This window comes from Cibotium barometz, chromosome 19 (genome assembly GCF_041138505.1).
Source record: "Cibotium barometz isolate CiBa-2024 chromosome 19, ASM4113850v1, whole genome shotgun sequence".
In the NCBI taxonomy this organism is placed as follows: Eukaryota; Viridiplantae; Streptophyta; class Polypodiopsida; order Cyatheales; family Cibotiaceae; genus Cibotium; species Cibotium barometz.
The window spans coordinates 21,194,107-21,266,195 of NC_141064.1; the positions used below are offsets into that span (position 1 = coordinate 21,194,107).

The following is a 72,089-nucleotide window of genomic DNA, read 5'->3' on the forward strand; positions in this document are numbered from 1 at the left end:
GTCTCGTGATGCATAATCTCCTCTGAAAGAAGAGATATCCATCATGATAAGAGTAATCTGAGTGGGGACTCCACCCATTATCTCTCATTTGGGTCCAAGTGTCTGAAAAGTCTGAGTCTTGGTCATAAGAGTCTTTCATAACATCGACGAAAGTCGAGCTATTTATAGCCGTGATGTGATGAACACTAGGCCGTCAACTAAGGGCATCAGCGACTACATTCTCTTTTCCAGGTTGATAGAGAATAGTAGGCTGGAAACTCTGAATAAAAGCAGCCCATTTGATGTGTTTATCAGATATCAAGGGTTGGGTGAGTAGGTGCCTGATACTCTGCTGGTCTATTTTAATGATGAATTCTGATCCCATCAAATAGTGTTTTCAGATCTTTAGGGCATGGACTACAACAGTTAATTCTTTGTCTCATAAGTGTTGTACTTGCACTCGAGGGGTCTAAGTTTCCTACTGTCAAATGCTATGGGGTGACCATCTTGCATTAATACTGCCCCTATGCCTGTACCACTAGGCATCACCCAATCACAGCATACATAGTGTAGACCCGCAAAGCATATGCCAATCACAATTACAATGTAGTATTTAATATGACATCACTCACGATACTAATTGCAAGCATGGCACAATGGTCGGATGGGCGTCCCCAATAGACCATAGGGGGACAATAATGTAACAAATAGTAACATCCTAAGAGAGCTAAGAGCTGAAAGCTGAACCGCTGAATTGTCGCGGTAAACTCCTCTGGTGGGCGGGCAATGATGGCTCAAATTTGCTGATGGTGAGGGAGTCGTGGGCGCAATCCTCGTGGTCGTGGGCGTCTCGCTCTATAGATGGCAATGGCTCTATCCAGGGTGACTCCTCTGGAGGGTGGTCTGCCAGATAGGCCTATAGATGGGGGTGTAGAGGCTCGTGGGGTTACATTGCTGGCTCTAAAAAAATATGTGAGGGTTCTCTATCTAGGCAGCTTTGCTCCCACTGCCCTCGTGTCCCTCAATAGGCTGTCTCTGTGGCGTCTAAGCTCAAGTATGAAGAGCCCTAAGCACCTTTTGTCCTCAAAGTCCATGATCCGACACAAAGGTCCTAAGCCTTCACAGAACAGGCAGTGGTACCTCCCTCGGATCTCATAGTAGACAGTCTAACGACATAAATAGTGTTCCTCCGACTCCACCTCCTGATGGTGGCAAAGCTGACATATGCGGTCCTCTGATATATCCTCATATCGACTTGTCTCTATCCTCATCAGCTGGTGTTGTGAAGAGGTGCGAATCTTTCCAATAGCACTCCAAATACCATGTGAGAGGTGTGTGTCCATGTAAGCATGGCATATAATAAACCCGTCTGAATAGAGGTGTAGAAAATGACTATGGTAGTGTGCCATTTTTGTGCCCAACGGCTGCGAGGGCCTGACCCATGTCCTCTCTGTATCTAGTCTCACAATGTCCATCCTGATCACTCGGTTCAGCTCTGAACAGCTGAGATCTAAGAACGGGCAGTCCAGGCTGTAAGCAAAAGGTGGGAGTGCATCAATACTCATGCCATGCAAGGCCAGCCATGTGCGCATCTGGGCATACCAATACTAGGTGTCTTTCTCATCTGCAAGCTGTTTGGAGGAAGTGAGTGCTAGGCGAGGGTATTTCTGCTGAGGGAGCTCCCATATTCTATTATGGAGAAAAGTAACTGCACAAAACAAAGCCTCAGTAACCACTAGGGCAACCCCCATCTCTGCCCTGATGATCTCATGTGGTACATATAACTTGCTCCGAATCATGCGTGTAATCATTATCACTAAATGGCTCCCTCCTCTTATGGAAAAGACTAGGCCCCCATATCTCCGCTCCATATAAAGAAGTGTTGATGTAACCAGAGTGTCAAATAGCCATAGTTTCGTGCGTGGCTCCTGAAATTGTATGTCTGCACACTGTCTCTCAAGTGCCCCCAAAGCTGCAAATCCTTGTGCTAGTCTAGCCTCTACTGCCTCCCTCATAGAAAATCGCGGCCCTCTGAAGGCCACCCCCAGGTACACATAGGATTTGACATACTCAACTAGCTCTGCTCTAAACGTAAACTGTGTCTATGTTCTAGTCACCCATGCTTGTGTGGTATTAAATGTCATAACCTTGGTTTTACCAAGGTTCACAGTGAGATCTTTGTCCACACAAAAAGACTGCAATGCATCCGTGTCTCTGTAGTCCCTCAGGAGTGTCTGAGATAAGCCACATGTCATCTGCATATAGTAGGATGGGTATTAACACCCCAGCTAGGCTTGCCCTTGGGCCACCCAATCTATCCACATAGTATGAGACCTCATCAATGTATAGCCCAAAAGAGCATGGGTGAAAGCGGGCAGCCTTGCTTCACCCCAATAGTACTATTCACTGTATCCAACAAGCCCCCTGGGGCACGTACTCTACCTATCACTGACTCATACAAAGTGTATACTCCCCAGTGCATCTCCTCAGGGACACCAATATCTAGTAGTCTCCTCATAAGCTTGGCACGTGGTATCGTATCAAATGCTTTGCAAAAGTCCACAAAACAACAATATATCCTCCATCCTCGTGCTCGTCCTTCCTCAATAAGAGCTCTTAGGGTGAGTATATGATCCAGTGTGGTGTATCCCCTCCTAAAACCAACCTGTCCAGTTGCTCTATGTCCCTGCCTCTTTGCCCACCGGCTCATCTCATGCTCCAAGATGGATCTGTATATCTTAGCCAGATAATGGCCAATCATGATCGTACGATAGTTACTGGACATCATGGGATCCCCGCTCTTAAGCAATGGCACAATAGTGTTATCTGTCCAACTAGCTGGGAAACCTTCACACGTAGCTCTATTAAACATGTGTACAAGGATCGGTGCCAGAGTATCTCGTGCATATGAGAAATGTTCAGCTGCTGCTAGAACTTCATGATCTTGTGCCCTCCCTATGTGTAGTCTATCAATCGCATCTAGCACCATCCGCAAAGTGAAGAAAACGCAATGATCCAGTCGAGGTGATGGCGGGCGTGGAATGGGAGCTGTCCAGGTACATCACATAGGGACATCGCATACTTGTGCCAAGTCTTAGGTGCCGTGATTGGGGTAGGTGGCTGCCTCTCCTGGAACATTTTCCAACCCCTCTTACTATCCTGACTCAAGAATAATTGGTACAACTCTGCCTTGAGCTTTGCCAGGTAATCTTGCTTCTTCTTTCGCACAAAGCGTCGGAAGAGCGTCCTGGGTGTACGTGCCCCAAGAGCGACATCTCTCTGTAGTTGAGCTCGGGTCTCTCGGCATTCGTCATCATACCAACTATTCTGCGGAATAGTAATGCTCAAGGGCTTAGAGGCAGCTATAGTACATGGGAAAGAATATGCTGCCAAGGTAGGTAGTACCTCTGTAAAGCCTCTCGTAAGCTCCTCTAAAGGGCTATCTGGGTCAAGAGTGAAAAGGCCATCGTAGACTGCACTAAACTCCAGCAGCCTCTCGTGTAAAATGGTATCTAGGGTGGCGAGAGAGAGGTAATGGCGATAACTGTCTCTGGTTCCTGCATACCACTATGAAGCATAAGTATGCATGATCTGCCGCCATCCCAATCGGCCTGTCACATAAATATAGAAACTTTAGATATCTGGCATCAAAGTAGGGGATCCCATCAAGTAGTCCACTGTATTAGCACCCTTCTTGTTATTCTTCCAGCATGTAAAAGCACCTGAACCGGGCCATCGTGACAAACCATTATAAATAAGCAACCCATGAGCACTCCCCAAAGCCAAGAGGTGTGTCCCATACTCTATGATCTCACATATATCCTTTGATGTCCTTTGTATGCCCACTTCATCCGCTTCAAGCTCTCTGTATAAAGGCTCCTCTGTGTCATAAAGTGTTGATTACTCATTGCCGTACGAGCATTGAAGTCCCCCACCAAAAGAATGTCTCCCAAGTTAGCAAAGCGTATGATGTCTTCACACAATGGCAAATAAGGTGACTCACCGTGCTGTGCATATCTCGAGTAGGCAGGAGGAAAATAGCATACGGCAATGTATATGTCTTGTAGCCTCTCTATGCTGCGAACTCTAATCCACATATATCGTGCATCTGCGTCTCTATATGTACTACATCAACCATATCCCAAAGCTCCTCTCTAAATCACATAGCCACTCCGCTTGATCCTCTAGTACTACCTGGTGTACGTGGGTGGGGGTGATAAACTGACTCCCATGTATATCCGCGCACTGTCGGGAGGTGACTCCTTGCACACTGATGGGTCTCCGTATAGAAGACAATGTCTCTATCTCTGAATGTGTCTTCGAAGTATCCTTGCATCTAGACGTAGAGATCCATTACAATTCCATACTATCATCTTTAGGGTCCCATGGGCCGCGCGCCGTCATGTGGATCGGCGCTCTGTAATAATCACCCTACCGTCCCTGTACACTACCCACTTCCCTTCCTTCCATGCTTCATATACCCGAGGCATATGCTCTTTTCTGTGTGCTACTTGTGTTGGTGTTAGGTCCTCATCTAGATAAATCTTCTCTCCCTTGAGAGCCATCCTTTTTGATAAGAAGGCCCTCTTCGATCCCATGTCTGGGAACTTCAAGATCAATGCCCGTGCCTTTGTAGCATCCTTGCCCACTCTCCAAGCATCCACTATGGGGAGCTTAGATACTCCCATTTTAGTGCCAAGATCTTTTGCATCCTCTTTGGGGGAGCATTTCTCATTCCATCCAGTAACTTGCACATGTAAGGCCCTGGCACGTCTCTTAGCCTCCTCCTCTAGAGTGGCATTCATTACCTTGACTTTATCACCTGATGCACCCTTGTGTTTCTTCACTACATCTATCCATTTGGTATTCTCTTCAACATTTGCTTTTGTTTGCTTTGTCACCTCAGTAAAGGATCTTATCTCTTTCTCAACGTGTGTTTTCAACTCCTTAATTTCATCAGCAAGTTGGGGTGTTACCGACCCCTTTTGCCCTAGACGAGAAGAGGGTTGAGTAGGCGGATATGCGACAAAAAGGGAGGGGGGTTGGCGGACAGTCGAGCAAGGTGGGGAGAGAGAGAGAGAGAGAGGAGTAAGGAAAAAAAAAAGAATAAAAAACCTATGTTTTTTCTAGCGCATGACCAATGAGGCGGCTCGCCCACACCTCCTCTCTCCCCCCACACACACCCCCGCACAACCACACACCAGCCCATGCCCCACGCACTCATGCACACAAAGCCCACCCGCCCACACCCCACGCAATCACACACAACCGCCCACCTGCCCACGCCCCACTCATTGCACACTCCACACATAACTGCTCCCTGCCAAAACAAATGCTATTTTGACTTAAAAAAAAACTTGCATTTTTAACCACGTGACCAATGAGGTGATGCCATGTGGGTGATTGTGTTTGCTGTATTTTAAAAAACATGCTACTAATTGATATAAAAATTAATACCATGAAACTTGCGTTTTTAACCACGTGACCAATGAGGTGATGCCATGTGGGTGAATGTGTTTGCTGTATTTTAAAAAACATGCTACTAATTGATATAAAAATTAATACCATGAAAGACTTAACTGCCTTGCTGTGCTGCCCAAGTGTTACTTGAAGGGTTGAGCTCGCAGATTCTCCAGTTACAGCCATGGTGGATGCAGGCGAGGATCGAGAGGACCCGCCGTCGTTCAAAAGTTTGGGCGTGTGCGAGCAGCTGTGTGAAGCCTGCACAGCCCTCGGATGGAGCCAGCCCACTCCCATCCAAGTCGAAGCTCTCCCTCTAGCCCTCGAAGGTTGGGTCTTTCGTCTTGGCCATCTTTTGCTTTTCTGGATTTTTTTTCTGTTTTTCTGTTTTTTGTTTTTGGCTTCTCCCCACCCCCCCAACCTTCTTTACAGGTCGAGATATGATCGGATTGGCCCAGACTGGGTCTGGAAAAACAGGAGCTTTTGCCCTCCCCATCATCCAGGACTTGCTCGAACACCCTCAATCCCTCTTCGCTTGTGTTCTCTCTCCAACCAGGTTAAACGCACACACAATACACATATATTGTTTCTTTTTTCTTGGGGTTTCCTTTTTCATCACCTACACATTTCCGTTCTTAGAATCTGCATTCTATAAGGAAACAAAAATGGTTTTTTAAACATATCCAGGGAACTGGCAATTCAAATTTCTGAACAATTCGAGGCTCTGGGATCAGGCATAGGCTTGAAATGCACAGTGGTAAGTATGTATGCATAGACACACATCACATGTATGCATAGATAGAACATATGAGTGCAATTTTGTGTCTGTGTATCATGGTTCATATACATCAATGTATATGAGTATGTGCATCAGCTGTAAGTGTTGATCGTGATGCATGTATGTGAGTATGTGCATCAGCTGTAAGTGTTGATCGTGATGCATGTATGTGTGCACATACGACACATGTAAGTTTATATTTCACATATGCTTCCACACACACCTAAAACACACAAGATTATACATACATGATACACACAAATGTGCATACATTTTGTGTATTATACATAAATATACACGTTTGGATTGTTCTTATTCAGGTGGTTGGAGGTATAGACATGATGTCTCAGGCTATCGCCTTAGCCAAAAGACCACATATTGTGGTATGTTACAGCTCTTCTGTCCAAGAGTCAAATATGCTTTAGTTGGAAAAACAGCAGTAAGTTTACGCCTTATGTACAGGTTGGCACCCCTGGAAGGCTGGTTGATCATTTGACGAATACAAAGGGATTTAGTTTACGATTGATAAAATACTTGGTAAGCTCCAAACTTTGTGCATGCGTGGTTGTGTGCAGTAACAATCAAAATGTCAAGTTGGTGGTCAGATATGCATTGTACGCACACGCATACACATTAGACCTTAATTTTATAATGAATTTTAATGTTTATGCTCGAGAATGTAGGCGTAATAAGTGCACACGTGGTGTTGGTAATAAGTGCACATGTGGTGTTGTCAGGTCCTTGATGAGGCCGACAGATTACTAAGCATGGACTTTGAACATGAAATTGATGAAATATTGAAAGTGGTACCAAAGGAGAGGAGGACTTATCTGTTTTCTGCAACAATGACGAACAAGGTATGGTGCAGTTATTGGACATCTGATGTGTGATTAACAAGGTGGAAACAGGAATACACATTAATTGAATATTCATCTTGAAGGGCATAACATGCATTTTAAGCTTTACTAAATGCCATTTTGTGTCACATGCATCCTTCTTGAGACGCACATGTCATGACAATTGAGGACACTTGTACAAGGTATGTGTGCTATTAGGGTTAGCAAATCAAGAAGTAAACCAGAATGATGCAAAATTTGTGGGCTTGGGTAAGTTTTCGATCAGTTTTTGGCAGTCTAAGCATGTGTATATGAAGTTTGCCAAGGGGCCAAGGTTTGGCACCTTTTTAGCTTGATATAAAAACAATTAGTGACATTATTTTCAGGCTTGCAAAAGGCTCTCTGACTGGAGTAGTTGGACAAGGATTTTTCCTATAAATAGGATCCCTAAATCTCAATTCTACATAACCTTCGCAATCTTTGAGAGAAGGTGATAATAAAGTCAAATCAGTAGCAATTGTTTGCAAGTTGTATTCGATTGTTTTGAAAAGCTAGTGTGCTGGCTGGGGCTTTTTTGGGCACACAGAAGTCATTTCTCCGTATGATAATAAAAAATACCTTATTGGGGGAGATCGGCCCATCTTCGACCCGTAGTATGTACGTTGTGATGAATCTTTAGGCTTTTTATAGCTGGCTGACTGGATGCATGAGGGGGTATAAATACCCAATGCTGGAATTCAGTCTAGTATCTCATAATTCACAAGGGGCTGACGCTTCCAAGGGCCAAGACAACCAAGGGGAAGACTTCAACCATGGTGAAAAGTGCAGGTCGACTTTTCTCTTTATTTTCTGATTTACATCATTCTAATAAAGCAAATACACCATTCGTGGTGGGGGCCCTACAGAGGGTATTTGGGAACCAATATTGTGTACTCTTCTCCCTCTCTCTCTTTCTCTATTTTTTTTTCTCCAGGAAAAAGATCCTTCAATTAGTTAAAGAAAAAACAGCCACAAAGGGCTAAGTACAACCACGAAGGGCTAAATACAAACTCGCCTCATATATAAGGGTGGGAAAACAAGTGATCATAAGGGGGAGAGATGCGCCCTCGGTATATACGGGTAGTCATGATACTCGGAACTATAAGGTAAATACCATCATGTCTAGGCCTCAAGCAAGTCAGGGTTCCATACAATTGCGGTACTTCCATTTGAAGACCCAATTACTAATTTATGAATTTTCAGTTTGAATATCAAATTGTATGAATTATATGGGGAAACAACCACACAGGTGGTCTGTAATGCCAAATGGGGTCAGTGCCTCTATCTGTGAGGAAAGGGCCAAGCCTCCACAGTCTCAAGAAGGCTTCGCGCCGCTTCCGCATGCGGTCAGAACCTCCCTGCAGCTTCCCCCACTGATCGCAGAGGGTGTGAATCATGTTGAGCCATATGCTTGTGATGGTCTCGGCCGGCGGAGTGTGGGTACCGTCGATGGTCTCGCTACATCTAGCACACCAGATGTGCCAGGTTGCTATGCTACTACAAATCTCCCATCGTTGGCATAAGCCTGGTCGCCAAACACCTGCAGGTGGGGCTGTGACTGGTACTACTGCAATACGATGGTGGGAGACCTGAAGGGCAAGGCCTCCCCCATCCTCGTCGTAAGTCTTGACCACTAGTCTCGGTGGCCCAAGCAACAGTTCCCTAAGTGATGATCCGGGTCGATGCCTTGTCCATAGCGAAGATACGAAGAATCTGCTGCCAAACCCGCTGAGCCTTCGGGCAGTCCCAAAGGCAATGTCGTTGAGACTCCTGAGGGTGGTCGCACCTCGGGCAAGCTGCTGACTGACCTCTAACTGCAAGCCAAGTACCCACCGCCAGACTCCTGTGTGTCGTCAGCCAAAGGAAGAGGGTGATCTTCCTCGGCCGAAAGCTGTCCCAAAGCCTCTTCCAGAAATTTGAAAGGAAGCGCTATGATAGGCCCTGAGATTGCCAATGTGTTGCTGCTGCGTGTGTGCCATCTATCTCCGGCATCTGGATCCTGCGGCGGCTGAGCCGCATTGTATATGCAAAGAAAGGGGCATCCAGAGTATCCACCCTATCTATGGGATCATGCCAAGTCCACTCTCCAGGGTCCCATTGCAACTGTGTGAGAGGTCAACACTCCCAAATCCACTGCCGCCAAAAACTCTCCGTGGCCACCTTGGCCGGTGTTGGATCCATGTGCCATGCACGTGCTCGAAAACCAATCACCCTCACCCTCTGCAAGGTGCAGCCTCTGAAATCCTCCAAGGGGTGCTCTGATCTCTCTAATCTGCCATGTAATCCAATAGAAAAAGTGAGTAGACCATTGTCCTCATTTGCTCCATGGACCGCCACGAGGATATCGTGTCTGGTGAACATGCCTAGCCACACTGGGGAGTCGAGTCTAGAATAGGAGTCAGCCACTATGGAGGAATATGTTGATGCTGAGCCTATCTCTACCCCGGATCCCTGTCAGGCCTCTCTCTTGCTCCTCCTGAGGTAACTGCCTGTGTGCAACCCAATCTCCAAGAGACTTGGCTGGTTCCATGCTCAAGGCGCCCTAGGATATGTGCGGTCGGGCCCCTAGCATGTGGCCACTAGGTAAACGGATTAGGGGGTTCCAGATCAAAGGTTGCCGAAGCTGCTCCTTTGAGGCCACTGGAACAATCTGTTTGAGGATTGGCCTGAGATGATCCCGAGCACAAAGTAGACTGGCTGCGAATCTGTCCTCAAAGGCAGGACTAAAACCACGGGCTCGCATCTTTGTGAAGATCGATCTAGTACTCTGCGGCCACGGGCCTCCAAGACTCGGGGTGCGGGTTGAAATCAGGGCCAAGAGGAAATTCTTCCAAGGCTAACCACCAAGTAGGAGTCCTTTGATAATCAACTTGCCCAGCAGGGCACGGCTTTGTATAGCTGGGTCAATGAGGCCGAGCTCCCCTCTACTACGTGGTTGAATGATCACTCTCCATGCCACCTTGGCCCTGGCTGGCCTCCCATCACTACTGGCCCACAAGAAGTTCCGGATCAAATGTTGTACTTGGCCAATACAAGCCCGAGAAAAGGCCCAGGATGAGATGATGTACCACATGGTGGCAAGCAGTACCTGGTTCGCCACCACTGCTCTGCTGCTAGGGATAGCCTCGTCGAGCTCCAATATAGAAGCTTCTTGCGAATACTCAGAAGAAGTGGAGCGAGCTGCTGACTGGGAGAGAGATCAATGCCAACTTGGCAATCGAGGTATTGGACTGGAGTGCCCCTTGGGATCCACTGGAAAGCGTCAACTGGTAGTCTCGTTGCCAAGTCAGGGTGGGTGCTGAGCCTACCCAAAAACCACACAACTTGTGCCAGTTGATCTGTGCTCCTGATGCACGGCAGAAAATCTCTATCGCCTCCGCGAATCTCTGGAGATTCCCAACATCTCCAGCAAGGTAGGCTGCTGTGTCGTCTGCAAACTTTGAGTCCAGCAACTCCTCCTGTGTGCGGAGGGGAAGGCGCAATCCTTGAAGCATGGTCTCTTGGGCGGAGAGAAAACTACTCATGGCCTCGGCGACAAATAGAAAGAGGTACTATGCCAGAGGATAGCCCCGTCGAACCGAGCGGGAAAGGGGGAATCTATCGCCTCGGGCTCCCTGAATGAGAACCTGGCTGTGAGATGCTGAATAAAGTCCTGAGACTCCACGAATCCACTCCATGGGGAATCCCATCCGGCTCATAGTGCCCTCCAGAAATCTCCAATCCACCCTGTCATAAGCTTTCTCAAAGTCTAGGAGTAGCACAATGAGGTCCTACTGACGCATCCTGGCCAAAGTTGGCGCCGCCCAAAAGGTAAAGATGTTGTCCAGAATACTCCGATCTTGAACAAAACCAGTCTGAGTATCATGGATCAAGTCTGGGAGGGAAGACTGAAGACGCTTGCTGACGGCCTTGGCCAAAATCTTGTAGGCCGTCCCTAGAAGGGTGATGGGTCTCCACTGCCGGATCTCCAATCTATCGCCACTTTCCTTGGGAATCAAGTGTATCAAGCCCTCTGTGAGCCTCTCTGGCATGGCACTTGTGAGCATAATCTCATTGAAGGCAGCGCGAAGGCCACCTTACATGAGGTCCCAATGGCAAAGAAAGAAAGAAACACGAAGCCCATCCGCCCCCGGGCATTTGCCCTTGGGTAATGCTTCCACTGCCTCCATCAGCTCCTTTGCAGTGAAAGGAGTCAATAAGAAAGACCAAAGAGAGGGGGGAACCACCTCTCTCGTGTGTCTCCAGACTCTCTTGCGCGCATCCATCACTTGGGGGGATAATGGGGCACCAATGAGAAGAGACCTGAAGAAACCCGTGGCGATGGCTCTCACTTGCGGGGGATCAGAAACAATAGCTCCATCTTGGCCACGTAGCCTACGGATACCGTCTATCCTCCTGTGAGGGCCGACTATCTCAAAGAAGTCTCCAGTATCTCTGTTACTGGCTTGAGTCTAGAAAGAAGCCTTGGAATGGTATCTGTACTCCCCTCTCCTCTCGTCAGTGGACCGAATCTCCGTGCGTGTGAGGACGTCCTAGTCTATTAAGACATAATTAAAATTGAATACAAGAACTAAAGATAATTAGAGAGCGGAAAGCTGAGTTGTTTGCATTGAGACACAAGGCCTTGTTAAATAGGGCCCGAAGAGGTACAAATGAAGAGGCACATCCCTGACGAAAGGGTGTGACTCTTGAATGAATAGTTATGCTTTAATCAATAGATGTGTCCCTTTGAAGAGACGTGTCCTTTGATGATAACCCATGTGACAAGGTGTGACCCTTTCACTGGTGTCCTTTCAATGATTAAGAGTAATTAAGGATAATTAAGTCGCAATCGTGACATTCCCTTCCACTTAAAATAAGGTCCATGGTTATATAAGTGACTATTGGCGAAAGAACTCTTGAAGTAATTCTGGGTACTATTGTAGATCTTCATCACTTTGCCAAGTTGAATCTGAATCATCCAAGTCTTTCCATTGTACTAAGAATTTTGTAATAATCTTTTGCCGAGTTTCTTTCTGTTGTACATCAAGAATCTTTTCTGGGATTAAGATCATATGCTCATCTTCAATCTCTGGAACATAATCTGAAATATTTGGAATGGGAGAATCTCCTTGTACAAACTTCTTGATCCCATGATATATGAAAAGTCGGATAAATCTTTCCCCATGAAAGTGGTAACTCCAACTTATAACTCAAAGGAGAATTCTTCTTAATAATCCGAAAAGAACCATAGTAACGTGGTCGCAACTTTGGAAAAACTGATTTCACTATTTTATATCGATGAGGAGCCACGAACAAAAGAACCACGTCACCTTCTTTGAATTCATCATGGCGACGTCGGTTAGCTGCTTGTTGATATTTGTTCTTGAACTCGAATCATCTGATCTCGAACTTGAAGAAGAACATCTTGCATTTCTTGAACTAACTGATCTGCTAATGCCACCTTGTGTTGAAGAACAAAGTTTGATGGCACAACTGGTGTATGACCATAAGCGGCTTGAAAAGGACTCATTCCTATTGCTGTGTGATGAGAATTATTACAAGCGAATTCCATCAATGGTAGATAATCTTCCCAAGATGCTAAGCGAGACTGAATATAATGTCGAAGCATCTCTTCAAGAATTTGATTAACTCTTTCAGTTTGGCCATCTGTCTGCGGATAATAGGCTGAATTGAACAATAAATTTGTGCCAAGTGACTTAAAAAGTGAAGTCCAAAAATGTCCTGTAAACTTAGGATCTCGATCTGAAATAATGAACTTTGGCAATCCATGTATGTTGAAAACGTACTGAAGAAATAATGAAGCAATATCTAGAGCTTGAGCTGTCTTCTTGCATGGTATAAAATGTGCCATCTTAGACAATCTGTCGACCACCACCATTATCTGTGTATTACCTTTCGAAGAATGAGGTAAAGATGTAATAAAATCCATACTGATACTTTCCCAACGTTCATTTGGTACTGGAAGTGGTTGTAGAAGACCAGCTAGAGCTTGTCTACTGGCTTTCATTTGTTGACAAGAAAAACATGCTGTAACAAACTTTATAACATCTTGCTTCATTTGAGGCCAATAATAAGAAGCTGTCAGCAATTGATATGTCTTGTTGATACCAGGATGAGCTGCATAAGGAACCTCATGATGTTCCTTTACCAAGAGTTTACACATACTTGTGTTATGAGGGACACAAATGCGATCTTGATAATATAATAAGCCATGGACAAGAGAATGAGCTGTATAAATCTTCAAATCAGAAGGACTAGAGTGTGGAGTCGTAATCACTCGATCGTCTGCATAATCACTCGATCGTCTGCAATTGATATGTCTTGTTGATACCAGGATGAGCTGCATAAGGAACCTCATGATGTTCCTTTACCAAGAGTTTACGCATACTTGTGTTATGAGGGACACAAATGCGATCCTGATAATATAATAAGCCATGGACAAGAGAATGAGCTGTATAAATCTTCAAATCAGAAGGACTGTGGAGTCGTAATCACTCGATCGTTTGCATAATGATCCACAAAAGCTGTTGGAATGTCGATTTGAACTGTAGAAATCGCGTTTTGGAAAGTGTTGCTTGAGGTAACTCCTTTTATGCAAATCACTGAGGATGAACGAAAGAGGAAGTTTCGCTCCGGATTGCAACTAGGTTATCGTTTGGGCATTGAATTGCACCCGAAACATACTTTGCAACAGCTTATACCCTCTGCTCTTGCTACGGAGCTATATGCCAAGGAGGGAAAATGTTTTTCTTGTGGCAGCAAAGAGCACATGTTTCGACAATGCCTTGACGGCAAACCAAAGCAAGAGGACAAGCAAACTAAGGCTAATGTGCATGCAGTTCCGGATGTGCAGGGAAACACAAAACATGATGCAAAAGAGCGGATGGTATGCAAAGCATGGGGTCAAATCAAGGATCAGCTCGTCTTATTCATGTTTGATGATTGTGCAACCGATAACTTCATCTCTATTCAAACGGCAGTTGCCTTGAGTATTGAGGTTGAGAACATGGGACCTCAGGTTGAAGCAGAAGCTGCCTTTGTTGGTAAAGAGGTGCAGGTTACCCCACTAATAGGGAAGTTGCGCATACATATCCAGGGCTACCTTGATAATGAGCATTTCTTAGTTGCACCACTTAATGGATGTGATGTATTGCTGGGCAAGCCATGGCATCATAGGCTTGAGCCCCGCAAAGAGTACAAGACCAACATGATTTCGTTTATGCATAGAGGCCGCATGCATTTCATTGATGCCGGCAAGGAAGGGGATTCCATCCCACTTGTATCTCACATCGAGATTAATAAAGCAATGAAAAAGAGTCTTTCTGTATACTTGGTTTTTGTTCGTGATAGCATCGTACCAAGTCATCAAAATGTGGATGCTATGACTTACGATAGGCTGAATTTTCTTCATGCATTCAACGATTGTTTTGCTGATGCATTGCGAGGTGAATTACCTCCCCAAAGGCCTGAGGATCATCGCATAGATCTTGTGCCAAGCAGTTCTCCACCTAATAAACCCGCATATCGTGTGAGTGCCGCACAACAAGAAGAGATCATGAAGCAGGTAAATGAGCTTTTAGAGAAAGGTTTGGTTCAGCCTAGTTCCTCACCTTATTGCTCTCCCGTGCTTCTTGTTCAAAAGAAAGACGGGTCATTCTGCATGTGTGTGGACTATAGAGCTTTAAATAAGCTTACCATCAAGAATAGATTCCCAATTCCGCGTATTGATGACATTTTGGATAAGCTTGATGGTTCGGCTTGTTTCAGCCGTCTTGATTTAAAGAGTGGTTATCACCAAATACGAGTGGTGTCACAAGATGTCCATAAAACTGCATTCAGGACAGCTTTTGGATTATATGAATTTTTGGCAAGGTTGATTCCGTACGTACGTACGGATCCGTACAGTACGGTACAGCCGTACGGTATGGTACAATACCGTACTGTACGGATCCGTACGGAAACTTTAAAAAAAAAAATAAATGGCGTGGCGTGGCGAAACGCGTGTGGCGACCATGCGCTTGTGGATAAGCGACCAAATTTTGGGCATTTGTGAATACTTGCACAATCGTGTGTACCTGCAAAACTCTGCAGAGTAACTTCTTCGCTCTTCTTCGCTCTCTCTCACGCCCAAGCTTCATCAGAAGAAGACTCATCATCTTCATCTGATGATGAGATTTGAGACTCTTGCGTCTAGACTCTAGAGTCTAGACAACTGTAGTGTTTCATTGTTTTGCTTTTTGCACTTGTGGACCAGGACATGTGCTGGCAGCTGTAGACATGATATTTGTACTCTCTTTTATCATCTATGACTTTCATGGTTCTTGCTTATATCACTATGACTGTTAACATGAGGTATTGTGTAATGGGCTTGGTAACTGATAATTGATTTAAACTTTAAGTAATGAGGTTCAGTCTCTTTATTTTAAGTATTTTGGTTGCTATGTCTACAAAATATTCAGGTTTCTAGGATTGTTTACAAATGGTACGTACTGTTTACGTACCTTAAAATTTGTTCCGTACAGAAGTACGTTCCGTACGTACTGATAGCGTACCGTACACTACGTACCTTACCACCTTGATTTTTGGTGATGCCTTTTGGTCTCACCAATGCTCTTGCCACGTTTAATCGTATGATGGATAGGATATTCCGACCCCATCGCAAATTCACAGGTGTATTTTTTGATGACGTCTTGGTTTTCTCCAAGAATGAGCAGGAACATAGAACTCATTTGGTCACCGTGTTCGAAGAGTTGCAGAAGCATAAACTTTTCATTAATGCCAAGAAAAGTGAGTTCTTTCTTTCCGAGATACATTATTTGGGTCACATTTATCCAATGATGGAGTAACAATGGATCCTGCAAAGGTAGAAACCATTCGGAAATGGCCAGAATTGCAAAACGTACATCAAGTACGTAGCTTTCTGGGATTATGTTCATATTATAGGCGTTTCATAAGGCATTTTGCTATGATAGCCACCCCTCTACATGATCTCACAAAGACGAAAACCACTTTCACAAATGGACTCCAAAAGAACAGGACGTCTTCTTGTAGCTCAAGCATGCTATCATATATGGACCCGTATTGATTGTTCCTGACTTGCAAAGGTCATTTGTAGTAGAATGTGATGCTTGTGGCGATTGTATAGGGGTTGTCCTAAATCAAGAAGGACATGTAGTTGCATATGAGAGCCGTCGTTTGCATGATGCTGAGCTTCATATGAATATCTATGAGAAAGAGCTCTTGGCTGTAATTCATGCCTTAAAGATATGGAAACATTATCTTCTTGGGACTGAATTTGTAGTCAAGACAGATCATCAAAGCTTGAGATACTTTCTATCTCAAACAAAGCTTTCGGAGAAGCAGATAAGAATGGCAAACTTTCTTTCCATGTTTCATTTTCAGATTGTGCATACTCCGGGAAAGAAAAATGTGGTGGCAGATGCATTATCCAGGAGGCCTTATGTGGCTGCAGTTTTAGTGGCCTCCCATGGGGACTTATCTGCTATGCAAGATTTATATCATTTGGATGCTGATTTTTGCCATATATGGATTGATTTGATGGCTGGTCACTCACATGCCTCTTATGTTATCAACGAGGGTTATCTTATGAAGGATAACTGCCTATGTGTGGTGAAGGATTTGCGTCCAAAGTTATGGAGGAATGTCACGCTCCACCTTATGTTGGTCAGAGGTATCATGCCCACTACACGCATGATTGAGAGATATTTCTTTTGGCCAAGCATGCGTAAAGACATTGAGGCATATGTACGTGCATGTATTACTTGCCAGAAGGTGAAATTTGACAGGCAAAAACCTCCAGGTTTGGTTCAGCCATTGCCTATTCCCTCGCAACCTTGGGAAAGTATTACTATGGATTTTATTATGGACTTGCCTAGATCCCAGCACGGGAATGATGCTATTTGGATCATTGTGGACAGGTTTAGCAAGCAAGCTCATTTCTTGCTCGTCAAGAAAACCATTAAAGTTGATCATATGGTAAAGCTTTTTCTTGCTAATATTTTCAAACATCATGGTATGCGTAAATCCATTGTTGGGGATAGAGATCCCAGGACTACGAGCCTCTTCTGGAGGGCTTTATTTGATAATATGGGTACTAAACTTGAGTTTTCATCAGCTTATCATCCCCAAACGGATGGCCAAAGTGAAGCTGCAAATTCAGTCGTGTTGGATTTGTTGAAGTGTTATGTGGCCGATCAAAAGACTGCATGGGAGAAGTATCTTCCACTTGTTGAATTTGCCTACAACAATACGATTCATACCTCCACGCGAAAGGTCCCGTTTGAGATTATTTATGGCAGAGTGGTACCCATCCTTCATACAAAGGATGAGATTTTTGCAGCTGATGAGTATGTTCGTGACTTGGATGTAGCCTTTGCTTTGGTACGGACAGCCATTGCAAGGTCACAAGATAAGCATAAAATGGCTGCTTACAAGCATAGAAGGGACATGCAAGTCAAAGAAGGTGATTGGGTTTTGCTGAAATTTGAGAAAGCTAGGCTTCGGAAAAGGCCAGGACGAGAAGGATCATATCGTAAGCTTTCTCCTCGCTATTATGGACCCTTCAAGGTGATTCAAAGGATCAATGAAGTGTCATACAGGCTTGCTTTACCTAGTCATTGAAAGATTCACAATGCATTTCATGTGAGTCTTTTCCGAAAATATGTCGGGTCAGATCCTGACGAGCCTGTCACAGAAGATTCGCCAGAGATTGATGAGCTTGAGGAGATCCTCCAAATAGAACAGATTGTCTTTCACAAGGAGCGAAAGCTACCTGCAGAAAAGCTTTCCAGGAGATACCTTGTGAAGTTTAAGAATTATTTGCCCATTGATGCAAAGTGGGTAAATGAGGATTATTTTGTTGACTACCCACAGTTGTTGCAGGCATATCTTGAGGCTTTTCAGTTGAGGACAACGGGGGTGTCACCGATTGGCCGACCATTTGGTCCATCTCCAGATTTGTGTCTCGTTCACTTGAGGCCAGGCCAGTGTCTCATGTGAAGGGGCCAGTATTTTTGCATAACATGGACGGGAGCCAGACTGGTGCTACCCGTGTGTTAGCAGGACGGTGTCGTATGGACGGGAGCCAGACTGGTGCCACCCGTGTATGACCTGGACTGTGTTCTATCCATGGGATTGTCACGCCATGGAAGAGCCAGTATTTGTGCCGTGTCTTGCCTATGGGACTGTCACTCCATAGGGAGGCTTGTGCCTGGATCTGTGTCTTACCTATGGGACTGTCACTCCATAGGAAGACCGGGATTTATGTTTTCTGTCGTGCCATCATTGTGCCCGACAGATGTTTAGTACTTGTTCCATGAACGGGAGATATGTCCGTGATATTGTTTGCACATGCATTCATGTTTTGCATGTTTGGAACTGTTTTCGCATGACTTGTATTTTTGTGTTTGCCTGTTTGACGTGCCACTTACTGAGCGGGGATGCCTGCCAGTGAGTCGTGAAGTTTGCTCTGTCTTCTGACGAGTTTTGTTGCGTGTGAACAGGTGGTAAGTGTATTGCACTTGTTTACTTTATAGCATTCTTTTTAACCTTTGTTTTTTTATAAGGTGGCAAGTTCACATTCATTAAAGAGTGGGCATCCACCAAAATATTTAATGATGTCCTTGGTAGGGTGGGCACTCACGTTTTAATCATGAAGGGTAAAAGGAACCCTTTATGTGTGGGGGTGGGTGCATGGCCACCTACCCACACCCCACCTTGGAACTGGCCGCCTCCATGCAAGCTAGGGGGGCCGACCAGCTGTGGACGTGTGCCTTCTCCAATACCTTCATATTGGCGACCACCTCACCAGCTTGGGTAGACACGGCGGTGCAGGCGATCATATCTCTCCGCTTGCCCTTAGGTTGCTACACGATTGGTGGGCTGCGTTCTCTACATAGGCAGCTATGCCTCTCTACAGGCGGCTGCGTGGGGCTGCTCTCTCCTCTACAGGCGGCTGCGTGGGGCTGCTCTCTCCTATACAGGCGGCTGCGTGGGGCTGTGCTTCCTCTTCAGGCGGCTACGCTCTCTACACAGGCGGCTGCCCTCTCCTCTGCAGGCGGCTGTGCTCTCCACAGCAAGCTGCGCTCCTCCCCTTGCAGGCGGCTGCCCACTTTGCTGGTGATTGCGCTCCTCTCCACAGGCAGCTGCTTCCTCTTTAGGCGGCTACGCTCTCTACACAAGCGGTTGCGCCTCCTCTCTCTGCAGGCAGATGCGCTTTCCTCCTCAGGTGGCTGCGCTCTCCTCTACTGGCGGCTGCACAGGCGGCTGCGTCCCCAGATCTCCACAGGTGGCTGCGCCCAGGCCTCCTCTCCATTCAGCAGGCGGCTGCGCTCAGAACTCCAAGCGGCTGCGTGCTCTTCCATCTTGCCAACCAGTAGGCTGCTGCGCCCTGGTGTCCATCTCTAGTAGCTGCACGTAGACGCCTCGGGTATTTGTCTTCCACTAGCAAGCTACAAGTAAGTGGATTGAGATTTAAGTAAAGGACTTTGATTTAAATCTGATAAGGGATACTCTCTACTGCTAACACTCGTTCGGTGCCGGGTAGTCCAAGCTTCTGGAGAACCACGGTCGGGTGCCGAGATCGGGAGAGCCAGGCGTTAGTACGGGAGCGCTTGTTTGTGCGTGGTCTTGGAACACCAGTGGGGCGCTCTCCGCGGATTCTAGTGAAGGCACAGGACCGTAGAGACTAAACTACTCAAGTGGATTGCTCTCCTTCGAACGTCTACTTCGAGTCTCTTGTTTGGTAACTGTATTCATCTCAGTTGTACATGGACATCATGTGGTTCTTTGAACCCATGGAGCATTGTATCTTTTAAATACTCCCAATAATATATCATATATTGAGGGGGGGTCGGCCCGTTCCGGCCCCAGTGCTGGTGTCCATTGATCAACATTTCATTTCATTTCAGTTTTCAGTTGTTATTAAGTTGTCCATTCAATTTGTGATATTTAAGTTGTGCTATTACGCGTGTGGGTGTCCGACGGAGTCTATTCCCACTTGACGGGATCGGTTTCAGATGATATCCGGACTTGAGATCAATCTTCGAAAATATCTTGGCATGAAGAAACTAATCAAATAATTCATCAATTCGAGGAAGAGGATATTTATTTTTGATGGTTAGTTTGTTAAGGGCACGATAATCAATGCAAAGTCGCATTGACTTATCTTTATTTTTCACGAGCAAAACTGGTGCACCAAAAGGACTCTGACTAGGACGAATATGACCCTTGTCCAAGAGTTTCGTTAACTGGCGTTGAATTTCTTGGGATTCAGCAAAAGAGACCCGATACGGAGCACGAGTTGGTGGCGAATTGCCAGGAAGTAAATCAATCAGATGATCCACAGGACGTCGAGGAGGCAAAACTGGAGGTAGTTCTGCAGGAAACAAATCCAAATGCGGGGCAAAGAAGGGTTGAGCCAAATATGCCACTTTGGAATTCTGGTCAGGCACCGTCTCCGTAGCAGAGAAAACCATTAAGAGTGTTGAAGAGCAATCGGCCTTATGAACCCACCGCTTTGCCTGTAATGCAGACAAGGTTGGTGTGGAGGGTTGATCGCGAACACCTTGGAGATCGATGTCCATACCATCTTTGGCAAACTGTAAAGTGTGGCTGTGGAAACTGATGATAGGATCATACTGATATAGCCATTGTTGACCCAAGATCATATCGTATCGAGACAAAGGCATAACCTCAAAATCCATCTTATCACGGTGTTGGTGAATGCAAAAGGAAAGTCGAGGAGCCATCGTATTGCAGTTGAAGATTGTTGGCGCCATGGTTGGTCAGAAAAGCACCTCTCTCGTTGTCGAGGCTTCTGGAAGGATTGCTGTTGTTGTTGCTGCCCCTGAGAACTGGGGCGAGGTTGAGAACCGCCAAAAGATTTAGAACCAACACGAACAAATTTGTTGCCGTTGCCGAAAGTAGAATAGCCTAGGCGACCTTGTAACGAAGATCCCCGTTGTGTGGCCGGGATGTCGGCTATGCGTTCAGCGTAGTGAATAGCAGCTGCAAGGTCGATTGGGTCATATTTGTGAAGATCGGTGCGCAACGTGGGAGTAAGTCCCTTGACAAAAGCGTGTAGCTTGTCTTCTGGGGACAATGTGGAAATCTCCAGTACCAAGCTGGTAAACTGCGAGATATAAGAGGCCAATGATCCAGTTTGGGTCAAATGGCGTAAGCGAGATCGTGCTTGAAAATCCGCATTGGCAGGTACAAACTGCTTATGGATGACACGCTCGAATTTGTCCCACGTGTTGACGGTCTTCCCATCAGACAGTCGCCGTTGCCACCATAAAAATGCATTGTCTTTTAACAAAGACGCGGCGAAGGTAATCTTTCGTGCATCGGTGAGGTCCATGGAATCGAAGTACAAGCGGAGCTTGTACAACCATTGGTCAAGTGTATGCTTATTGCGTTGACCGGAAAAGGGTTCAGGAGGTTTTATGTCCAGCTTCTTAGTTTTAGATGCTTGTAACAAGCGATAAATTACTTTTAAGTCATCGGCTTCTACCTCTGGGGGTACAATGTCGGTGTTTGGAACTGGGACGTCGATCGAAGCCGTTGAACTCGCAGGTTGAGAGTGTCGGGATTGCATCTGCTGCATTTGCGACGTAAGAGTCTCCAAAGTTTTCTGGAGTTGACTTTGCATAGTTGCCATTTGGTTCTATTGGGTGAGAGCAAGTTCGTCTTTAATGATTGGTTCATCCGCCATGTTAAGGAAGCAACTAGATTACTTTGCTGAAGCTCCTGCTGGCGTTGTTGTGCCTAGTGAGAACCATCGCCAAGAGAGCGAGTGGGTGCCATGGAGGAAGGCTGGGGCGAGGTTGTCAATGGAGGAGCAGGAATAGACCACCTGGTGTAGTGTGGTCGATCAAGAGGAGAGAGTAAGGGGCTAGGATTGGGATTGGCACAGCTGGTGGCGAAGGAGTGGGTGTCTGAGGAGTATATGTGGGTGTGGAACATACCCGAATAGGGGCTACGGTCTCCTCGAACCTGTCTGTCCCTTCCGTCGGAAGACACCGGAAGAAACTATAATCCATAGGCTGCCCCAAGATCTTGGGGGCCCACTTGGAGACTCAGGTGGGAGAGCCCTCACTGGTGAGGTCGCAATGGTCATCTCCACTGGCTCGGAGAAGCGATGAATCAAGCGGCGAACGGTACTTGCCGGTTGTCTCCTCTCCGGATCAGGGGCTGCAGGAGGCCGACGGGAATGCTTGGGAGAGGCAGAGGGGGGGGAGGGAGAGGAAGGGGCGGAGCGACTGCAGCTAGAGTCGGAGGCAATGGGTGGGGGAAGGGGGGGAGGAGGCGAGGGGGAGTGGGAAGGCGGAGAGGCTGGAGAGGGATGTTGCTGAGAGGTATCCATCGGAGAGGAGGGCTGCTGGGGAAGGCTCCACGAAGCAAGGGTGGGGTCAACCTGCGCCACTGGGCGCTGAAGGCCAGAGGAGAAGTCACAAAGAGGAATCGGCCGCCACATCACCGTGGGGCGCCGCGGGGGGGGTGTGCGGGGGGACCTCTCCGTGACTAGAGGGGGCCCGCCGTTTGCGGGCGGGTGCTGTGATAACTGCTCGAAACGGTTCTCTGACAGAACCGAATCCTCCTGCATGCTGCCAGCCTGTAACATGCGGAAGCTTTGGGGGAGATCGGTAACTTCAATGCTCAGAAAAATAGCACACTTGTCGCGACGAAATTAACGCACTAAAGTGAATGTAGATGTGCAGAAAAATAGAGAGAGAGAGAGAGACAGTATTGGGTCCCGAATACCCTCTGTAGGGCCCCCACCACGAATGGTGTATTTGCTTTTATTAGAACGATGCAAAACTGAAATAAAAGACTGAACCTGAACCTTCTTGGCTGAGATAGATCTCTGCCCTTGACCTTCAATCCTTCACCCCTTTTGCGTTAGTTTGTCCTTGGCTGTCCTGGCCCTTTGATCAGCTTCAGCACTTGGTGAATTATGAGATAAATGGACTAAAACATGCAATAGGTATTTATACCCCTCTAGGATGCTAGGCGGCTGGAATAATACCAGTCGGCTGACTGAAAAATACTCCACGACCAGAATAATCAGCATTAAATGCTATAAAATTTGTGCATCACCTAAATGGGCTGCTGGCCATCAGGCGCTTTTACTTATGGCCGTTGGGCAGCCTGTGTGGGCTGCCCCACACCTGGCCTACAGCCCTCTAGGGCTATGTGCCCTGTCGGTTGCCTGCCTAGGAGCCCTACAGCCCTTCCATGGCCATCCCATGGCTGGTGGGCACAGCCAAGGCCTTCCTGGCCCCTATGGGGGTGGTTCTACACCTCCCCCATGCCCATATCTGTCCTTGGGGTAGCCCTATGGGCTGGTCCCTTTCCTATATGCAAACCCTAACTGTCTACACAGTGATCCGGCATCCAGTATCATACCAGATACACAGAACTACTGACATCATTCTAGAGGGAGACTCACAGCGCAGATTGGCACTGTTTCATGTGCAGGACAATGCACACCTGACCTTGGACACATGTGCAGGACAATGCACACTTGACCTTGGATGACTGGAATGGAACCCTGGCTGACTTGTCTCGGACTGGGCTCACATGGGACCAGTTTTCCATCCCAGGTTCTGCACCTTCTGTATAGATATGTCTACGTGGCATCCAAGTGCGGGGTGCACGTGACATCCCCTTCTGCTTAACTTGACAGAAGCTGCATAGCCTCCAAGTAATCCATCAATATCACTGGATAGTCGTCGAAAAACTCTTTGTCAAGCCATACCGCTTCGTGGGTCCCTCGGTCCTAAAACTTTGTGAGGAATTGTCTTTGTCTTCGGCTTGAGCCGTGCTTGAAGCGGTGGAAAAGGATCTGTTCTGGAACCATAACTTCTGCTTCATCAATGATATCTGGTTCCGCCTCGTCTTTAACTTTTGAAGGGATCGGACTTGCATATGGCTTTAACCAACTGACGTGAAACACATCGTGCATAGTCCAACTCGGAGGTAGCTTCAACTTCATTGACACCTTGTTAATCTTTCTTTGGATGGGAAAAGGTTCGAAGCTCTTGAAAGACAACTTTGGGCATCGCTTGTCCACCTGTTTCAACCTGTGCTTCAAAATTTGAAGATACACCCAATCACCTTCCGAAAACTTCATATCCCTTCGGTCTTTATTCGCCTGTCGAGTGTAGGCCTCTTGCGCTTTAGCCAACTTGTCCTTTACTGACTCCAAAATCTCCTGGTAGGACTCAATCTGTTCACTTCAGGTACTGAAGACGAGGTTCTGGTTAATAGCGACTATGGAGTCTTGCCAATAGCTGAAGAAAAAGAATCATTCAAAACAGCTTGAACTAAAGGCAAATATGATTCCCACTTACCTTGCTGATCGTGGACATAATACTTCAGCACATCAAAGGCCGATTGGTTGTAGATCTTTGTCTGGCCGTCCGTCTGTGGGCTAAATGCACTGGAAAAATTCAATTTAGTACCAAAGTTATCAAACAATGCCCTCCAAAAATGACTGGTAAACTTGGCATCTCGGTCTGACACTATGGCCCTAGGAATCCTGCCAATCGGGTACCAATGCTGAATGAACAATTGGGCAACATCCTTGGCGGTCGCATTGGCTCAGCATGGAATAAGCATAACAAATTTGCTAAATCTATCAACTATAGTTAAGCACTGAGTATTACGCTTACCTAGACTGGGAGGCAGATTCGTGACAAAGTCCATCAAAATATCTTGGAAAGGTCCCTCAGGAATTGGCAAGGGCTGTAATAACCCTATCTTCTTTCCATGAGGAGCTTTCACCTTTTGATAAATATCACAGTGTTGTACATATGAAAACATATCGCGCCTCATCTTTGGCCAATAATATTGCCGTTCTAATTTCTCCAAAGTCGAATTCATGTCCCTATGACCACTAGTAATGGCGTCATGGGCGTCATGGAGAAGAGCTGCCTTGAACGACTTCATGACACATAGTCGGCCTTTGCAGAAAAGCCAACCATCGCGTATCAAAAAGTGGCATGGTCCTGTGGCATCCGATGCCTATTCCCATTGTGTACTGAATTCCTCGGAATCCGCGTATGTGTGCTTCATGTTGTCAAGTCCCATACCAACAAGGTCGAGTCTAGTGGTCTGAATCAAAGCCACTTGTCCCTTCTTGCTTAAAGCATCAGCCACTGGATTGGCCTTTCTTGGAAGGTACTCAATCATACCACCAAATTGCTGGAATATCTGGCTCCAACGGTGCTGTCGGTCACTCCATTGTGCACTTGGCATTGTCTGAATCTAGCGTAATGCGTGATGGTCAGTGTGAACCTCAAAGTCACGGCCATAAAGAAAATGTTTCCAATGTTTCAAGGCCAGTAAAACTGCAAGGAGTTCACGATCGTAGACTGAGTAATTCTTCTCTGCGGGTAGTAACTTACGAGACATGTAAGCTACTGGATGACCATTCTGTTGTAATACACCGCCAATTGCGATGTTACTCGCATCGGTGATCACCTGAAATGGCTCGTCCCACGAGGCAAGTGCTAAACAAGGTGCTTCTGATAAAGCCACCTTGAGGTTCTTGAATGCCTCCAACGCTCGTGGAGTCATTCGAATCCGTTGCCTTCTTGTCTTGACACCCTTTAGCAGATCGGTGAGATCTGTCGAGAGGTCACAAAACTTGTCTGTGGGTCGAGTATGCCTGGCATATACCCACAAAGGATCTGATGTCATAAGCTGTCTGAGGTACTTCCCAATTGACAATCTCGGCCACCTTAGCCGGATCAAGTCGAATGCATTCTGCACTAATTATATATCCAAGGTAATGAACCTGGAACAAATAAAGTTCCGACTTCTCATTGACGTAGAGCTCGTTGCTTACTTAAGGACTTTCTCCACATCAATGTCATGTTGCTCAATCGTAGTGGAAAATACCAGTATGTCGTTCAGAAATATGAACACACACTTGCCAATTAATTCTCGGAAAACATGCATCATCATGCGGTTGAATGTAGTTGGGGCGTTCGTCAAGCCAAAAGGCATGACCACGAATTCATAGTGGGCCCGTTCCGTACGGAAGGCTGTCTTGGGGATGTCCCCCTCCACAATCCGCACTTGGTAGTACCCATAGTTGTTTCTCGTACCGGTACGAATGGGTTCGTACCGTACGGTTCGTACGGTACGATATCGTACAACACGTTTTTTTTCCTCCTTGAAAAAAAAAATCCAAATGCTTAAAAAAAATATAGAAACCTTGCTTTACGAAGATCCCAAATGCTCGCAATACTTCGCAACTTTCGTGTCTACTCAATATTCCATATGGGGTTGTTGAGAGACCTAAAAAATCTGGCGAGGTAGACTGGTAGTGTACACTTGATTGGTAGGATGAGAGAATCTTGCTACATCACTTGGGGATCCCTGGTATAGGTAGGCTAGACAATTAGATTCTCAAGTTATGTACGAGGGAGAAGATTTGGACATGGCCATTTTGATCTAGAGAGGAGTCCCTAAACTTATCACCCTAGATGCACTCCTCGTATTTGTGCAAGGACGGTCCCTTAGTCATAAACGCTACACTCGGAGACCTTTGGTATTGCATTACCCATCCAGGTTCTTTTTTGGAGACAATCGGGAGATCCAACCGGGAGAGACACATATCCATGTTCTGGTTTCTCAAGCACTGTAGACTCCTCCCCTCCCAACCTTCCCTCACATTCAAGCTTGAAGCTCCATAGGTTGTAAGTGTAAAAAATAAAAACCGTATTTTATCTTACGGTATCCGAAAATTTCATATCGTACCAAAAATTCCCGTACGGTATCGTATTTTCGTACCATGACAACCATGGTAGTACCCACTCTTTAAATCGAGTTTCGAGAACACCTTAGCCCCATTTAGCCTCTCGAGAATATAATCTATTCGAGGCATCGGGAATCTACTCTTGATAGTCAGCTTATTGAGTGCACAATAATCGACACACAAACGAGAAGACCCATCTTTTTTCTTGACAAACAGGATCGGTGTTGCAAATGGCGACACGCTGGGGCGGATGAAGCCGGATTGCAACAATTCTTGGAGTTGGCGGTCCAACTCCGATTCCATTGCCTTGAAAAGGCTTCTCGGGGGTTTCGAGCCTGGGAGGAGATCAATCTTGTGGTCCTCCGGTCTGGACGGGGGGAGCTGGGGAGGGAGATTGTCTCGAAGAAAAATCTTCTGGAACTTTTCATGGAGAGCTAAATACTTCTCGGAAGCACTGGTCACCGTCTGGGCAGTTTGGACGTATATCATCGCACAATGTGCGCCTTTCCTGATTGCTCGTTTAGCCTGCAAGTGGCTTATGAGCGGAAAGTTTGGAATTCTTGGCTCACACTTAATGGTCACTGGGGCGTTTGACACATGCCGATTAATTTGGAAAGTGTGCTTATCCCACTTGACATCAGGAAGAAACTTGTGAAACCACTGAATGCCCAATATATTGTCTGCTCCTACAAGAAGGGTAACCATAAAATCACGCACAAACTCTATGCCCTGAATAACCAATTTAGCACCTAGAGCTTCATATTTGACGCTCGTTGTCATGCTTGTGCTAAAACCCTCAACTTGTTTGTCCACCGAAGTCAGGACGAAACGGGCACGTCAAGCGGCATGTTCCGTGACCACGTCCTCCGTGCTGTCACTGTCAAACAAGACAACGACTCTCTGGCCACCTATGTAGCCAAAGGTTTTGAGCAATACGTTGTGCTTATACTCTTGGTCATGGGCGCCCTTCTGCTTATAATGATTGCTCCAACTGAAGCATTGGGATTTGAAGAACTAGGGGTAGCCATTGGGGTATGTGTGGGAGCTGGGCTCACCACGGAAGCTGTGAAGGCTGAGGCGGCGATCTTTGGAGCGGTAGTCTTCTTCACTCTCGAGAAATGTGTCCTTTTGTATGACAAAAGAAACACCTACCCTCCTTGTACTGAGTAATTTCCTCAGCACTCAACTTGCCACCTGTTATGCCTGCCTCCGCTTTCTGGTCTGGAGTAAGCTTGGACGCATTGTTCGAGTTCTTGGAGCCAGAGGCTCCCGTGCTCTGTCCTGGGGAAGACCCCGTTTGGTTCTAGCCTTTCCCCCCCGAGGCGGTAGCCTTGGGAGTAGCCTTGGGCTTGCCACCATTGTGCTTCATTTTAGCACGCTGCGCAAGCGAGAGTGCGACTTCGAAGGTGGCTGGCCTAAACATACGCACCTCCCATTGGATTTGCGCGTCAAGGCCATAAAAAAATTGCCCTTTCTTGTGCGTATCAGATAAGCCTAATTGCAAACATAACGTCGAAGGTCTATTGGCAAACTGAAGGACTGGTTGCGCGTTCTGACGCGCTCCCTTGAACTTGTCTTCGAGTCGCTCAAGGTAATGGGGCGGTAGAAACCGTTGCTTAAGGTCGCGGACAAACTCGTCCCACACATAAGCTACCATACCTAATCTGGTGTGGGCATGAGCCCACTGGGTCCACCAAGGAATGGCCTCATCTTTCAAGTACCAAACTGGCTAAGATTACTCTGTCAGACCATTCTTTCTAACTGCAGCAAAGTAAGCTTCAAACTGATGCAACCATGAATAAAGAGTTGTGGGGTCGAGTTTACTATTATACTTACTAAAGTTCATTTTCTTGGAAAAAAATTCGAGGAAGCCGCTGGTGTCAATCTGGCGTCCAAAGCTGCAAGGTAGGATGGTCAGATTGCGCTCTTCCAAAGCCAGGATCTGCGCTTTCTGTTCTTCCAACTTGGTAGTCTGGCCTGCGATTGCTCGCATCATTTGATGGAACATCTCTGTAACACTCATGCCTGATGCCCTAGCTGGGCTGCCTGGTGCACTTTGGTCCCAAGGTTCTTGGTCTCTCTCGTCGTCAAAGCTCGCCTGGTGCACTTTGGTCCCAAGGTTCTTGGTCTCTCTCGTCGTCCCAAGGTTCTGGGCAAGAAAACGCACTTCCTTTTCGGAGCGCAATCTGACCATCCACTATGTGTGCGGGAGACTTCCAGAGGCTCCCGGAGGCTGAAAACCAACCGTCCTTCGAGGGATAGGAGTCACTCTGAAAGGGGTAGTCCATCGGAGTCTAAAAACCAACCACATGAGCGAGAAATTCTTTTTGGTTTCTTGCTGAATCTTTACACTTGAAGTAGGCTTTGATACCATTGTAACATGCGGAAGCTTCGGGGGAGATCGGTAACTTCAATGCTCAGAAAAACAGCACACTTGTCGCGACGAAATTAACGCACAAAACTGAATGTAGATGTGCACAAAAAAAAAAGAGAGAGGGAGAGGGAGAAGAGGACAGAGTATTGGGTCCCGAATACCCTTTGTAGGGTCCCCACCACGAATGGTGTATTTGTTTTTATTAGAACGATGCAAAACTGAAATAAAAGACTAAACTTGAACCTTCTTGGCTGAGATAGATCTCTGCCCTTGACCTTCAATCCTTCACCCCTTCTGCGTTAGCTTGTCCTTGGCTGTCTTGTTCCTTTGATCAGCTTCAGCACTTGGTGAATTATGAGATGAATGGACTAAAACATGCAATGGGTATTTATACACCTCTAGGATGCTAGGCGGCTGGAATAATACCAGTCGGTTGACTGAAAAATTCTCCACGACTAGAATAATCAGCATTAAATGCTATAAAATCTGCGCATCACCCAAATGGGCTGCTGGCCATCCGGCGCTTTTACTTCTGGCTGCTGGGCAGCCTGTGTGGACTGCCCCACACTTGGCCTACAGCCCTCTAGGGCTGTGTACCCTGTCGGTTGCTTGTCCAGGAGCAGGAGCCCTAGGCTGTCCTACAGCCCTTTCATGGCCATCCCATGGCTGGTGGGGCCTTCCTGGCCCCTATGGGGGTGGTTCTACACCTCCCCCATGCCCATATCTGTCCTTGGGGTAGCCCTATGGGCTGGCCCCTTTCCTATATGCAAACCCTAACTTTCTACATAGTGATCTGGCATCCAGTATCATACCAGATACACAGAACCACTGACATCATTCCAGAGGGAGACTCACAGCGCGGACTGGCACTGTTTCATGTGCAGGACAATGCACACCTGACCTTTGACGACTAGAATGGAACCCTGGCTGACTCGTCCCAGACTGGGCTCACATGGGACCAGTTTTCCATCCCAGGTCCTGCACCTTCTGAACAGATATGTCTACGTGTCATCCAAGTGCGGGATGCACGTGACACAGCCTGGCGCGCACGACGGCGACGCTCAGCTCTTGTGCTTGGCCGGTGATCGGGGCGGGGGCCAACCGTCCGTCACTCTCCAGGTGATGGGTCATCCATGGTTGGAACCCGGTGCTCAACGGCCTGGGAAGCTGCTCCTCTCTCAGTCCCCTGCTGAGGATCTGAGCGGGAAGTAGGAGGGGGAACCACCGGGGACAGTCGCCTAGACTGACGTCGAGGGCAAACTTTGGCCAGATGACCCAGCTGTCTGCAAATAAAGCATTGGCCTGGAAGGCCGGAATACTCCACTTGTTGCATAATGGGGTCGCTCCGAAGACTAGATGCAAAAAGATGGAATCCCGGCTGCTCGTGCAAGGGCGAGGCAGCGGTGGGGGGGGGATTCCATCACTCTCCCGATGAAACTCGCGGCGGGTGCCCGGGGGACTAGGGCCTTTGACACACTTGTTGATACCATCAATGCATATTAAAACATTTAAACATGGCCACAGCCTTAACACACATATCCATCATCACTTTGCATAAAACATAAAGCTGGACAAAACATCCACAAATGCTGAAAATGGAGCTTGCACGTGTGACACCGCATAGAGGCCGGAATGGGCCGACCCCCCCCCCCCCCCCCCCCCTTGGAGTATTTTATTACCCAAGGAGAATAATATCATGTACAAGCTTTGAGAGCCTTACTCTCCCCACGGGAGATGCCGGATTATCCATATACAAATGCCATAACACAGCCCAACACAAGGCTACCAAGCCGGAACATAGGCTGTAGAAATGCCGAGCCAACAATATAATCCATATACCTCCGTGTGGGTACTGATTCTTCCCCAAAAACCACGGGTCTTCATGCAATAGAGCTGGTACAGCAAGTACAACTCTCCATTCAGTCGGTACAACAAGTACAATGGTTGGTACAGCAAGTACAATGGCTGGTACAGCAGGTACAGCAAGTACAAATGCTGGTGCAACAAGTACAATGGCTAGAAATCATAATAAATGATTAAATACCCTTGCCTTCAGTATTTCTTCGCGATGGAAGCCTCCAAAACAGTCCCCAACAGCCGGTATTCTTCATGGGCAGCCTTCAAGAGAGAGAGAAAGAGAGTAGCCATCATTAAGGAAGCCTTCAACGGTGGTAGAGGCTAGTGTGCAGCAAGAGAGCCTCCATTAATGAAGAGAGAGGGCTCCAATTTATAGATTTGGGCCTCCCATGAGCTAAAATGGCAAGAGAAGGCTACAATGACAAGTGGAGAGCCACACAATAGCTGAAGTGACAAGTGTGAGGCCACTTGTCTCACTTTGATCCATTTTCTAACAAGTGTCAGGCCACTTGTCTCACTTTGGTCCACCTCCTTGCCACATGTCCCAATCTAAGAGATGGGTCCTTCCATAAACTTTATCTCTAAAAATATCCCAACTGGTAGACATTCTGTCATAGACACTTTGCCAACTCTTGGTATCTGCTCAATTCCAGATGTAATGACGCGAACAGAATTTCCATCGGAGTCGGGCCAAAAATAGCAACTCTCCTAAATTTTAGGAGTGTGGTCCTTTGTATTCTAGGATAATCCCCCATTCCCAAAGCTTGTACTTTCCAAATATTTAAACATCCTAGAGTCCACCAGACCCCTTTCAGACCGGGAAATGTCCAGGCTGGTGACATCCTCCCCAGCTTCTTAAAAGTTGTCCGCAACATTAAGCTTCAAGCCATTTATTCAAGATATAATCATGTCCCATCGATTGGGCAAGACCAGACAGTCTCAAAAATCCAATATAACTGAAGAATCCATGTCCCAAAGAAATGGGCGAGACTAAATAAGTCTCTATAATTCCAATATCAAAATCATGTCCCAAAATAAATGGGCGAGACAAAAACAGTCCCATAAGTCCAGATATCATAATCATGTCCCAAGATAAATGGGCGAGACAAATCAGTCCCATAAGTCCAGATATCATAATCCATGTCCCAAGTAAATGGGCGAGACAAAACAGTCCCATAAGTCCAGATATCATAATCCATGTCCCAAGTAAATGGGCGAGACAAAACAGTCCCATAAGTCCGGATATCATAATCCATGTCCCAAGTAAATGGGCGAGACAAAATAAGTCTCCTGCCAACAAGACATCGGTCCACATGACCCTTGGCATAGACATAAGTCCCGTGCCAACCAGGTATCATGTCCACTTTACCACTTGCACTCCGTGTCGGTACTCTGACCACACACCTTGGATGAGAGGTGGGCTCAAGTAACAAGATAAAACAATCACTCGCAGGCATAGATAACCTGGTGTTCCATAAGCATTTCTGCTACACATAGTTTATAGGCATTTCGGCCACCAACTCACACTACCCTCTCAAGTGTCCATGTTCCCTTCCATCTGCTCTCTATTGTTTTACCCACACATGGTAGAAACAATCTTCAAGAGAGCACGTAGGACAAGAGAACACTACACAGGGTATGTTGTGCTTGTCACTACCCTTTGAAGTGCCCATGTTCCCTTCCATCTGCTCTCTATTGTTCCACCCTCACATGGTAGAAACAATCTTCAAGAGAGCACGTAGGACAAGAGAACACAAATGTCCTGCCATGTCCTTGGACTCATATGCATCCACTCATATGATCCATACACATGCCCAGGTGTCATGTGCACAGTGGGTATCTACCGTGTGCTATATGCATGCAAGACTAGTTTCGAGGCTTGGGGAAGCTTGGAACTAGGCAGGCTGATTGACGAGCTGAGTTAGGGATATACTAACGGGCGGGCACCCAAGTATGGACGGGCGGGCGGCCAAGTGTGGACGCCCGATGACCGGCCAAGAGCCTATAAAAGGGTGGCCAAGGTTAGTTATTGTATTATAGAGAGTCTCGCGAGTTTGTGAGAGCTCTATGGTCTTGGAGCCTGGATCTAGTGCAGACGTGCACCTGCTTTATGCAGCCGAGGCCGGCAGCGATCTCGAGGCCCGCGAGGGCAGCTTCGTGGCGGTATGGGACGTCACGAGGAGGAGATTGGTCGGTACGTCATCCTAGTTAGCTCAGCTCGTGGCTCGGTGGGGACAGCCAAGACTGTGGGCTTGCCCACGGCTGTCATGGTTGGGAGGTGAGTCAGGCCTGCACCCCCTTTGCTGTTTGTTGTTCGTTTGTTGCAGGATTCGAGTTTCGAACCAAGATCGATCACGAGGGGATCCGTGGGGATTTGACAGTGGTATCAGAGCATACCTCGTGAACGAGCAAGTCGGTAGGTAGAGAAGAAGAGGTCGAAGTACGGTATGTGTTAAAAAAGCTTGCTGTTTTTTCTGTGCATACTGCAGATTTCAGTTTTGTATGTGTTTTTTCTTCATCAAAGAACCCCATGTTGATGGGAGATGGTAGGTTGAATAGGGTTGATTGCTTTTGCAAAGAAGAGCCTGTTTTGTTGTGCAGTCGCATAACTTGCAGGGAGAGAAAACAGAAAAAAAAGAGCGAAAAAGCATGTTGATTTCGTTGTTTTTTTGAGCACGTGAGCGAAGGAGAGCAGCGTTTGAGAAGGTGGCATGTTGGCGGGATTTGCACGCTGGCAGGTTGGGACAGGTGTCGCTGGCGTTGGGCCATAGGCGGCTGCAGGCACCTTAGGCCTGCGCAGCCAGGTGGCCAAGGCAGCTTGCGCAGCCAGCCCAGGCAGCGCTGGAGCGCCTACGCCAGGCAGCTAGGCTAGCGCAGCCAGCCCAGGCGGCGCCCAGCCAGGCCTTAGCGCAGGCGGCCCAGGCTAGCGCTCACGCCAGCAGGCTAGCGCCCAGGCAGGCCAGCGCCTAGACCAGCCCAGGCCGGCGCTCTAGCCATGATCCCTGGTCTATACAGGCGCAGGTGCAGGCGAAGGTTGGCGCAAGAAAGCACATGCGACGGCAGCTAGCACGCCGGCGGTCGAATCCAGGGGGGAGAAAAAAAAGAAGAAGAAAAGCTACGTTTTTTTTAGCCTTCGTTTTTTTTAAGAATTTAAAACTTTCAAAGTTTTAAAAGATTCCTCCAAGGTTTCAAGGGTTCCAAAGGTTTCAAGATGTTTATTTTTTTTAAAGAAAAGCAAATATATATATCCATATATATATATTAAAATATATATATATATATATATATATATTTATTCAAAAAAAAAAACACAAAAGCTAAAGCAAAAGCTAAGCCTAGCTTTTCGAGTTTTTTTTGGCTTTTGGGAAACCTTTATAAACCCCCTCACGTGGGCTTCTTGCCACACATCTCTCAAGTTCTCAAGTTTTCAAGCTCTCAAGCTCTCAAGTTCGCTCGCACTTTTGTTGTGCAAAGACCAAATTTTCTCTCCACGTATCCTCTTCACGATGTCGACCCAAGAATCAGAGTTGGAGCCCCTCGTGGAACGCGAAGGCTTGCCGGCTACGGAAGGCACTGATGCCGATCTTTTTGACGAGTTTGTGTCAAAATCAGATTTCCAAGAGTTCAAAGTAGCTCTCGAAGCTTCTTCGGTGGAACGTCAGGCACAAATCGCAGCCCAGATCCAGGCTTTGCAGAACTCCATCGCTCTCTTAACCACTACCCTCTCTACTTTCTCGGGAATGGATACCTTGGCTTCAGCTTTAGGCCCCAATATTACTCCGGAACCGTTCGGGGGCGAGCAAAAGCAGAGAACCAAGGAGATCGTGGACACTTGGCTACATAAGTGGCAAGTTCACTTTCAGTTTCATCCATATGATGATGGAAAGAAGATACAGTTAGCAGCAGGTTTCCTGTCCGGCAAAGCTTTGCTTTGGTGGAAGGAACTAAACCCAAAGCCAATGACTTGGGCGCAATTTGAAGATATTTTCAAGAAAGAATTCCTCAAGAAAGAGGATGACTACGATGTTGTTGCCCGGTTTTCAGCTTTGACCATGACCTCGCAGCACCTCACTTATGAGGTCTACCTCCAGAAGTTTCGTGACTTGCAGATGAAGGCTACAAAGATGGATCCCACTACTCTTTTGGGGTTTTTCGTAGCTGGTTTACCCGACTCGTACCGATTACAGGTTAAAAATAACAAATGTAAAACTTTGGACGAGGCCATTCATTCAGCTCGTATCTATGATGATACGATGGTCTCTTCCAAGTCAAAACCCGTTACCGAGCAGGGGAACAAGCATAAAAGAAAGTTCTCCGCACCTATGGCTAACACGAATGAAGGCAAGTCTTCGGACCAACCTTCGAAGAATACAAGTTCGACACCAGCGAAGAAGAAACGACTCCTTAGGGCTTTAAAGCTCAAGAAAGAAGGACGTTGTTTTATCTGCGAAGAAAAAGGACACATGCGTAATGAGTGCCCGAAGCAAAAGGGTACCAAGTCAAATGCAGGACCCAAGCCAAAGGCAGCTAACCAGTTGTCTTTGACAGGTACGTCAATTACTGTACTTTCTCGCCCTAGTACTTGTTCTGATTGTCTGTTCAATTCTAAGGTATTTGGCAAGCATGATCTTCTCCGAGTTTATGGAGAAGTGAATGGCCATAAAATTCACATTCTTTTAGACCCTGGCAGTTCGCATAACTTTGTTAACTACAAACTTGTGCAGAAATTGAGTCTTGACACGACACTCAGCGACCATACCTATGAGGTACGTCTACCTGCGGGCAGACAAGTTTGGGATCGCAAGGTGGAGATGCTTCCAATCCAGATTCAGGACTACAAAGATACTCTGGAATGCTATGTCATGCATCTGGAAAATGTAGACTTGTTATTAGGGATTGAGTGGTTTAAGACTCTTGATGTCCATATAGATTGGTCTAGTCATATTTTTTCTTTTCAGCATAGGGACACCAAGTATAGTATTTTAGGTGATTGTATCCATCCCTCTCAGGGACCTCTTGTAAATACAATTGATTTTGGAAATATAATGAATTCTTCTTTGTACACCGCTTTCCATTGTGTATTGATTCCACTTTCTTCTTTTCTCATCCCTTCCATGGATGTGAATGAATTAAGTGTGTTTGAAAGCAAAGAATTACAGAAGATACTTGATTCATTTCAAGATGTATTTCCTAAGGAATTGCTATCGGGTTTACCACCTGAACGGGCAGTAGATCATCGTATTGACTTGATCCCTGGTGCTCATCCTGTGAGTATTCCACCTTATAGGATGAGCCAAGCTGAGGAAGATGAGTTGGCTAAACAACTCGAAGATTACTTGAGGATGGGCCAGATCCGTCCAAGTAAATCACCTTGGGGTGCACCTGTGTTGCTTAGGAGAAAGAAGGACAATACTTGGAGAATGTGTATAGATTACAAAAGATTGAACAAGTTGACAATTAAGAACCGTTATCCTCTCCCTAGATCAGATGACCTAATTGACCGGTTAGCAGGAGCGAAATATTTCACGAAGATAGATTTGCGGGTTAGTTATTGTATTATAGAGAGTCTCGCGAGTTTGTGAGAGCTCTATGGTCTTGGAGCCTGGATCTAGTGCAGACGTGCACCTGCTTTATGCAGCCGAGGCCGGCAGCGATCTCGAGGCCCGCGAGGGCAGCTTCGTGGCGGTATGGGACGTCACGAGGAGGAGATTGGTCGGTACGTCATCCTAGTTAGCTCAGCTCGTGGCTCGGTGGGGACAGCCAAGACTGTGGGCTTGCCCACGGCTGTCATGGTTGGGAGGTGAGTCAGGCCTGCACCCCCTTTGCTGTTTGTTGTTCGTTTGTTGCAGGATTCGAGTTTCGAACCAAGATCGATCACGAAATACAAGATCAAGTGGAAGGATCGTGTTGAGGAGGACGCTACATGGGAGACATTGACTTCTCTTCAGAGAGATTACCCTGGCTTTTTAGTGAGCTCAGGAGTGAGCTCTTAGAGGAAGGGGAGTATGTCATGTGCACAGTGGGTATCTACCGTGTGCTATACGCATGCAAGACTAGTTTCGAGGCTTGGGGAAGCTTGGAACTAGGCAGGCTGATTGACGAGCTGAGTTAGGGATATACTAACGGGCGGGCACCCAAGTATGGACGGGCGGGCGGCCAAGTGTGGACGCCCGATGACCGGCCAAGAGCCTATAAAAGGGTGGCCAAGGTTAGTTATTGTATTATAGAGAGTCTCGCGAGTTTGTGAGAGCTCTATGGTCTTGGAGCCTGGATCTAGTGCAGACGTGCACCTGCTTTATGCAGCCGAGGCCGGCAGCGATCTCGAGGCCCGCGAGGGCAGCTTCGTGGCGGTATGGGACGTCACGAGGAGGAGATTGGTCGGTACGTCATCCTAGTTAGCTCAGCTCGTGGCTCGGTGGGGACAGCCAAGACTGTGGGCTTGCCCACGGCTGTCATGGTTGGGAGGTGAGTCAGGCCTGCACCCCCTTTGCTGTTTGTTGTTCGTTTGTTGCAGGATTCGAGTTTCGAACCAAGATCGATCACGAGGGAAGATCCGTGGGGATTTGACACCAGGTATAATACAAACATGCATCCGCATGTTTCTAGGCCTGACACGCATCTGCATGTCCCTAGAATATAGGGGTTTGTGACATTCTTAACCTTAGGATGGATCCAAATTCCTAGAAAAGAAGTCCAGGAATCCATAGACCTGTATACCATAATCCTTGTATACCATAACTCTTACCACATACTCCGTGCTATCCACACACCTTGGAGTAGAGGTGGACTTTATCCATAAAAGCATCATATCCATGAGATATCCAAATATTTCTTCTCTATAAACTCGGTCAGATTCGTCCATAGAAATTGTTTGTGAAGCCCAATATCTATATAAATCTCGTCCAAGAAAGAAATCTCCATAGATATAATCCATCCCAATAAAGGGAGCCATGAAAAGAATTCATCCCATTAAAGGGAGCCATAAACAATGTTTCCCTGAAACCATCTCAAGGCAAACAATAACACCTTTCTCCTTGCATAGTTATACAAGGGTTAGTGAACATCAAAAACACTTCATAGCAAAAGCACTAACTTTGCAAACTCAAAGTATACTTAGCTTTTCTTTGCCAGGTTGGTCATAAAGCCAAAAGAAATATCTCGTCACCATATCCTTAAGATATCCTGAGATATATCTCCATATAGCTTGCCTGTAAGCTTGATAATATAATCCACAATATCCATATGGAAAGAGTGCTAAACGTGTGCACATAAAGCCAACTCCATACTTCCAAGATAAATTTTGTGAATTCATAAATCCTTAGACCAAGCTGTCTATTGCTCATGCTCTTGCTTCATAGGCTCTGAAGTGGCTGGCCATGCTTAATAGCAATGATGGTAAGTGTGGTCCCCACTCGAGATCTTTTCTCTTCCTTATTGATAGAAGGAAGCCTCCGCTTCCATGAAAGCCTATGCTCTGATACCAATGAAACTCGTGGCGGGTGCCCGGGGGACTGGGGCCTTTGACACACTTGTTGATACCATCAATGCATATTAAAACATTTAAACATGGCCACAGCCTTAACACACATATCCATCATCACTTTGCATAAAACATAAAGTTGGACAAAACATCCACAAATGCTGAAAATGGAGCTTGCACGTGTGACACCGCATAGAGGCCGGAATGGGCCGACCCTCCCCCTTGGAGTATTTTATTACCCAAGGAGAATAATATCATGTACAAGCTTGCCTTACTCTCCCCACGGGAGATGCCGGATTATCCATATACAAATGCCATAACACAGCCCAACACAAGGCTACCAAGCCGGAACATAGGCTGTAGAAATGCCGAGCCAACAATATAATCCATATACCTCCGTGTGGGTACTGATTCTTCCCCAAAAACCACGGGTCTTCATGCAATAGAGCTGGTACAGCAAGTACAACTCTCTATTCAGCCGGTACAGCAGGTACAATGGCTGGTACAGCAGGTACAGTGGCTGGTACAGCCGGTACGGTGGTTGGTACAGCAGGTACAGCAAGTACAAATGCTGGTGCAACAAGTACAATGGCTAGAAATCATAATAAATGATTAAATACCCTTGCCTTCAGTATTTCTTCGCGATGGAAGCCTCCAAAACAGTCCCCAACAGCCGGTATTCTTCATGGGCAGCCTTCAAGAGAGAGAGAAAGAGAGTAGCTATCATTAGGGAAGCCTTCAACGGTGGTAGAGGCTAGTGTGCAGCAAGAGAGCCTCCATTAATGAAGAGAGAGGGCTCCAATTTATAGATTTGGGCCTCCCATGAGCTAAAATGGCAAGAGAAGGCTACAATGACAAGTGGAGAGCCACACAATAGCTGAAGTGACAAGTGTGAGGCCACTTGTCTCACTTTGATCCATTTTCTAACAAGTGTCAGGCCACTTGTCTCACTTTGGTCCACCTCCTTGCCACATGTCCCAATCTAAGAGATGGGTCCTTCCATAAACTTTATCTCTAAAAATATCCCAACTGGTAGACATTCTGTCATAGACACTTTGCCAACTCTTGGTATCTGCTCAATTCCAGATGTAATGACGCGAACAGAATTTCCATCGGAGTCGGGCCAAAAATAGCAACTCTCCTAAATTTTAGGAGTGTGGTCCTTTGTATTCTAAGATAATCCCCCATTCCCAAAGCTTGTACTTTCCAAATATTTAAACATCCTAGAGTCCACTAGACCCCTTTCAGACTGGGAAATGTCCAAGCTGGTGACACCCGATGGCACCACCAATGACTAGGAGAAGAGGAAGGTATTCCTTCCGGAGGCCTGGAAAGCAGACTGTCACGGGAAAGCCTGAAACTCCAGCTAATGGGTCGGATGCCGGGTCGAAGCCGTGCTACCACCATGCAAAGAATTCCTGGGCTATACACGGTGCAATGGGGCTTAGCTGCATGACAAGATCTGACGCCGCTGGTGAGTCGAACTCAACCTGGTAGTAGCCGCGCCCCAAAAGATGAATATCTGCGATCTTCGTTGGTGCACCTAGGAGGCTAGCCTGAAAAAGATCTCTGAGTTGGCCACGCGCGGGGCGGCTACTGACAATCTTGCATACGAGAGTGGAGGCCTCTAGGGATGCGACGGTCGTAGTAGCGAGAAGTTGCAGGTTCGCTTCGGAAAACGAAAGGCAGGTAACGGTAGCCTCGGTCGGGGGAGACGCAGCGGTTGCCATGGAGTCCTCCTGGGGGCCGAAGATCAAAAGAGGCCGAAACTTGCCGAGAAAATGAAGAAATGCCCACAATCTGAGGCCGCTGTCGGAGGAACAAGGAAGGGCTAGAGATGGCGGTGAAGAAAGGAAAGGAAGGGGCGGAAGGAAAAAAAAAAAGAGGAAGAAGAAAGAAAAAGAAAAAAGAAACAAAGAAAAAGAAAAAGGAAAAATGAAAAAAGGAAAAAGGAAAAAGAAAAAAGAAGAAAGAAAGAAAAGGAAAAAGAAAAAGAAAAAGAAAAAAGGAAAAAGAAAAAGAAAAAGAAAAAAGAAAAAAGAAAAAAAGAAGATAGAAGAAAGAAAGAAAGAAAAAGAAAAAAGAAAACGGAAAAAAGAAAAAAAGAAAAAAGAAAAATGAAAGAAAGAAAAAGAAAAAAAGAAGAAAGAAAGAAAGAAGAAGAAAAAAAGAAAAAAGAACGAAAAAGAAAAAAGAACAAAAATGAAAAAAGAAGAAAAAAACGGGTTAGAAATCGAAAGGAGGGGGGGCGGCGTAGAAGGCAGAGGTGGAAAAGAAGGGAGCGTAGGCAGGCAGAGGCGGAAAACAGGATGTAGTCAGGGGCGGAAAAGGGGGGGGGTTGTAGTCGGGCAGGGTAGAGACGTCACAGAACAGGGAAGGGCTATGGGATAGGCGAAGGGGGGGGCATAGGCGGAGCTAAGTGGATCGGGAGGGGGGAGCGCAACTCTTCGAAAGATTTGCTAAATACTTGTGATCGTCTTTTGATATGTGTTGCTGCCTCTTACTATATTCACACCCTATTAAGGGTTTCTGTTTACCTTCCAGTTCCAGTTTCATTTTCTAGGTGCCAGTAGTATCATCTTTATTTTTCATTTTTTGGTTTTTTATCCACACATTGTATCAGATCCACCATGATGTAACTTTTTGGTCTCATAGGTCATTATGGCCTTTTGAAGACGTTAATATAACATTTCATTTCATTTAACCCTCTCTCTATTTTTCTACACATCTACTTCAGTTTTGTGCGTTATATTCATCATGAAAGATTGCTGAATTCTGAGCAGCGAAGTTACCGATCCGATCACGTAGATTCCACATGTTACAATGCAGGTCCAATCCCTTCGAAGTGAAAGATGAAGTGGAACCAGATATAGTTGATGAAGCTGAAGTAATGCTTCCATAATAGATCCTTTTACACCGCTTGAAGTATGGCTTCGGCCGAAGACAACGACAGTTCCTCACAAAGTTTCAGGCGGGAGGGACCCACGAAACGGTATGGCTTGATAAAGAGTTCTTCGACGACTATTTGGCTTTATTGACGGACTATTTGGAGGCTATGCAGCTTCCGTCAAGTTAAGCAGAAGGGGATGTCACATGCATCCCGCACTTGGATGCCACATAGACATATCTGAACAAGAAGGTGCAAGACCTTGAGTGGAAATTGGTCAGATGTGAGCCCAGTCTGTGACAAGTCAGCTAGGGTTCCACTCTACGCATCCGGGGTCAGGTGTGCATTGTCCTGCACATGAAGCAGTGCAAGTCCGTATTGTGAGTCTACCTCTGGAATGATGTTAGGTGATCTGAGTATCTGGTTTGTGACCGGGTGCCGGACATCTGTGGATGCATGTAAGTTTGCATGTAGAGAAGGGGCCAGCCTATAGGGCTACCCTAGAGCAGAGCCTAAGGCTCTTGCTATGGGCATGGGGGAGGTGTAGAACCACCCCCAAGGGGCCAGGAGGGCCCCATGCTGTGCCCAGCAGCCTTGGCTTGGGCTGGGAGGGCTGTCGGCTAGTCGTAGGGGCTTTGGCCAGGCAGCCGACAGGGCCCAAGGCCCTGGACAGCCTGTCGGCCAGATGTGGGGCAGCCCACACAGCCAGCACAGAGGCTGCCCAGCAGCCAGCAGGTGTGCTTGGGTGGCCAGCCAATACTAGGTGTGTAAACGATGGGTATTATAAGCATTTAATGCTTATTAATCAGGTTGTGAGGATTTAATCAGTTCTGCGTAGAAGCCTGAGGGGGTATAAAAAGCCCAGCCATAATTCAGGTTTAGCATCTTAGTTTTCACAAAGGGTTGCCGCATTCCAAGGGCCATGACAGCCAAGGGGAGTGCTCCAACCCAAGTGAACATTGCAGATCAAGACAGTCTTTATTTTTTGATTTGCATCATTCTAATAAAGCAAATACACCATTTGTGGTGGGGGCCCTAGAGAGGGTATTTGGGACCCAATATTGTGCCCTCTTCTCCCTCCCCCTCTCTCTCTCTCTCTCTCTCTCTCTCTCTCTATTTTCTGCACATCTACTTCAGTTTTTTGCGTTATATTCGTCGTGAAAGATTGCTGAATTCTGAGCATTGAAGTTACCAATTCGACCACGAAGCTTCCGCATGCTACATCGACTTCATAAAGATATGCTCTAGGGCTGGTCGACATTGATTTCTCTCTTCTTTTATGCTGGTCGAGTTGCATACAGGCCACAGGAAGCCAATCGACTTGCATACAGGATCTCTAGTCTCTACAGGCTGGATGTGCTGTTATCCATCATAATTCTGGAAGATATCAAGGTTTTCTTTGGTCAGAATAGTTACAGGTTGTGCTTGGCTTCTACCCTGCTCTCTGGCTGCTTGACGAAGTGCTGTTTTGGGCTGTTGGACAGCAGGCAGGCAGTTTTTTAGTCAAGAAGACCGGTAATATGTTAACAGTCCTGGATGAGCTTGGAGAACTCATGTATGATTTGGTGGAACCTACAGGTAGCCAGGAAGCTTGAAACATGGCTGGTTGTCTGGACAATTGTGTGAATAGCCGTGTAATCTAGAGAGCAGTTGGTGACTGTTTTGCCCTGGTTGGTGACTGAGGGCTTGGTTTCTCTGGAAGGCAGTTGGTGACTGCTTTGCCTTGGTTGGGGACCGAGGGCTTGTTTTCTTTGGAGAGCAGTTGGTGATTGCTTTGCCGTGGTTGGTGACCAAGGGCCTGCTGTATTTCACCGATTTGGATAAATCTGGTGCTAGCGGAGGAGTGGATCTCCTGGGCACCCGCTTCTTGTACAAGGGAATACTCTATTGGTAATAAAGATACCTCCGCGGGCCGCACCAGGGGGGGGGGTGTGTGCAACTGCAGCCCCTAATGTTGTGTCATGTGCAAGATTATCTTATGTGGTTTTAGGATGTATATATTTATGATGTTTGTGATAGATGTATTGGTATACGCTCACGATGTGAAGGATGTTGAATGTATGGTGTGTTTTGGCAACTAGTTTTTGTATTCACATGCCCGCATGTGACAGTTGCTACTTGCACCTTTCATGTGCTTTCCAAGGTTTGACTCTCATCAATTTACTTGTGCACAATCTATGTAGGTGTCTTTTACATATCCAGGTGTCCACTTGATGATGGCCAAACTAGTTTTGATTGTCAATCTTGGCATCAAATCTAATCAGAATTGAGCCACATCATATCCTTCGATTCCTAGCACATCATTCCTTCGATTCCTAGGTCTCAACCCTTGAGGGTTCAACATACTCTTGCATGGAAACATCAAGTTTCCTTACACATCTTACTGTATTGACTTACCTAAATCTACACAAAGTTGCATGTCAAACATGCTTGGTGACTTTTAATTTGTTATTATCTCATGTAAATGAGAGCTTTCCATAGAAGAATCCATTAATCTTAACAGTTTGTGATAGGATCCTGTTACCATTTACATTCTAGCGTGCCAAAGGTCTAATGTAGATAAACTTTGTCCTAGAATCTCATTCTTCCCACTCGCATAGAGAGAGACATTGTGACATTTTTAATCCACATGATTGTAATTTGGTGTTTATTTTAACTTAGTGTAATATAAGCATTGCTGACTCAAGAGTACGTTATCGAATGAGTGGAATGGATTTGAATTATAATGAGATCTTGAGTGAGGGACTTGTAATAAATTTTTGTAATCAATGGATGCAAGGAAGGTCATTACTATTGGGTACTATGCATGATCGAAAGGATCATGTAACAGGATTATCATAGATGTAACAAAACTTGTGGTGGACACCAACATCTTATAAAATTAATACATCAACTTCAAGTTCTACAAACTAGCCTAATCGTTTCACCCAATGCATGGATTGACGAAGTCTATCGTGTATTGATTTTGATGTGGAATACCAGTGTGGATGTATATAACATGCATAGGCGTCGAGGTCTTTGTGTTTGTCTTTTGGATTTAAGACTGAGGTGCTTTTGTACATTGGGTTGGTGTGCTAAGGTTATATCTTCTCTCAATGTATCTACTCTAATCACTAGCAAAACTCCCCAAACAATAATTCACAATGCAAGAGTAGGGTCAAAGTTGAAGATGGTCAATGCCATGTAGAGCCCATGATCCATTGACTCCAAAATCTTCGCATTGAAGTACACTCAAATATGTCATTGACTCACATGTCCATATCCCGTTCATAAATCCACTTTCATGTTTCTAGTACTTTGTGTTCATAGTTGCAAAGAAATGCGTTTCGTTTATTTTTTATGAAACGAAATGTTTCAAAAGCATTTCTTTCGAATGAAATGCGTTTCTTTTCCTCCCACTTGTTATCAGTACAATTTGGGCGTTTTTTTAATCCAGGAGGCTACTGATGAGGACATCGAGAATGTTGAGGATTGAGTGCCCAGACTTTAGATTGCGGACTCTGGTCTTTGGGACTATCAGGCTCCTCTAGTTTGTCATGCATCTATCAGCATGCTTTACTTTGTGTATTTCAAACGTCAGTTTTCTTTTTTTGTATCAGTTTAGGAATAGACTTTTTGTGATCACTTTGAGTGCTCAGTGGACTATGTCACTCTTGCATACTTTATATATTGTTTCTTGAGTTTTGAGCAGTTGCCATTATTGATGATGGAATCAGAATCTTGATTCTTGATGTTGCTAGTTTATTTATGCCAATTGGTCGGTTGGGTGTCCACTATAACTGGGTCACCATGAATCTTTAGTTTTAACTTGTAAACATGTTTCAATGTGTAAATGATGCATGTTTAATATTGTTTTGCAGACAAGGCAACATATTTTTTGCATATTATAAACTTATTTGTAAATTTTGGGACCTGAATACACCCCCCCCCTCCCCCTTGTATGAAACGTTTTTGAAACGTTTTTGAAACGTCTGGGATTTGAAAGAAACGTTTTTGGTGTCATACTTTTTGGCTTCATGTATAGTGCCAAATTGTCATGATACCCTTGTGAAAGACCCATGTAACGTTCATTGTCATGGCCTTCAAAGCACGCCCTGAGTCGGGCTTCGTCTCAGAAGACTTCGGTGGTGAAGACTTCCCTTTGTCTTTGTTGTTGTTGTTGCGGCCTTTCGACCGTTGTCCAGTCAGAGTCTCAGAACCTCCGCCTTGTGGGGGGTTCGTAAACCGCTCTTCCTGATCCAAAACCATCGGCACAAGCTCCTCCCATGTGATGGTGTTGAGCCTCCCACTGGTAATCAAAGAAGAATAGAAAGCTGAATACTGAGAGGTCAGATGAGACAGCAAAGTGATGGCCATGTCCTCTAAAGATATTTCCTTCCCAGCGTGAAGAACCTCCTACTGAAGAGCTTGGAGTTTGTTGATGTGCTCCCCCATCGTCGAAGACTTTGCAGGATTTATCACTCACATCTGCACTTCCAAGGAAATCCGCTTCATGGGTGATACCATGTTATACTGGGCGGGCACACCTACAATAGAGGCCCTCACTCCCTACAGAGTAATATGGTACAGACAGGAGATGACTGCTAACATGTTGATGCATGTGAACCACCTCTTAGGAATGACCCCTCTTTGTTGGTGATGAAAAGGGGAAGGTAGGAGTGAATCTTTAGGGTTTTCGAAGCCCTCTTATTTTTTTTCTCCTCTTTTAGTGTGTGTAGGCACTTGTGGGTCTGCAGGGAGGCAGCAGCAGTGCTACTCTTCTCCATCCACAGCGGTGGTGGCTCTATCATTGTGTACCAGTGGGCTCTAGCCCAACTGTCAGGCCGGGCTTCTGTTAACCGCGATGCTTCATAGTTGCTACCCGTTTCTTGTGCTTCTGGATCACCATTATAACAGCGTTCAAAATTCAAATGGCACTGCACTTTAGGGTGATCACTTCTCTATGGAGCAAGGACTCCTTGGTGGTGCTCTCCATATGACAGCATACTAATTGCAAGTTCATGTGCCTATTTTTGCATGAATTATGCTCTGATATCAAATGTCAGGCCCTGCTGCTATGCAAGATGGTATCTTCCTGAGTCTGATTTGCCTTCATGCACTGAGCCTATATGAAGATCTAGCCTCCATGCGAAAGAACTTTATTTGACAGAGCTGTGGGAAGGAGAGCAGCAATATGTGAATCTACTCATTATCATGGCATAAGCCAGATGATCCACTCCTCCTTTATACATCAATAATAGACCTTGGGCATTCACAGTGGCCACTAGCATTTCGTGCTCATATCCCTTTGGTCCCCTGTGCATACCCCTGACCCATGGACCTAGTCTTTCATTGGCTATTTGCTGAAGACTAGCTACCACACTTACTACTCGCAAGTGGTAATGTGTATTCTCGTATTGCCCTGTGTGTGGCTATCCTTTGGACTGCTCCTCTTCAAGAAATATTGTTTATCTTTCTTCCTCGATCCAGTGATCCTTGCCCAAAGCGTTATATCTATTGGTCTTGATCTACTCGATCCTTGCCAATCTAATAATCTACTAATTAGGGTCGTGACATTGTTGTTCCCATCGAGTCATGTCTGGTGACATCAGCTCTATTTGATGTAACTTTATGAGGTGCTAAAGAGTCCATAGATGACGTGGATCCTGCTCTATGTATTTTATTTTGTTAATGATCTGTTGGGGTCTATGCTTTGTATAGGGTCCCACAGATCTCCACGTACCCTCTCTTCGAAATTGTACATGGATCATATGTACCTTTTGGTCTCATAAGACCCTTTCGGTCTTAAAGAGACGTTTATAAAATCTCTCAACTCTGTTGCTGTCTGTAGAGTTCTGGACATCGTGATTCAGTGGCACCTACATATTCTCTTATCTCTAAGCTGCAGAGTGGGACGTTTTGTTCACATATGTTTTTGACAGAGAAATGCTCATTAAATCTGTTAACATACTGATTCTGGAGCATCTGGCATGCTGCACCACATTGCTGAAGCTTAGGCCAGATCTTGCCAGCTTCACAACAGGAAGCTGGAGATATTTGATGATGTCATGTGTTCGATATCAAAAACTACATTAATGTTTTCAGTTCTTTCTCATGTTTTTAATATCCGTAACTCAACATTTTCTGTTATCTCATGAATGGATTTTTCTGGCCACTTATGGCCTTGTTTCCAATTATTTTACGGGTCTGTTTTGTAATGCAGGTAGCAAAGCTTCAACGTGCTTGTTTGCAAAACCCTGCAAAGGCAAGAGACACCAACCATATTGCTCCTGCCATCCTCCCTTTTATCTTGTTCTTCCTTATTCCTCTATTTGGTTTAGCAGCCTAGCTTGACTATGTACTTGCTTTATTGAGTGGTTGGTTTAGAAATGATTATCTTGATATATGTGCTGATGGATGTGTGTTGTGCCTGACATTGAAGTCTTCAGGTTGAGGTTTCTTCAAAATATACTACTGTGGATACACTAAAGCAGCAATACATGTTTGTACCTGCAAAGGTCAAGGTTAGGATTGCTGGAACCTTTTTCTTGCAGTCATACAGATCGTCAGTTGTTATTCAGCACATCTCAATGGCAGCAGAAGCCAAGACTGCTAATCAAACTACTGGCTCTTCAGAAGGATGATTCTGAAGAACCAGTACAGGATTACAAATCAGACAAGGGCACTTGTAGTATTGTGAATTCCCTTGATCAAGTTTTTTGGTGTTCTTTGTTTATTTACAGGATTGTGCTCTGGTCTTTTTGCTTCATGAGCTGGCAGGAAGTACAGCTATGGTTTTTACGCGAACTTGTGAATGCACCAGGAAAGTATCAATGATACTTCGGAACTTGGGGCTTGATGCAATCTCAATCAATGGTCAGATGAGCCAGGTTGTCCGCACGCCAAAGGCGTTAAGTTGGAATACAATGTTCTCGCAAACTAAGCAAAGCATCTACTTTTTATGCAGCTTTCGTTAAGATCTACTCCAATGGATTTTGCAGCCAAAGAGACTGGGTGCTTTGAATAAATTCAAAGCTGGAGAGCGGAGTATCTTAATCTGTACGGATGTTGCTAGCAGGGGACTTGACATTCCATTGGTCGATGTTGTCATTAATTATGACATTCCAATGAACTCAAAAGTAAGAGTCTTCAATTTCATTAGAGGTTTCAGTTTTTGTTGGAACCATATTTCACATCTAAATCATATTAATGTACTATATAACGGTCAAATTGCAACTTGCCAGGACTATATTCATAGAGTAGGACGGACTGCTCGTGCTGGTAGATCTGGGCGAGCCATTTCGATAGTCACTCAGTATGACATTGAGCTTTATCAAAGGATTGAGCAGCTCATAGGTATGCGATGTTTTTTGCTTGACTCCGCTTTGGTGTTGTTCTTTTTTTTATACAGAAAAAACATGCTATGAATGGTGTCATTTTTCTATTCGATTTGGATGCAGAGAAGAAGTTACCAGCTTTCCCAGTGCAAGAGGATGAGATGATGCTGTTTTCAGAACGCGTAACAGAGGCACAAAGGCTTGCAACAATGGTAGTTATCGACACCCATAAATTTCACTTTGGCTGTACATAATTTGTTATGCATGTGTTTCAGCATTTTTCAAATCGAACTAGTATCCATGGTTGCTCTTTCGAACTCTGGCTAAGATATAAGGTAGAACTTTATCTGATGGTGCAGAAAATGAGAGAGAAAGATTCCACAAGGAAGGGCAAGAAGAGATGGGCCACGGATCACGATGATGACGATCACGGCGATGTGAAGAGGAGCTTCAATGGAAAGAAAAGGGGGAAGAAATTTTCTCATTGATGTACAGATCATCAACAATGTCTATGATTGTGCTCTTGAGGAGTCACCGGCAGTTTTGAAGTTAGGGTTTTTTTTTTTCATTTTAATATGTTCTGTGGCCTCAGGGCATGTTTAGTCTCGAGGTTTGGCTTGATTTTGTCAGTGAAACGTTGTACAAGCATATTGTATCTGCTAAGGCATTTGTACTTCGTGGTACTAATTGCAGATAGTGTATTGTACTTTTTCATTTGCCATTGTAAAGGAAGCCACTGTGAGAGAGTGGAGAAGGTTTTTGTGGTTTTAAGAAAAAGCCTAAGAGCTCTCTTATCTTGTTGCAAAAAGAAAAAGCTGTTATTGTTTGGTTTGAAAATGTAGAAAGTAGCCACTTTCATTCATTTGAGCTTTAGCTCTTGTTAAAAGCTCTTTTTCAAAGAATGGTCTATAAGAATGCTGAGAGCACCCTGGTAGGGAGCTTGATACTGGTTTGGGAGGCAGAGATGTTCTTAGCCCAGTGTGTGAGAGACTGGCACAAACAAGATTAGCGAAACCAAATAAAAGGGGTGCAGGTAAGCTCACCAGCCAACCGTAGGTTCGCGTTTGGAAACCTCCCCCAAGCCAGGGGCTAAGGTTCCACTCCCACGAGTCCATGCTAGTCAGCCTTGGTGTCCCACACCACCAGTGCCACAGGGCCCTCGGCAAGACCACCCATGATCCGCCACTTCCATGGCAAGAGTAAGCCTCTTGGTCCAAGTCCAGACCACAATAACCCTAGACTCACCTATATAGTGCTTATTGCTACTATAAATAACAGTCCAGTCATAAATAGCCAACATTGGTTTTATCAAGTTTGAACCTTAGCCACTTGAATCCGTCTGCTTTCCCTAATGCTAGGGCTCCCCTAACTTTGTTGGATTAGTCCCGAACCCCAAGGGCTAGTGCTAGGTACATAATACACTGGCACCATCACTTCTCTCTTGATTAAGAGTCAAGACCCTTTGGCAGGATGCACTGGCTACCTAGTTACCGTATGCTTTCATGGGCTCCCCAAGGAGTACATGGTGCTCCTCCTTGGTCATACGTTCGGACAGGTTTGAGCCCCCCCACACCCCAGGCGTGCCGTTAAGAGTCAAGACCCTTTGGCAGGATGCACTGGCTACCTAGTTACCGTATGCTTTCATGGGCTCCCCAAGGAGTACATGGTGCTCCTCCTTGGTCGTACGTTGGGACAGGTTTGAGCCCCCCAGCACCCCCGGCGCCCGGCACGCCTCCATAGCTGCCAGGGCCGCTGGGACTTCTTCGCTCTGGGTGCTCCTGGCCTCACCAGAGAACATTCCTCAAGGTGGGGCAATCCCCTGCCAGGACCAGTCTTTTTTTCTACAGCGGGTGGAGCTCTCTGGGCTTCCGTGCTGGAGACAGATGGGCCTGCGTGCGATTGACGCAATACTCTTACAGAGGGGTCCCATCACCTGGCAGCAACGGTTTCCACAAAGAATCGTTATGAGCCATTATCTTCAGAGACCTCCCAGAGCCGCTCTAAGATTCGGACTCACCGGCCCTGTCAGCGAAACATTGCCATTTAAAGAAAATCTATCTTTAAAGAGAAAAAAGTGTTTCGTCGATCCTCCCTCTGAGGTGCCTGGACCTCTCCCTTAAAGTTGGCTCAGCAGCAGAGGGTTCCCCACGAGAAGCTCCCCTCCTTCGTTCAGCATCCTCTTCCGCCTTCCCTTCATCCTAGTCCTTCCTCAGGTCACATGGAGCGAGAGGTTCAGTGGGCTCCTGCCTTGGCCCAGCAGACCCCATCCACCTCAAATTGGCGACGACCAGTCACCCGCTTGCGATAATATTTATATTGTCACAGCCTAGTAGAAAGGCTCTGCCTTTGAGATGATACCCTTTCCAGATATAAGACAGTGGTCGTGGATTGTCGGAATGCCTGAGGGTCCTTTTTACAGTCTGACGCTAGCCCCCCTCTCTGGAGGTGGGAGGCAGGTGCCACCACTTAGAATAGGCCCCTAGTGTGGCTTTTTACTTTTGTATTACAAAGAGCGGCCAGCCATGGAGGAAGCACCCATGTTGTGTTTCTTTTACTGCTGTTGGAGTGTTTGTATTCTGTCTTCTAGGTAGATCCCCTTTTTAATTACTAGAGGGCTCTTTGTTTGGTGGAAAAAAAAGAATGTTGAGCTGTGTTAGTAACCTCAATATGGCATTGACAAGTTGCAAATGGCTTGGAACAATGTGATCTTGGTTACTAGTCAATGCTTCAATGATATTTTGTGAATGATAAAACATCTACCTACTTCTCACCATTAGGTCAGAATCACAGGTTTCCTTTTACCCGGTTCCTTCTTTAGCTTTGCAAGCTAGGGGCTAGAGTAGCTGCCAGAATCAGGGCATCCCTTTTTACGAGTTTTGCTTGTTGGGCCTCACTTTTATTACACAGAAGCCGTATTATAACCTTGCAGGTATGAAGAAAGACAATTTTTCTTGTGGTGTTATAAAACAGCTCCCTAATTTTGTACATTGAGGTCAGTGCTCTGCTGCACTTATCCTGCCTTCTTGTTAGGAGGGTGATATGGTTTACCACTTTCCACATTTTTGATGAAGCTAACCATTTTCGAGAAATATATATAAGGCTTAGAATCTCAGCAAATGAAAAGAAAAATTTGAACTTGGTTGAGTTCATTCCTTGCTTGAACACAGTTTACTGTCCTTTCATCTCCTTTGTCTCACCGTACAAGTACAAAATGGAAAATTTATTAGCATCATTTACCTTGAGGCTTTATTTAATGAGTCTACAAAAATGGCACTCTTGGATTTCGTCATTTCTTAGCACCGTCTAAGAGCTCAATTGAGTCCTAAAAATTTTCTTGCTATGATGAGGGTCTTAAAGATGTGTAGATCTGTCAGAAGCATCCATAGCATGTATATTGTGCATGTACTTACAAAATTTCATATCACCAATATATAGTTCCCCATTTCCGTACAAATTACATGTTTAATAAATTGATCACTCAAACACCATAATTGTGTATATTTATGTAAGCTTTTGATTAGCAAAAACGCCATGGACTTGCATAGCCATCCCAAAAAAACAAGAATGTGGGAAGAGGGATTGCAATTTTCAATTGGGATGGTGATGCTGGGTGATAGGCGAGGTCCCTGTTGGTATTCTAGCACAACTGAGGTCCATGTTGGTATTCTAGCTCAGTTATGCCCGGGATGCAGCAATGGTTGGGTGGTAAGCTTGGCATCGACCCCTTTCGGTTTGTTTTTGCTTGAATGTTGTGCATGGTAGTGTGTAAGGGCTATCTAAGCTTCACCCGAAGCTCAGCAAGATCTATTGATGCAAGTGCTTGGTTGATTGCCTCTAATTCGCTTTCAAAGAACTTCAACGCTTGACAAGGAGATTGTAGTTATAATATGCTGTTTTAGGTTTCGAAATAATTGCAAAGCACATATTTTCACAAAGTTGGGTACAACATAGGTCTTGTGACCACCTCATAAAGGACTAACGGTCATTTAACTACATAATATGTCTTGCTTATGAATTTCGATTTTGTGCTACTCGCATGCTTATGTTATCTTTTGCTCTAGGATTGAAATTCTCTTTCAGTTTCAATCAAACATTAATCTGAGCAATATCAAGTTACTTCACGACAGCAGGATTAATGCTTGATCTTTATGGTTATCTTATATTGTGAGCCAATAAGTAGGACTAATGCTTGATCTTTATGGTTATCTTATATTGTGAGCCAATAAGTACATGCAACAAACTCATGTATTATCCAATGTGAACACTTTTTAAATCACCGTGTGGGTGGTCACGGTCTGTTGGAGAGACCAGTTGGGCTTAGGTAAATTCTCTCCTTCACATTGCACAGAGAGTGTAAACATGCCTAGTACACTGCTTCCAACTGGCAACGTATTGTTCAATGTTGAAGTCCATTGCTGGCTCGTTTGATCACATGGGAAGAGAAGTTTGTTTGGAAGGTGTGAAAGTCCACCTCTCTTTGATTGATTATTACTCATACTCTCCACCCACTAAAATAAAAATCCGAAAATGACATTCCTTTCAAAGCTGCAAGGCTGCAGTTGGCAAATGTCAACAGGGTGAGTTGAGCTACGTTGTCCGAGAGTTACACAATGCACTGCAGACTCCAGAAAGCTTCAAAGACCGTGGAGAGAGAGAGAGAGAGAGAGAGAGAGAGAGAGAGAGGGGTTCTGTCCAGTGTCAATTTCTACTTGGCTATATATATATATATATATATATAAGAGAGAGAGAGAGAGAGAGAGAGAGTACTGTGTAGTGGGTTCTACCTTAGAGATGTAGCAAACGTAGGCACTGAATTCATGTGGGTAGAGTGAGAATATAGGTTTCATCTGATGGAAAACGTGCGAGCTTAATTATGCGTATATTTTCAATGTCGAGGAGATCTGGGTGAGAGAGAAAGAGAGACAGAGGCGGCGAGGCCTGCATAGTGAAGGTGGGCACTGGGAAGTGGGGACGTCTCTCTTGCTGGCTCCCCTTTTGCACACATGTAGACGTAGAGAAAGAAGGCCCATGCCTGGGCCACAGATCAGCGCCGGCTATGGCCGGCCGCCAGCAAGCAATTTTTTTTTTGATCCAAGCTTAAATTTGGGCTCTCCACTAACCGTTCGCTGTTCGCGTGAAGTTTAACTACCATCAGGGCATAAGGATTCTGATATAGAAGAGAGAGGAGGCGACGACCAGAGAAAAGCACTTATTTCTCTCTCCTCTCTCGCTGTCTGGCCGATTCTGCCAGCTGAAAGGGGGGCGGGCGGGGCGGAAGGTTTAATCGTGAGCCATCGTGCGAGAGAGAGGCCGTGGGGCCTGTTGAAAGCTTGTGCATGTCCACAGAGAGAGAGAGAGAGAGAGAGAGAGAGAGAGATCTAACCGCTCATCGCCCACAGCCCCCCATAGCCAGATCTGCATAATTCTTCCCCAAAGCCTACATTCCCCCCTCTTTCCACAACGCCCACCTTGCCACTTTGTACAAATCGCCCACTACTGACTTTGTATCTCCCCATGGCCTCACTGCCCACAACCCCAAAAAAGCACCATACGCTCAAAGCCCACTACCATTACCAGCCCCTCTGCTCCTTCTGAGCAGCCAAACCCAGTTATGGAAGTTGGTCAAACTGCTACTGCAGGGCAGCACTACAGTAAGAGGTGGGACACAGCAAGGGAGAGGGAGGCCTTCTATACTGCAGAGAGCTGGAAAGACAGCAGCACTATAAATAGCAGTAGCCGGAAACTCAGTGCCACAGCAACAGGAGGTGTTGGTGCGGCCACCCATTCATGGAGCGAAGGTGTCGGCACTCCAGCCTCGTCATCATCCCCCTCTTCTCTCTCCTCCCTCCTGCCCATCATTGGCACTGATGGCAGTGTAGACAAAGTGCTTTATCAGAACCTGGTGGAAATGATCCCCCTTGTGGAGACCTTCATGGTATATACTTTGCCAACGTTTACTAATTATGCATGTGATGTCTTAGCAATCAATTCAATCGTAACTTATGATGTCTTTAGTAGTGATGTTTTCATTGCTGTATTTTCTCATGTCAATGTGTACATGATCTAGCTGCTCTCATTTCTCCACCCTCATCAATACTTGCTGAGAATCCACCACAGAGCCTATGTTTTCTGTCCCCATCACATCTTTCTACCAAATTACATGATCTCCCCCCGCATCACAGCTTTCTAAGCATCCCCTGGTCTTCTTGACATGCTTGTCGCTATCCTGCCTCTCATGACTTGGTGCTGAAACATTATACGTTTTTGTTTTACTCTCACTAAGCAGTGGCTCCTTGGCAATCACAGGATCAACAAAACAGCAAGTCATTTCCACGACATGCTTCCCTTATCTACACCCCTACACCATCTCGTGATGCCTTGCTGCTTAAGAAGGTGAGTATTCCTCTGATGTTCTTGTGTTATGTTGCACTTGATCAAGATCCAGATTTGGTGGAAGGCACCCATATTCATCCATTCAACCATCTGCAAGTCTCTCACAAATTGTGCTACAATCTTACATAGCTCAATAGAACTTCACCTGCTGCTTAAGTATCTTTTGTACTCAGGCTCTTTACAAGCTTATCTGCACCCACACTGCCAGGCTCATCTTGAGTGCCTATCAGTCTTGGACAGGGTACCTTTTCCCATCCAAGCCCCGCCTGCCCGGTTGTGCTTGGGTTTTGTCTGTAAACAGCCTTAGATTGAGCTCTTCTGTTGATCAACACTGTACAGTGCTGCTTTGTCTCATTGCTGCACAACCTTCAGATCATGATTGATATGGGTATATATAAAATGTTCAGGCGGTTGAGCATCCTTTGAAGGGAAGGAAGGGTCGTGGCCAGCTTCTTCGAGGTAAAAGAGGGGAGGTGAAAGATAACCTGTTCTGGGATAATGCCGAAAACATGTATCATGATAATCGGGAACCATATCCCGAGGAGATCCCGATGCTTTCTTTCCCTATAGATCATCAAGTGGACCAAAATGCTGTCAGCAAGGCTATAATTATGCAGCTACAAGGTCAAATAGAACAATTGGAACAAAAGCTGCAAGAGAAAGACAGCCAGCTGCAAGCTGCAGAGAACAGCACTCAGCAAGTTGACCTCCTGCACCTGCAAACGAGTGTCGAGGATCTGCAAAAGCAGATTTTAATGAAAGAGCAGGAGATTCAGAAGGCACTCAATCAATTATCAGAAAAACAGGTCAAGATGAGGCATTTGTATGTGAATTAGTGTAGACTTTAAACTTGGCTTGTGCCCTATGTAAGCTTCTTATATGCTATTTGTTTCTCTTCTTGCTACAGCATGAGGTTGCAAGCCTACATTCTCTTATAGAAAAGGCTGAAGCTGATGTCGAAGCATCAAACTTGAATGTGGCAAAAGTCCATGAAGAATTGCATAGCCTGCAATGCCAGGTGGCTGCATTTCTTCTCCAGATGGAAAGCATCTCCTCAAGTCTGGATAACAATCACGCAGTTGATGAACCTGGAAGTTCATCAACTGCTATGTCAACTTTGGTGAGTGTCTTTAAAGAAAAAATCTGAAAATGAGAGCTTTAACTTAAACTTTTATGTGGTTGTCCACTGACAGTTACCAGCCCTGCCTGTCAGTGGGGTTTCTCCCATCTAAGCCACCTGCCGCTGTCAGGCTTTTCCCATCCAAGTCCCTACGCATCAGGGTATTGATGGGCAATCTTGCTGGTCCAATGACCTGCTCATTTCATTGTTGAGGTGGGCTTGCTGTTGTGCTGTTGTTGCTTGCACTGGCAGGGGGAGCGGGGACGTCCGAACCAAGCAAAGGCTCTTTCGCCCTGTGCTTTGGGTCATTGCTTCTGTTGGGTTGGGAAATAGTGTAACCAGCCTTAGAACCTTGTCTCTAAAGATTACATTGTCAGCTCTTCAAATCATTAAGTGCTAAAAGTCTTGGTCTACTGGTTTCTATCCTAGGCATTAAGATCAGTGTACATGAAATAACCAATTACTTTGAAGCTGTCACAGGAAAATGGACAGATGGATCAGACGATTGCATCTCAAGCTCACGAGTCAGAAGCTGGGCATGTCGAGCTGACTAGGCGGAAATATCTAGCATCGTTGATTGCAGCCAGAGAGAATCCATGTGAAGAGTTACTATCGCTCGTTGCAGAGCTAAGGGCACAGTTGCAAGCATATTTGATGCGGCCGGATGTGACCAGTGTGCCCAGTGATCATTGGGTGTGCAATACTCAAAGTTCTCTCTGAGCTAGCCTATTGACAGTTTAAGGGTACAATGAGCACACCTCTGCTCCCCTCCCCTCCCCTCCCCTTTCCACGCTAAACAAATTGTGAACATTCTTGGTCTTAGGAAGCAGGCGACATAACATGCATGGAGTGTGCTTTGCATTCTAAGCCTTAGTGGTAGCACATTAGTTCCCTATTCAAAGGATTTTTTCTTGACCAGCTCTATAGGCTGTTGTGCAGTAACAGATGGAAAAAAAATGTTTGGCTCACATCTGTACAAACTCACACTAGCTAACCCTGATACTGGGCAGAATTTTCAGAGTACTGGACCTGTCCCAGTCAAGACAGAAAACCATGTAGATTTTCTGCTCGTTGTAGGGTTTCCTATTAGAAACCTGGTTTTGTATAACTAGGCTTGCCTCATGAGGTTGACAGAAGGAGCTTGAATCGCCAGATCGCAACTTACCATAAATAAAGGGTTGGAAAGTTTTTGCTGATTGTAGAGATGATTTGGAGACTAACTTTGCTCCAAGAAGCTGTTAAGGTCCATGGAAAAACCTTCTAGTTTGTAAGAATGGTGCCTGGTAAGAGAAGATATGAGAAACGTGCAAATATTTGCAGGATAGCAAATGCATACTACATGTAGCAATGTGTTCCATATGGGCTGAGGTTGCACTTTTATTGCCAACTATTATTGCGTATCTGTACATTATGCTGAAAAAGGGTTATACAGGCAGAATTACAACTGCCACAATGATGAGCTTAATTAAGGCTATAAAATGTTAATGTCTCCTGGACTGGAGATTTTGTTTATTGGCTGCATTCCATGATGGTTGCCATAAGATTGTAATGACAGTTGCCAGCAGGCTCTAGCCCGACTGATTGTGAATCGGCTTGCTAAAACGCAGTCCCAAGTTTGAACTCTGGCACCTTAGAATATATTAAAAAAAGCTCACAGCAAAAAAAGTGAATGATTCATTATAATATGCATGCTGCTGGCTTTGAAATGAGAAAAATATTTTCTATCCCTTAACAAGGTCCTCTTCATGAACTGCCATCTGGCTTTGAAATGAGAAAAACACTCTATCCTTTGACAAGGTCAGAGGAGCCCTCTTCATGAACTACCAATATCAGTCATCACCAAAGTAATGTTTATTGAGCAATGATGATAGAAATAGCACTCTAACCCCTGCCCTGCACACATGGACATTTGCAAGGGTAGCAGGGTGGAAAAGGTGTGGTGATCTTTCTCCTCTACCCCTCACTCCACAAAGGGGAGAAAAGATAGGGTTCACATCTCACTCCGCACGGGTGAAAAGAAAGACTGTATTACCCCTCCCAAAAAAAAGTGGACATTTTCCCCTTTTTTTTTGGGTATTGCGAGGGATATTTTTTATTTATTTATTGTTAGTGAGGAAAGGGACGGACCACATGCCATTTAGGCATGCGGGAGGAGGGGGGTATTGAACCCAAGCACACCCCTTGGGATTCTTCACCTTCATGGCCATTGTGAGGTCCAAGGAGGGTGTTAGAATATGGCTCTCATACATGGTCTAGAGATGGTGGACATGTTAAATTAACAAAGAAAAAGCAGGCTCTTCACCAAAATGCACTTAAATAAAAATTGGATGTAAGCAGTGAAATTATAATAAGGGCTGGCACTTACCTAGAAATGAAGTGGTCAAACACTGTGGCCCTTATTCACATGCATGGCTAGTCTTATCCAAAGTCAAGTTTTTCCCGAATGCAATTTTTTTTTTTGAAGCACATAATTCAGCCTTAAAGAATTCATACTGATCACCTCCCGTATACTGTTCTGCCAAGGGCTTTTTTTTTTGATATTTTGTTTCTCGGATACACACCAATGGTGACCAGCTACCAGCAAAGCATGCCAACTGGTGCTACACACACACATCTGGTGAGGAAGGTAAGCACCCTACTTAGCATCCATCTACATCTGTAAGTAGCTTACATCGATGACCCATCCATTATTGACCCATCAATAATTTACATTAATTACCCATTAAGAGTGCAGTGATATTATTCACACTAGGCCAACAGTTGCTCCAAAAAAAAGGGCATTTTGTGTATTTATATTTTGCACCGACTGAAGCTAAAAATTAAAAACACTGGTTACACTCCAACTGTCAACATAGTTGTTTTTGGAACTAGTTTTTCAAGTTAATATATTTTCTTTTATATAAAGGCAGACATTCAATATAAAGGTGGGAGACAATGATTGCTTTAAGTTGATTTAAAAAACAAGTTCTTGAAGCAAAATATGTTTTTTTGTTTAGCACACATGGTTTCTTTAAAAGTACACATATCAAATAGTTAACTTATTAAAACTTTGAACAAAAAAAGTGTATTCCCCTCATGACCAAGAGTACACATATCAAATATCAAATAGTTAACTTATAATATCAAAAGTTATGGAAGCAAAATGCGTTTTTTGATTATCAAGCATGGTTCTTTATTAAAAGTACACATATCAAATAGTTAACTTACAATAACTTTCAAACAACAAAAATGTATTCCCATCATGACGAAGAGATTTTGAAGTAAAAATGATCAAAATATCAATTCTCAACTAATCTTTGGGGCCTTCTCACCTTCATTGCTTTTCATGATTCAAAGATACTATTCCAATCCACATCTCTTGCCTTTGCTCTGTTGAAAGAGACATAAACATGAGCTTGTCTAGTGTGCTTAAATTAAGTGAAGCTCTCACTTGACTCTTGATCCTATTATGCTTCGAAAGGCCTCTGTCTCACATGACAGAGCTTGCTAGTAGCACAAGTACAACTGAAACAACTTGCAAAGTTCAAGAAACATCTGCCTCCATTCCATCTGACCGCCACATTGCATCCAAGTATCAAACAAGCCCTTGATTGGATAAGACTTCATCAAGTAAGTGCAACAAATGGATGTAGTTGACAAAGATCTACATCCACCAATGGAGATATGCCAATACCAAACTTGCCACAAAGCTTATCTAACTTATCCCTAGAAAACTGCTCTCTATCCTCAATATCACTTGGATAATTCTTGGGAGAGAAATCCGTGGCAGCAAGAAATTAAACTTGGAATATGGTGGTTTTGTAATACATCATTGGGTATTTTGCTTTCCAAATATTTGCAGGATCCTGCATGTATCAATGTGTTCCATATGGGCTGAGGTTACATGTAGCAATGTGTTCCATATGGGCTAAGGTTACACTTTTATTGCCAGCTATTATTGCTTTTATCTGTATTTATTATGCTGGAAAAGGGCTATATAGGGAGAATTAAACAACTGCCACAATGATGAGCTCAATAAAGGCTATAAAATGCTACAAAATGTTTAATGTCTCCTGGGCTAGCGATTGTGCTTATTGGGTACATTCCATAAGATTGTAATGATTGATTTGCAAATGGGCTTGCAGTCCCAAGTTTGAACCCTGGCACCTTAGAATATATTCAAAAAAGCTCACAGCAAAAAAAAAGTGAATTGATATCATTCACTATAATACGCATGCTGCTGACTTTGAAATAAGTCCTCATTCACATGAACTGTCATCCAGCTTTGAAATGAGGACAACACTCTCTCCCTTAACAAGGTCAGAGAGAGTTCGATTTTGACCCCACCCCTCCCCCTCACTCCACAAAGGGGTGAAAAGACAGAGTTCACCACAAAGGGATGAAAAAAAAGACTGTGTGTGTGTGTTACTCCTCCAAAGGAAAAAAAAATAGTGGACATTTGCCCCTTAGTGTAGCCTGGTTGCTTAAAGGATTGAAGTCCCAAGCATGATGTAATTGGTTCAATTACTTTTGGCTGTGGTGGTAAATCATGTAATGTTTTTTGAAGCACATAATTTAGCCTTGATCACCTCCTGTAGCTTGTTCTGCCAAGGGCTGTTTTTTTGTTTTTTTGTTTTGTTTTTCGGATACACACCAATAGCCTTAACACCTTCCTCACCACATGTGTGTGTAGCACAAGCTGGCATGCTTTGTTGGGTATACAAACATGCTTGGCCAGCTTCCGTTGATGGAAAGCTTGGCTCCTTCATCACGGGTAGTCTTGAGGTAATCACTCTCCCTCACCTCTCCTCGTCATTAGCAAGGGTAGTCTTGAGGTAATCACTCTCCCTCACCTCTCACGCTCACTAATTAGATAATCACAAGCTTACTAATTAGCTAATCACAAGAAGCTATTCAACAGAAGCAATAGAGTAAAATGGGGAGAGTTCTCAATTATGATGAAAATTTGATATATATACAAGGCAATAGTGTTCACACTCACTCAAAGTGTGTCCACTCAAGATGCCCAATGCAATATGCAATGCTTGGCTCATAATTTGGCCTTATACAATATGCAAATACACTTCTCATAATACATTCTTCATTCTTTATCCTCGAGAAGCTCATGCCTATTGTTGCCAACACATCACTTCACGACCATAGACAATCGAATTGGGCAGTCAAACTTTGTGTAGATGAGCATAATGCATGTTTGTCGTTTGCCAAGTGGTGTCTGAAACCATGTTAACCAAGGTGGTTAACATACCCCCCTTTGTGTTGTAGATTCTGTCTCGCAGACTCTATTGGTGAAGATAATACATCAACTGAATTATATTCAAAGTGGAGAGTTACTATAACCAAGATGGATTAAATAGTCATTAACTAGGGAGGGACATCAAATAGGTTATCTTTGGCATGTTGGATCCTTGGAATGGCCTCATCTGTGGTTAGATTAAGACGAAACTTTGTAGGAGTGTCAAACGATATGTACAATACATGTGATATTGATGGTCAAGTGGTTTGATTCTTGGAGTTATGAACAGACATTGTAACATTGTCTGAAATGAGCATAGTGAGTGTGATGTTGGGGGTGCTTGAGGGGTGTAAACAACCTTGGTGTGGGATAAGGTCAAGTATAGTGGTGGGGCACACTCCCCAAAGGGGTGTAAACAACCTTGGTGTGGGATAAGGCCAAGTACTATGGCAGGGCACAATGTATTGTACCTGCCCACATGAAGGGAGGCGAGGTCACATGATGCAGTGGGGCCACAAGAATCAAAGACCCATGTCACTTTGGCTAGTGGAACACCTATCATTGCCCATGAAGCTCATGTAGAGAGAGCTGTCCCGTTGGACAGGGACAAGAGGAGGAGGTAAGAGCTTGAGCCTCATGCCAAAAAGCTCAAGGAGTTCAAAGCCGGGGACAAATGAGTGAAATTTGATGCCTATCATGGGGAGTTTGATGCTTCTTTGGTGCTTGCTTTTGTGGCCCAGTTTGATATTGCTTTTAGTGAAGAGGACTTCACTGAGAAGTCCAAGATCCGTCATGCAAGCGTGTTTTTGAAGGGGACAGTTGCCCATTGGTGGATCACTAAAAAGACCACCAAAGATCCCATTTGCACACCAAAGACCACCAAAGATCACTTGGAAAGAGTTTAAGGATAGATTTTATGCCCAATTTTTGCCACCAAATGCAGAGCAGCAAATGCAGAGCAGCATACACTCACATTAAAGTGGGATAGATTTGATCAAAAGGATAATGAGAGTGTGCAGCAATATGTGAGCAAAATTTGGAAAGTTTTGCTTGAGGTTACTCCTTTCATGCAACTCTCCGAGGATGAAAAGAAAAGAAAGTTTCATTTCGGGTTGCAACTAGCCTATCGTTCCGGGCATTGAATTGCACCCGAAACTCAGCAGCTTATAGCATCCGCTCTTGCTACAGAGAAATTGGTGCTCAAAATCAAGCAAGGTCAAGGTGGTTCCAAGGGCAAAGAGAAGGCTATCCCAAACCTGCAAAAAAGGTGGACAGCCATCTAAAAAGAGCTTCTGGGATGTCCAGAAAGGAGGTAAAGCTGAAAATACTTTATCCAAGGATCATGGGCCAAAGAAGAACAAATTTGGCTTGACCTCGAGCAAAGGGAGCAATATGCAAAGGAGGAGAAATGCTTTTCTTGTGGCAGCAAAGAGCATATGTTTAGACAATGCCCCAACCACAAACCAAAGCATGAGGACAAGCAACCTAAGGCAAATGTGCATGCAGTTCCCGATGTGCAGGGAAACACAAAGCATGATGGAAAAGAGAGGATGGTATGCAAAGAGAAACAATTTTAGCAGATCACTTCAAGTGGTACAATAATGTGACGGCGTTCAGTACATGCACATTAAATGATATTGAGCCTTCAACAACCCTAAGACAAAAGTTAAACAAGGATGTTTTAAAGGTGCCAGATGATAAGAAGAAGACACACAGTAAGTGCCCCATTCACAATTGCAAGTGTCGTCTCATTGCATGTACCACTATGGATTTATCTGCTACCTGTATGTGCTGCTTGAGGATGAAAAAGTTACAAATGAAGAAATTGAGGAGAAGACAGAGGAACCTCCAAGAGCAGAAGATGAAGTTCAAGAGATTGCAGAGGAGATAAACTTGGCTGTGGGACTTAAGTGAGCAATTGGATATTGACATGCTCAAAAGAGAAGACACCTTAGTGGCTACAGGTGACGAGCAGTCCTGTATGATAGAGGAAGAAGGGGACATTCCAACCCCACTACTCCCCACATTTTCTATTGGGGTGACAAAGAATATTTGATAGCTACAGATATTCAACCTGTGTTTAACATAAGGGAAGACTACTGTCTGGCCATCATTGCACAGAATCTTGAGGAAGATGAAGATTTTGTCGATCCAGATTTAGATAAGTATCTCTTATTGGATTCAAATGTCAAGGAAAGTGAGTTCCATTCTGCTGCCGACACATTATCTATGATGTACAAGGATGCAAAAAGCTATGAATTTGGCCAACCTTCCCAGTGAAGAGGAATTTTAGGCTATTCAGCAAAGACTTAATATTTCACACATGGGAAGGGAAGGGGCATCCCCATTCGGTGGTCTAAGACACCAACTAAACAATCAATATATGGACAGATGATTTACTTGTTAATGACAAAAATCAGAAGGTGTGTTTAATGACTTTTTAATCGTGCTAAGTAGCTTATTCTATTTGTTATGTTGGCTTATCGACAATATTGTTTTGCAGCTGGTTGTGTTTGAGAATGAGTTTCTTGGGCGCGGAGTAGGCAAATGCATGGGAGGACTCAGAATGGACTCAGCACCACTGGGAGAGTACATAAACCGATTGAAGCTTCCACAATTCATTATATTCCACAAAAAATTCTCGAAAGACAATGCAGAATTTCTTTTGTCTACAATCAAGACATTATCCAGATACCTTGGAGCATATCCTGTTAGGTGGAATGCAGACAAAGTCATGCTTTTGGAGAAGCAGTTAGCGTTGTGAATCTTTGGGTAGGGCCTTGGAGTCTATGCACTAAGGAGTAAATACTTAGCCTATACTGCTTATGGATTGGCATGTGGGATTAAGGATCCCAATATGCTAAGTGATTATGGCAAAAGGAAGCTTCTCAGATTCACAAAACAATCGAGGGTTCCTCTAGTTTTACAATTACAAGATGTTTCAGAGCCATCTTCAAAAAGGGCAAGGCTTCATGCACCTGAGGATGTTAGTGAGCAGGTTAAGGAGTAGTAGTATATTCCTATCTCTTGTAATAATATTCTCTCGTATAATGTCACTTTTGCATATGATCATTTCTGAATTTGAAATGCTAATCATGGATCTATGGGTATCCAAATCTTTCCATTTCTTTGTTTTGTTCCTCGCCATTCTCCATGCTTAATACTTGCATTATATCTCCTCCATATATCTTGTTTTCTTTCTTTATTCACAAGTTTTACTGCTTGATTAATTTCGAATGCTTTGAACTGCTGCTTCTTTTTGGTTTTGTGTACAAGCTTCCTATATGTCCATTGATGTAATTCCTCTAAACTGTTAGCTTTTTCTACTCCTCCACCATGTCTTGTATGATTGAAATACCCGAAGCGTGCTTGATAATGTGTTTTCTCCATTCCTTGGGTGGTTGACCATATTAATAAACTACCATACTTCTTTGCAAACCAAGGGGTATGATGGTATATAATATGCTTCAAGAAAATAAAAGAATACATTAATTAGTATATTTTTCAATATACAGTATAAAGACTAGTTCAATGCATAATCAATCTAATACCATATAGTGGGTGATGTGTTGAACTATCCATGCATCAATCATTGATCTCTTGAACTCATTTAGCATTGTTTGAAATATATCGTGGTCCTCCTTCGTCCACACTTTCTTATCATAGAACTTAAACATAATGTCTAGAGATTTCCACACCTTGGCTTTCCATGTTCTTGCTTGACCATTGTCTGCATGGTCTACTACTGCATTGTGAACGCACTTCCATCTGTTGTATTTTACAATCTGCACCTGATCTTCTTCTTCTACGACCTTCTCGTGTTGGTTCAAATAGAAACCTTCTTGCTTTTACACCCCCAATGGAAGGTTTATTAGGTACATTCTTCCCATCCTTAGACCTTTTTTCATCTTGTTCAATTTTTGCATGTCCACCATGCAAACGAATGTCTAATAGAAGTTTCTCTAGTGCTTTGATGGATGTAACCTTTGATGTATTGGGCTGTAGAGCCCATGCAAAACATATGTATAAAAACAAGAGTTTTTATTCAATGATTCTACAAAGAGCATGCATTGTACAAATGTGGACACTTGACAATGGAATATCGAGAATTGGCTTGAAGTTTGGGTCTTTCAAGTGCCTATCCGGTGCCTTCTTCCAATACCTCTTATCACACATGCAATATAAGTAAGGACTTTTTGAATTGGCACCCTTTGACATATTGTGCATATATTTCAGAGTTTTAAGATCACCCGCCATATGCCACTTCACCTTATATTGTCCCATGCCTTCCACATCCAAGTTTTTGCTATTCTCTTCTCGCTGATGATCTCGGGTATCGATGTCTTATGAAAGACCCAATGTAGAACATCAAAATTCTCTGATTCTACTTACAATACATAAGAAACATAGGAATGCAACACCCATTAGTGTTTTTTATATGTAATTCTTTTTTCATAAACATATCTGAGTCTAATAAAATTTACCTCAAATGATCCCAAAGACAATATATTGTTTTCAGATTGAACACTAAACCATCTAGGATCATCTTTTAGAATAGATGTATCAAGTGCCCTGTTCATCAGTGTGATGGTAACCCTTTCTAACTTTCTCTCCTTCACAATTTGACACTCATCAAGCTTTAGCACAAATTTGAGGACACCATCACATTCTTCAGGAGTAACTTTAAACAATTGAACAACATATGATTGTAAGGTCTCCAAGTCGAAAATATTATTGTATCTATTGTAGACCACATCTCCTGCTGGGTCAGCATAGGTGTCTTCAATATGAAATGGGGTTCCAGTGCTTGCAGTACCTCTTCGTTTACTTGTTTATGCATTTTTTTACTAAAGAAGGATTTGGTAATAATGATCCTTTCATAATAGAATCCTTCATCTTTTCCTGCAAAGTCTTATAAATGGCTGAGTACCCTTTGTGTGATAAATGATCCTTTCATAATAGAATCCTTCATCTTTTCCTGCAAAGTCTTATAAATAGCTAAGTACCCTTTGTGTGATATACCAGCCTCATCAAGTATTGTCTAGATGTCCTATGGATTGAGTTGATTCTCTTTGAAAAAGACGTCTATTTGCTTTTCTGAGACCTTATTATATTTCTTCTTCTTCATCAGTGCTTCTACATACTGGTGGCGATCTAAAAGAAGACTTAATTGTGTGCCAGAAGGTTCTGTCGTTGATTCTTTATCAGGGTGCAATAATGATCTAATATCAGATGAAATGCAGAAATTGATATACATAAACATATGTAATAATGATTGCTATTCATAAAATATCACAATAGAAACAATAAACCAGTTAATAGAAAGGAGCTTACTTGACTCCATGTATTCTCTTCTTGATGCCACCACCTCCTAGCTTCATTTGCTCAATATCCCTTAGTTTTGTTTGTCGTCTATGGAGACCTAATGAGGTCTGCTTATGTCTTAATTCAGACATTTATTTTTCAAGCCCTAAAATGGTTTCCTTATTGCTTAATAACTTTTGCACACAATGCTCCATGGTTTTCTTCAAATGAATGATCTAATATCAGGGTGCAATAATGATCTAATATCAGATGAAATGCAGAAATTGATATACATAAACATATGTAATAATGATTGCTATTCATAAAATATCACAATAGAAACAATAATAAAATATCACAATAGAAACAATAAACCAGTTAATAGAAAGGAGCTTACTTGACTCCATGTATTCTCTTCTTGATGGCACCACCTCCTAGCTTCATTTGCTCAATATCCCTTAGTTTTGTTTGTCGTCTATGGAGACCTAATGAGGTCTGCTTATGTCTTAATTCAGACATTTATTTTTTAAGCCCTAAAATGGTTTCCTTATTGCTTAATAACTTTTGCACACAATGCTCCATGGTTTTCTTCAAATGAATGTTCTCCTTCTCAAACAAATCTCTTTCTAATTTAAGAACATTTCTTGTTGCTTCCAAATGATGTGTATATCCTAGGAGCCCATTATAGCCATCTCCAACAAAGTGAAGCAGAGATGTTATATTCCTAAATGGGAGTGTGGAGTTTGTAAAAGGGTCTTTTGGATATAACCTCCCATCAATCCATAAATCTATGTTTTTCTTCCCTTGTATCCTCAATATTTCTTTAGGAGTACACAAAATATTGGGTTTATTTCTCTTACTTAGAGGTTCATATTCATGTTCAAGCTTGATGTGCAGGTTGTAGATGTCTCTTTTCTCTCTATTCCTCCTTGCTCTTGATCCCTCTGACATCCTCTTGATCCTCTGTGTGTTCCTCCTTCCTCTTGATCAGTAGAAAAATCTGAATGGAAAGAGAAAGGTGCTAAAATCTGAATGGAAAGAGAAAGGTGCTAAAATAGTAAAAAGAATAAAGAGAAACTAATTTGCGAGAAAAACCTGGATTTTGAAGGTATAAGTACCTGCAAACTTTGATATGTAAAACCTTCAAAATTTGAGGTGAAGTTTCTTGCAGGGAGGGAACTCGAAAACCTTCGAAATTTGAGGTGAAGTTTCTTGCAGGGAGGGAACTCAAACTATTTTTGGATGATCCTTGGAAATATTCTATTTCGACTTGTACGTAGAGATTTTGAGATATAAGCCATTAAACTTGGAGAATTGATTAATTCATTGTTCACGTAGTACATATAGTACATGAATGGATTGAAGACTTCGAGAACTAGCAATATTCTATCATTTTCATGTACATTTAAGAATATAAATATATCTTTTATATCTCATGAAAATGCCAAGAGAAAATACGCCAAAATCAATTTCACCTTATTTTTTAGGCTTTTTGGATTATCTCTCTCTAAGCTTAGTTGGCACTTCTTAAAGGGCCGATGAGGGACTAAGGAAGCGGCCTATGAGTGAAGCGCTAGGTGACCTGCTGCGAAGGATCCTAGAGGGTACTGACCATACGGTGCTCGGGCTCTAAGTCGCCGAAGATACCCACACGTACGTCGTGGAAGATATTGGAACAAGGAGTAAGAGTTGTTTTCTGAATTCGGGCATGGATCTAGTTGATTGACCTTGCTGGTCCTTAACAGAAGAGTCCATGGCTCTTTTATATGGATCTGTTGGTTGATCTTGTTGATCTTCGACGGAGATTCCATTTTGATTTTTATAAGTGAATATATTGCCAAATACTATGAGCTAGGAACTATTGAAAAATATCAATTTGCCGCAAATTGGATGAAAACTTCACAATGTGAAATCTGCATGTCCTCTAATACGGCTGAATTATATACCTAGATGAATCGAGGAACATAAAAAACATGTTTATCCATGACTAATCCCACATGAACCAAATTCATCCAGAACATAGCCACCCAGCAAAAACATCATCATCCGCCGATATACAACATATTTATATCCAAACCCTTTGCTATCTCCACACATGCAAAAGAAATCTCAATGACCGTGAGACATGGGCTCAAGATCTTCACAGATTCATCTTCATTTGAACAGCTTCCAGCTTCAATGGTTGAAATCTGCAGCCACTTTTGCACGTCTCCATCTTCAAGCACAGAAAGGAACAATTGAGCAAAGCATTAGATTGATCCAAGTTCTAACAGAGATGCACTTCCAGAGATCCTAGGGCACCTCAACCTCCTAAAAGATCCTCTGTTTCCTTTTGCACCCTCTTCTCTGGACAAACCCAAGCCTCATCACACTACTCCTGTGTCTTCTTCCACAAAAAACATTGTTCTAACAAGCTTTCACAAAGCTTCTTTAAAATCTTGGCTCTTTTGATCTCTCTCTCTCACGGCTGCTCTCACGGCTGCAAAAGCTCCTTCTTTTCTAGGAGATTACGATGATTAGCTTAGCTCCTAACCTCTCTTTTTCTTAACTAAAATTGGAAAAAGTTAGCTTTATTTAAGGGTGGCCATGCAAAAGCCTCTTATTTCTATGGTTCTAATCATGCCCGATGGGCTTATTCTCATTTCTGAGGTTTGGGCAAGTGCATGTCTTGGGCGTGAGAGCCTAGACACACTAAAAAACATATCATTATTTGCCCAACTCCCTTCATGCTCAACCAAATCCTCTAACCAAGACGGTCCTTAAGGAAGAATAGATCCAAGTCCCAAGAAACATCTTCAGGATCAGTTGGAACATCTTCATCAATATGCAAGTTGGTATCCATCACCCATTGAATCCTTCTGGATAGTCATGATCCTGCACCAATATGGCTTGAGCCTATAGCCATCCACTCCCTAAGAATGCCACTGATCATCCAAATCAGCCAACTGATATACGAACCATTCTCATATGTATGCACTACCTTGAAGGGGCCCTCCCATTTGATCTAAAACTTAGTCTAGAAGGTATTATCTAGCCTATTGTTGTACCTGAGGACAAAATCACCCTCCTTAATGCCTTTATCTTTGACAGTTTGATTGAAATGTTCAACCCTCTTGATGCTTAGCTGAATGTAATGATCTAGGGCTTCCTCTAGCCAACTGCGATTCTTGGAGATCCAACAGCCTCTCTAATACTCATCCTGGCCACTTCCTTGATGGTTCAAAAGGAGCTGCAAACTAGGTATCTCTACCTTAATAGGCATCATGGCTTCTTTCTCAAATACAAGAGGATAAGGTGAGAAATTAGTGGTTGATCTCATTGCCGTCCTTTAAGCCCACAAAGCTGAAGATACGTGTAGATCGCACTCCTTGGGATGCTCCTCCAAACATTAACATAGTGCATAATTCTCCATTAAACCTATCTACTAGCCCATTGCAGTGAGGGTAATATGGAGTGGAATACCTATGTGTAATATGTAATCTTTGCATCAGTTCTTGTACTACCTCTCCTTTGTATCCTGGCCCTTGATTCGTCAGCAGCTCTAAAGGCATGCCAAACCTAGCACATAGTCCTCAAACACAAACTTGGCTACCTCTTTAGCAGTTATGTTCCTCACACACCTGGCTTATCCCATCTTGTGAGATAATCTACTCCAGTCAGTACACGTAAGTCTTACCCCTTGTAGTAGTGGTGGTGGTGGGCAAAGGACCAATGGCATCCAGTTCCCACTTTTCAAAAGCTCCATAGGACACAATGCTCTTCCTCAGATCATACTGCAAAATTATTTTGCCTTGTTTCTGACAGGGCTTACAACTCCTGCACCAATGGTATACATCCTTCCTTAAGCTAGGTCAAACATATCTAGCTGTCAAGATTTTCCTAAGTATTAGCTTCAGGGAAAAATGTCCCCCACACACACCATGATAAGAGGCCAAAATGGCAAAAATCTCCTCCCTGCTAGGAACTCTCCTCAAAATCAAGTCTTTTCTCTTCATGTACAGCTAATTAATGGCATCAATGTTTCCTCTTCTTCTTCTGAGCATGTTTCCTCTAAAAGTGCTAAACTTTTATCCTCTCTTTTCCTCAATTTCGGACACTCAGTGCGATAGTGCCCCTTCTCTTAACATTCATAGCATGTGACACTACTTCTATCCCTAGGTTTATCCTCAACTCGTGGAACCCTAGGTGGCCTTGCATTGACTAAGTGTAACTTCAAATCAGCAAATTCTTCCATAAGTTGTGCAATGTTATGATCAGCAAGGATGGAGCTTGTACCTAAGATGTTGAGGCTATCTCTACTTGTGGTGGGGTCGGCGGCACACTCGGAGAAGATTGGAATGTGGACTCAATATGAAGAGTGGCCTCCTTCTTCAAAGTAATACGAAGAGCCTCTTTAAAACTAGTGGGATCTTTGCTAAGAACTTTTTCATGCAAGCGGGGATCCAAAGCCATGATAAACTTGCTCATCTTAAGGTGCTCCATTGCTAAAGAACTCTTTGAATCCCCCATAGAGGTGAAAAAGAAGAAGCAACAACATGTAAAGTAGCTTGTTGATATTTGATGAGAACAAGGCTTCATACCTCACTGAACAGGCAGAAACTGACTCTCCTTCCTTTTGGAAAATCTGATCCAATTGTAATAGTAAAGCATTTGGTGACTTCACTGTCCCAAATCTCTCCTTCATTGCTTTGGTCAACCTTTCCCAATCATTCTTGGGCTCCTCTGGGCAAAGCCTCATGCCAACACACCCTCCAAGAAATCTGGAAGTATTTCTGCCCTCTCCTTCATAGACCTCCAAATAAGAGGGCAATTCTTTGTTGGAAGAAAATCTTCCAACTCAGGATTATGTGAACGGAAACATACGGGAAATGTTGGTAAGGTTCATCCGTTCGAATTGGGAGGTTTAGACGGAACATCTTAAAGTAAAAGAATATAGCAATCACTTACAAGAGGATAAGATACATGGGATTTGCTTTTTGATAAGAGATTAAGAGGAATTAATCATTATTAAGAAGACATAATGGCCAAAAGTCTATAAAAATAGAGATACACAAAGAATTAAAGTTTTAAATCCATATAGATTATACAAAAGAGGATTACATAGGTACGTAGAGCTTGAAGAGAGCTTCAAAAGAATGCAGTAACAAACATAAAAAAAAGAGAAAAAGAAACGCAAACCATGGACTCTCTTTCTCGATTTCGCCGTATCTCTCTCTCTCTCTCGTTTGAGTCCCTTTTGCA

General features: G+C 44.4%; 2 protein-coding genes across 3 annotated transcripts; both read left to right on the forward strand.

Moving 5' to 3' along the window:
- Positions 1-5,543: 5,543 nt before the first annotated feature.
- On the forward strand, positions 5,544-49,612 carry LOC147628344 (DEA(D/H)-box RNA helicase family protein). The gene is made up of 13 exons (XM_086813433.1): positions 5,544-5,768; positions 5,872-5,995; positions 6,127-6,196; positions 6,538-6,600; positions 6,680-6,754; positions 6,955-7,074; positions 47,685-47,726; positions 47,911-47,985; positions 48,205-48,351; positions 48,463-48,600; positions 48,706-48,817; positions 48,922-49,010; positions 49,158-49,612. Exons 1-13 carry the CDS (start codon positions 5,624-5,626, stop codon positions 49,284-49,286), a joined length of 1,329 nt encoding a protein of 442 aa, XP_086669559.1. The 5' UTR covers positions 5,544-5,623; the 3' UTR covers positions 49,287-49,612.
- A 3,924-nt stretch (positions 49,613-53,536) lies between these two features.
- LOC147628345 (protein MICROTUBULE BINDING PROTEIN 2C-like) lies at positions 53,537-57,505 on the forward strand. Of its 2 annotated transcripts, none has more exons than XM_086813434.1 (5): positions 53,537-54,733; positions 55,105-55,191; positions 55,599-55,997; positions 56,099-56,311; positions 56,783-57,505. In XM_086813434.1, exons 1-5 carry the CDS (start codon positions 54,410-54,412, stop codon positions 57,029-57,031), a joined length of 1,272 nt encoding a protein of 423 aa, XP_086669560.1. In that variant the 5' UTR covers positions 53,537-54,409; the 3' UTR covers positions 57,032-57,505. The 2 variants fall into 2 exon arrangements, with proteins under 2 accessions (XP_086669560.1, XP_086669561.1); XM_086813435.1 differs by having other exon boundaries at positions 56,792-57,505.
- The last annotated feature ends 14,584 nt before the right edge of the window (positions 57,506-72,089 follow it).

Bases quoted from the DNA above. Each gene is read 5' to 3' on its own strand.
- LOC147628344 (XM_086813433.1), top strand. From the start codon at position 5,624: ATGGTGGATGCAGGCGAGGATCGAGAGGACCCGCCGTCGTTCAAAAGT. The intron at 47,727-47,910 runs GCAAGAGACACC...TGAAGTCTTCAG, and splicing joins GTTTGCAAAACCCTGCAAAG to GTTGAGGTTTCTTCAAAATA. The intron at 48,601-48,705 runs GTAAGAGTCTTC...GCAACTTGCCAG, and splicing joins ACATTCCAATGAACTCAAAA to GACTATATTCATAGAGTAGG.
- LOC147628345 (XM_086813434.1), top strand. From the start codon at position 54,410: ATGGAAGTTGGTCAAACTGCTACTGCAGGGCAGCACTACAGTAAGAGG. The intron at 54,734-55,104 runs GTATATACTTTG...TGGCAATCACAG, and splicing joins CCCTTGTGGAGACCTTCATG to GATCAACAAAACAGCAAGTC. The intron at 56,312-56,782 runs GTGAGTGTCTTT...ATTACTTTGAAG, and splicing joins CAACTGCTATGTCAACTTTG to CTGTCACAGGAAAATGGACA.